The sequence below is a fragment of the Somniosus microcephalus genome, chromosome 30, assembly GCF_052327205.1.
Source record: "Somniosus microcephalus isolate GS21.2 chromosome 30, FLI_Smic_1.0, whole genome shotgun sequence".
In the NCBI taxonomy this organism is placed as follows: domain Eukaryota; kingdom Metazoa; phylum Chordata; class Chondrichthyes; order Squaliformes; family Somniosidae; genus Somniosus; species Somniosus microcephalus.
The window spans coordinates 11,395,016-11,467,104 of NC_141016.1; the positions used below are offsets into that span (position 1 = coordinate 11,395,016).

General features: G+C 47.5%; 1 protein-coding gene across 1 annotated transcript; it reads right to left on the minus strand.

Annotated features, from left to right (window-relative positions):
- Positions 1-8,033: 8,033 nt before the first annotated feature.
- LOC147097921 (receptor expression-enhancing protein 1-like) lies at positions 8,034-49,894 on the minus strand. Its single transcript, XM_085970997.1, has 8 exons — positions 49,243-49,894; positions 30,630-30,702; positions 24,414-24,490; positions 23,563-23,683; positions 18,358-18,471; positions 15,211-15,364; positions 13,181-13,371; positions 8,034-10,976 (listed from the first exon to the last, which is right to left on the minus strand). The coding sequence occupies exons 1-8, from the start codon at positions 49,272-49,274 to the stop codon at positions 10,908-10,910; spliced, it is 831 nt and encodes a 276-aa protein (XP_085827123.1). The 5' UTR covers positions 49,275-49,894; the 3' UTR covers positions 8,034-10,907.
- Between the last annotated feature and the right edge of the window lie 22,195 nt (positions 49,895-72,089).

The following is a 72,089-nucleotide window of genomic DNA, read 5'->3' on the forward strand; positions in this document are numbered from 1 at the left end:
TACCCACTACACCATCCAGCCTCTGACAACTTGTACTTATTCAGAGCCTTGAATGCAGCAAAATGTCCCAAGACATTTGACAGACGCGCAATCAGGCAACAAATTGACACCAAGCCAAAGGAGGAGATATTAGGGTGGGTGACCAAAGGCTTAATCAAAAGGTTTTAAGGAGCATCTTAAAAGAAGCCGAGAGGTTTAGGGCGGGAATTCAAGAGCTTAGGGCCTCAACGGCTGAAGGCGAAGGGAGTGGGGGGGGATGTACAAGTCCAGAGTTGGAGGAACACGAATTTCTCAGAGTTGTACGGCTGGAGGAGGTTACAGATAGGGAGGGACGGATTTGAACACGAGGAGGAGAATTTTTAATTCGAGGCGTTACTGGACTGAGAACCAATGTACAGGAAACTCTTTGGTATCCAGCACCGACGGGACCGGGATGGTGCCGGTTGATTAAAAATTCCTGATGACGGAGAGGGTTATCTACCGAGGCTATTTTTAACAAACAAAAAAAAATCAAGAAATGTGCAGTGTACAGTAATTGGGTACTCCTGGCAACGTGGGAGAGTCAGACTCCTGTTATTGAGGTGGTCGGACTCCCGACAGCGCCAAGAAGCCGAGTAGTGGCAGTTTGGAGAACTACCCCCACTGACTAACTTGGCCATCGCGGGAGACTCGGACTCGGCAACATTGCCGGTTATTGAGGTGTTGTTTTCGGAGTGAGAATTTTGCCGGTTAATAGAGAATTCCGGATATTTAGGTGCCGTTTAAACGAGAGTTTCCTGTAGCTGAGGGAGCACGGGGATGACAGGTGAAAGGGAACTTGGTGCGAGTTAGGACAGCACAGTTTCGGATGAGCTCAAGTTTATGAGGGTGCAAGATAGGGGGCCGACCAGCAGAACGTGGGAATGGTCTAGTTTGGAGATAAAGGCGTGGGTGAGCATTTCAGCAGCAGATGGGCTCAGTTAGGGCGATGCTACGGAGGTGGAAGTAGCCAGTCTTTGTAATGGAGATATGGGCCTGCGAGGAGAGGGGGATGGAATCGGTGGCTAGGGAACGGAATTTGTGGTGGGGGCCACAATGAGGGCTTCGGTCTTCCCAATGGTTAATCGGAGGAAAAAAAACCCCGAAAAACCGCATCAGTTTAGAGATCCGTTATCCTCTAACTTTAGTCTGCGTGATTGCTCTCTGCTTCCCTGAACCTGAAGCAGTCGGAGCTGATGGCCCAGGCCGATTGCGTCCACTTGCGAAATGCTCTTGCTGTGTCTTCGACTGCCGAAAGCCCCTCTGGGGAACAGCACAGTATCGATCTGCACCTGCTCCTCACTGTCAGCTGCTGATTTCAATCATTCCACTGTGGGGAGTTGGCAAGGGGAGGCCAAAAGGGAGAGAAGAGACATTACACGTCCATTACTGTTGCACTAACAGTGATCTTTTGCATCCTATTACCATCAGAAAGAAATAAGAACGATCTTTAAAGAACAAAGTACTTTTTGAAATGTAGTCACTGCTGATAGGTTAGCCTTTATTACAAAGGGGACTGGAGTATAAGAGTAGGGAAGTCTTACTACAGTTGTTTAGGGCCTTGGTGAGACCATACCTTGGAATACTGTGTACAGTTTTGGTCTCCTTACATAAGGAAGGATATACTTGCTTTAGAGGGAGTGCAACAAAGATTCAATAGACTGATTCCTGATATGAGGGGATTGCCCGATCAGGAGAGATTGAGTAGACTAGGGCTAAACCAGGAGTTTAGAAGAATGAGAGGTGATCTCATTGAAAGACAAAAGGCTCGACAGGGTAGATGCTGGGAGGATGTTTTCCCCTGGCTAGGGAGTCTAGAACTAGGGGGTCAGTCTCAGAATAAGGGGTCAGCAATTTAGGACCAAGATGAGAAATTTCTTCACTCAAAAGGGTGGTGAATGTTTTGAATTCTCTACCAGAGGGCTGTGGATGCTCAGTCACCAAGTATATTCAATACAGAGATGGGTAGATTTTTGCATACTAAGAAACTCGAGGGATATGGGGGTCGGGCAGGAAGGTGGAGTTGAGGTCGAAGATCAGCCCTGATCTTATTGAATGGCGGAGCAGGCTCGAGGGGCTGAATGGCCGACTCCTGCTCCTATTTCTTACGCTTTTCTGTACTTGAAGCCTGAACTGGCACATTCATGGTGCTGCCACACCTGTCTCTCAGCACAGACCTTCAAGGAACAAGGATCCACTGCTGTGTGCATTCCAGCTCGCGCTGGTTCTCACATTGCTGGAGATCTCTGTGTGCAAGTTGAAAATGGCTAATGGCCCCCATAACTTTACAAAATCCAACCATCAATTTAACAATATGAAATCAGCAGATTATTGTTTTGCAAGTATTCGGTGTGAAAGACGAGTGCATAAGCTGCGATTGCCTTTAAAAAAAAATTTGCTCTCTTCTCCTCTGGACGTTTTTGGGTTGCGTTCCCGACAACGCCCAGGGAGTGTTTTCACTTACCCAGATATCTTGGTAAAATCAGTAGCATGACTAGAGAACGAAGAACCCTCTTCAACGTGCTTCGGTTACTTGTTTTTATCAACCTCGCTGATCTTCGGAAGGCAGTAGGATATTACTACACCGGATTGGGACTCCGGTTTTAACTGCTAAACAACTATGTTAAATGGTTAGAGAACAAAGTAAATGGTAGCAATAAATATATAATTTGATAGTTATTAAGCTGCCTTTCGTCTGGGATAAGCAATGTATGTAAACCAGAACAGGGCACCAGGGAGAGGTCCCCCTGCTCCTCTTCGAAATAGCGCTATGGGATAGAGTCATACTTATACAGCACAAAAAGAGGCCCTTCGGCCCATCGTGTCCGCGCCGGCCATCAAGCCCTGTCTAATCTAATCCCGTTTTCCAGCATTTAGTCCGTAGCCTTGTATGCTATGGCATTTCAAGTGCTCATCCAAATGCTTCTTGAATGTTGTGAGGGTTCCTGCCTCTACCACCCTTTCAGGCAGATTCCAACCACCCTCTGGGTGAAAAAGTTTTCCCTCAAATCCCCTCTAAACCTCCTGCCCCTTACCTTGAATCTATGCCCCCTGGTTATTGACCCCTCTACTAAGGGGAAAAGTTCCTTTCTATCCACCCTATCTATGCCCCTCATAATTTTGTACACCTCAATCAGGTCCCCCCTCAGCCTTCTCTGCTCCAAGGAAAACAACCCCAGCCTGTCCAGTCTTTCTTCATAGCTGAAGCGCTCCAGCCCAGGTAACATCCTGGTGAATCTCCTCTGCACCCTCTCCAATGCAATCACATCCTTCCTATAGTGTGACGACCAGAACTGCACACAGTACTCCAGCTGTGGCCTTACCAGTGTTTTATACAGCTCCATCATAACCCCCCTGCTATTATATTCTATGCCTCGGCTAATGAAGGCAAGTATCCCATATGCCTTTTTAACCACCTTATCCACCTGTTCTGCTGCCTTCAGGGATCTATGTACATGCACACCAAGGTCCCTCTGATCCTCTGTCTTTCCTAGGGTCTTACCATTCATTGTGTATTCCCTTGCCTTGTTAGTCCGTCCAAAATGCATCACCCCTCACTTTTCAGGGTTAAATTCCATTCGCTACCGTTCCGCCCATCTGACCAACCCATCTATATCGTCCTGTAGCCTGAGGCTTCCCGTCTCGCTATTTACCACCCCACCAATTTTCGTGTCATCTGCGAACTTACTGATCATACCTTTTACATTCACATCCAAATCACTAATGTAGACCATAAACAGCAAGGGACCCAGCACCGATCCCTGCGGTACCCCACTGGACACAGGCTTCCAGTCACAAAAACAACCTTCCACCATCACCCTCTGCCTTCTGCCACGAAGCCAGTTTTGGATCCAATGTGCCCAGGCCCCCGGGATCCCATGGGCTCTTACCTTCCTGATCTTTTACCTCCGAGGGGACAGGCTGGGCTAAGGTTTAACTGAAAGATGGCACCCCTGACTGTGCAGCACGCCCTGGAGAATCAGCCTAGGTTATGTGCTCAAGTCTCTGGAGTGGGGCTTGAACCCACGACCTTCGGACTCATCGGCAAGAGTGCTGCCCACTGAGCCACGGCCGACACGCAAGACAGTCTGTTAAATATCTTCAAAACGTGACCGGGAGCGGTGAATTTAAACGACGAAAGAAGCTGCCAATTAAATCTATATTTGAACAAAATCAACATGTTTATATTTGAATTGAATGTCTTGGCTCTTTTCTCAGGCATTTGCCCAACAACTAAATCAGCAACAAAAGGTGTCAAAAATAAGTAGCTGCAATCTTCTGCGAATGAAGTTGGTTTTTAACCTCGTTCTAGGAATAGAATTACAGCAGCTCATACGAGCCAAATCTCAGCCAAAACAGCTTCAGTTTTTGACACAGTCCTACATTTTTTGTAACCTGTAAAGGCCGTTCAGTAGTTAAAGGACAAAAACAGATAGCAGGGCAGTACGAGATTAATGTTTAAAGCTTAAGGATTTCCGCTAATGGGTCAGGGAGTAAAGTACAACTCAATGCACAACCACCACTGACACCAGGTCTGAGGTTTGTGCCGAGTTACCGGATCTTGACTAGGTGGCTGCAAACATAGAAGATAGGAGTAGGCCATTCGGCCCCTCGAGCCTGTTCTGCCATTTAATGAGATCATCCAAATTCAGTACCCTGTCCCCGCTTTCTCCCCATATCCCTTGATTCCCTTTAGCCTCAAGAAATATATCTAACTCCTTCTTGAATATATGTAATGAATTGGCCTCAACTGCCTTGTGTGGTAGAGAATTCAACAAGTTCACCACTCTCTGGGTGAAGAAATTCATCTCAGTCCTAAATGGCTTACCCCTTATCCTTAGACTGTGACTCCTGGTTCTGGACTCCCCCGCCATCGGGAACATCCTTCCTGCATCTAGTCCTGTTAGAATCTTCTAAGTTCCAATGAGATCCCCTCTCATTCTTCTAAACTCTAGCGAATATAAGCCTAATCGACCCAATCTCTCTTCATACATCATTCCTGCCATCCCAGGTATCAGTCTGGTGAATCTTCGCTGCACTCCCTCCATGGCAAGAACATCCTTCCTCAGATAAGGTGACCAAAACTGCACACAATACTCAAGGTGTGGTCTCACCAAGGCCCTGTACAACTGCAGCAAGACATCCTTGCTCCTGTACTTGAATCCTCTCACTATGAAGGCCAACATACCATTTGCCTTCTTAACCACCTGCTGCACCTGCATGCTTACCTTCAGCGACTGGTGCACAAGGACACCCAGGTCTCGTTGCACTTCCTCTTTTCCCAATCTATTGCCGTTCAGATAATAATTTGTCTTCCTGTTTTTGCCACCAAAGTGGATAACCTTGCATTTATCCACATTATACTGCATTTGCCATGCATCTGCCCAATCACCCAACCTGTCCAAATCATACTGGAGTTACTATGATGGCCCTGGAAGAGAGAGGGGAATAAGGGTTCCTGCGTCAGATCACCTGTTGGGAAGCGTTTTTGCATGTGAACGTTGAAGTGGATTGGACCAGTCATCGATGATGCTTTACAGCCGAATAGCCTGCCAACATTGACTATCTAGGCTCACACATGTGACTTGGGATGAGATACCCCTGGGCAGCTGGTACCACACAGCCACCCAAACAAAGTCAGGCCCTTCAGGGGAGGGAGACAGAAGATGGGGCAGGGTGGGAGACACGTGTAACCGAATTATAAAGTTATTTGACTACGAAAGGCACTTTATATGGTGCAAGTGATTCCCGGTTCCTCTCGTGCAGCCAGCTGTCATCCGCCACCCACGTGAAAGTCAAGACTCATCTTCCCCCAGTAGTGCAAGAGGAAAAACACCTCCGGTTTATTTTCCTTCTCCGCAGCGGCCCCACTATCCTGGATTTCGACCTGCAGCGCAGAACAACTGACACAAACCCCAGGCATCGGCAGCCTCTCCCACCCTGAGCCACTATCAGGAAGAAACGTTTCTCCCGTCGGGCTCCAGTCCGCAGGGGCTCTAATGCAGCAGCTTGCCAGGGCTGGTGTCTGTGCAGAACTAAACACCAATGAATGGTAAGTATCTCCTGATCCTGAGGGGGGAAGATTAAAGTTACGAGCCAAACGTCTTTGTTTAAAGATTTGTGGGACCAAGACGCAGAGAATGACAGAATGATACCATTATGTTGCTAAGATCCTTTTATTTCTGGCCTCCCTAATCTGTCACGACCGAGCATGTCCTCTCTCTATTGCATCAATCTTTCTACTGTCTGCGAACTCTTCCTGTCTCTTTCTTCTACACGAGAGCATAGATCAGATACTGCAAATCTCAGCAGCTCTGTACCATACATCTTCTCCAGCAATTATAAAGAGGTGACTATGTAGAGAATTCTCTCAGGAAAGAAAAAAAGTTAAGTGCAGTTTTGGTTTCCATATTTAAGAAAAGATATACTTGCTCTCGAGGCGGTTCAGAGAAGGTTCACTCGGTTGATTCCGGAGATGAAGGGGTTGACGTATGAGGAAAGGTTGAGTAGGTTGGGCCTCTACTCATTGGAGTTCAGAAGAATGAGAGGCGATCTTATCGAAACATAAGATTGAGAGGGGGCTTGACCGGGTGGATGCGGTGAGGATGTTTCCACTGATGGGTGAGACTAGAACTAGGGGGCATAATCTTAGAATAAGGGGCTGCCCTTTCAAAACTGAGATGAGGAGAAACTTCTTCACTCAGAGGGTCGTAAATCTATGGAATTTGCTACCCCAGAGCTGCGGAAGCTGCAACATTAAATACAATTTAAAATGGAGATAGACAGTTTCCTAGCAGATAAGGGAATTAGGGGTTATGGGGAGAGGGCAGGGAAGTGGACGTGAGTCTAGATTCGGATCAGCCATGATCCGATTGAATGGCGGAGCAGGCCCGAGGGGCCGTATGGCCTACTCCTGCTCCTACTTCTTATGTTCTTATGGAACCATGCTGAAGGCGGGGTGGGGGAAAACACAATGGAAGAGAAGGGCCATTACTCCATCTCAGAGTCCAACCCACTCTTTCCCAGGACCTCAAAATTGTGGAACTCCTTGTGTTCCTTAGCCTTCCCGTCCCGTTACAATCCATAGGCTTTTTAAAAGACTCACGCTCAGTATTGCCTACTCAGAACTGCATGAGTGTGTCAGCTGTGGCTCTTGCCCGAGTCAGAAGGTTGTGGGCTTCAAGTCCCACTCCAGGGACTGGAGCACATAAATCTAGGCCGACACTCCAGTGCGGTGCTGAGGGGGTGCTGCACTGTCGGAGGTGCCGTCTTTCGGATGAGACGTTAAACCGAGGCCCCGTCTGCTCTCTCAGGTGGACATAAAAGATCCCATGGCACTATTTCGAAGAGGAGCAGGGGCGTTATCCCCGGTGTCCTGGCCCAATATTTATCCCTCAACCAACATCACTAAAACAGATTATCCAGTCATTATCACATTGCCGTTTGTGGGACCTTGCTGTGCGCAAATTGGCTGCTGCGTTTCCCACATTACAACAGTGACTACACTTCAAAAGTACTTCATTGGCTGGAAAGCGCTTTGGGACGTCCGGAGGTCGTGAAAGGCGCTATAGAAATGCAAGTCTTTATGTATTTCATCTTCTCTCCTAGAAGGAAGTATACTCAATCGAGCTGTGCCTCATTCTTCAGGCTGGCAGGTGGAACTAGCAAATCCAATCTCAATGAGCGAAGAACAACCTTAGTGTGGTGTTATGTGAAAGGTGCTGTATAAATTTAAGTCGTCAGGTGAACAAGCCCAGTTGATGCTCATTCCACACAACCTTGATTTTTACTGTGATGCTGCCATCTGGTGGTGGCCCACCAGAGACATGACAGCTCAGCCAGTTGAGGTGAGCGTGTCCGAGTGACAACCATTCGTGGAACTTCAAATCATGACCTCAAGGCAGCAAAGACACAGAGATCGAGACGACGCGGCCTCCAGAATTAGATTAGCTGTTACTGGACAGATCAAAGACTAAAATGAAACTAGACGCACAAATTAAAAACAAGGCAAAGCGAGCTATTAGCCAACAATTTTATTGTGAAAACAATATTGACTTAAAAAAAGACCCACTTTGTAAAGGATTAAGAAACAATGGACATTATACAGCAACAACAAGGAGGTGTGGATAACAGGAGGTATCGACAGGAGGAGGACTCAAGTGACAGACAGATTCACTCCCCTGCAATTTGTCAAGTATGTGATTTGATCGAGAGGAGATTCATTTAGCTTGTAGTCAACGCCCCCGCATTTCGTAAAAATGTCCATTCTAAACAAATCCTGCTCCTTTCCGCTTATCTTCAAGGAGTTTGCCGACAGCCCAAAGCAGCTAATTCAGTGTGAATGTGTTTAAGAAATCTACCCTAATACAATTCAAGCCTTATTGCATTATAATGTAATCAGTTCAGTGTTAATCTCTCTTCCACATGCTGTAAATATATAAAGGAACCATGGGAACTGGTAGCAATGAGAACCAACTTGGTGCATTTGGAAAGGGTAACCCGCTGGATTGCCCCCAGTCCACATGGTGAGACTCAGGCTCTGCCCGCTCCGATGCCCGATGGGGGCAGAACCCGCCGATTTATCACATGGTCCGCGGCCATCGTCTGAGCAGCGAGGCTTTACAATAACTGATAATCTGACAGCGAAGAGATGTCAATGTACCACAGAACCGCTGTCCAGAAAAACAGTACAACTTATAGCATCAGAAAATTGATCCACAGTATGTTATTTCTTTTGTTATAGGCCCATTCTTGTTCAGCCAATGTGCTAGTTAGGCAAGAATGGCGGAAAGACAGCAGCTTCCGAAATTAGAATGGCTGGTTCTCATTTTTCAGTAGCAACAATCAATCATCTAAAAAGCTACCTGCATTCAGTAAAAAGAAAATGCACCAGTTTTAAGACATCTTGAACCATCAGCGTGCAAGTCACTTGGTTTGGAATAGGACTCGAACCAATACCAGTAATGCTCATGCCCTCATGTCACGGAACAGACTCAAGGAGTCATGGCAACAAATCACTGGGATTTTCTCCTAAATGTCAAATACTGAACAATGGAAACCTGGGAGTGAGCTGATAGAAAGCAATTTGGAGGGGTTCAGATGTCATCTTAAACTGCAAAAAAAAACATATGCTGCTTTTAGCAGTTACCCGATAGCGGAAATTAGATTGGAGCCTTATTATCTGCTCGAGTTTCTAATGTGCAGATTTTCCATTTGATGTGGCATTTCTATCTAGTTTTATGGGTGTTTGTTTTAACAGATGCCAGTGAGTGGAAATTGCTGATAAACTAAATGACCCAATGTGTTGGCATTCAAACAGAACACCTACAATTAGTGAAATAAGCTGCAGTAGATCACAAGGAATTTCTTTGGCAGGAGTTTGAGCAGCAGCAGAGTCTCAGGGCACTGGTGAATTATGTGAACTGCTTAAAAGGACAAGCAAAGTATCTGCAGCCCTTTTCGCTTAAGATTATTGCTCTAATTTCACACCCAACCACCCCCCCCCCCCATCAACCACATTGAAAAGTAGAGAAAAATAATATTTCTAAAAAGTTTTGAGCGACTTAAAACAATTCCAAAACGTCACCTCTAACCGTGACCCACAGGGCCAACACCCAGAGGGCTCCAGCGTGGCGTTGGCCCAGAACTGCGCTACCCAATGCAATGCGGTGGACTTTGGCTTATCGGCCATGCCCAGCTGGGAGCGTGGTTGCTCCAGAATCAGGCAGCTCCAATTCAGCAGCCAGGCTGGCCCGTTTTAGCAATCTCACGGCTTTCAATGGTGCACAGTTCAAAGACAGCTCATGGGCCAATGTCAACACAGAGTGGCCAGTGGTTTCTATGGGAGGTGCAGGCGACATTAGAAGCTTTTGTTTTACAAATGCGTTGCTTCAATGTGCAATGGAGGTTGGGGAATATTTTGAATTTCCGTGTGGGGGTGGATGGGAGAGAAATAGAAAAAAGTATTTTGGACAATTCCTTAAGCATCACTCTAATCTTCCAACTGTTGTTACGTACCTCAACTCAGACACTGCACTACCACCATCGTAACACATTCCAACACAAGCGTATAACACATCAAATTCTCTTGTACAAACATGGAAATTAAAGTGACAGGAGGCCCTTCATCGATAGAGCAGGGTTTACATTTCAAATAAATACACACATGCCAAAAAACCTACACTTTTACTATGTGTTACATTTATCCCCACAGGCAGTAACATATCCACCAAGATTATGCTTGCGAGAAGATGTAACATTAAGAGGAGCTTGAACCCTTCAATGTTTTAGAGTATTGCCGATTCAGCTGCAATCAAGTTAAAAAAGCGTGAGTTAAAGGCAGAGGACGGAGAACAACATTACTGACAGCAATCAGCACAAGCTCACGATGATGATATTTTGCTCTGCCCCGCCAAATGGAGAACAATCCACAAACGTGACAGGTTTATATTCAGAATCTAACAAAAGGGGAGTTCCAGACTCCCTCAGAACCATTCATGCCAAGCATTCCCCTCTTTGGGGGGGGGGGGGGGGGGGAAGAAAATAAGATTTCTTTATATAAAAAAAAAAAAAAAAAATTCACAAGGTGCCTCTTCACATACTCATTTGTCAATTCAATTACAAACTAGGCCTCGACACTCTTTGGTTTAAGATGGGCTTTTTGTCTTTAATGTCGGTCCAGCCTGTGGCACCGTCAACAAAACACATTGCCCCTTTTCAAAGGGACAATGCAACAATAGGCAAAATGTTCGCCCCAGTTTCACAAAAGATTATAAAGGTCTGGCCGTTTAAAAATTGCCAGTGATTAAAAGTAGCAGTGGTGATTTTTACCCATGACGTTTGCGCAGCTCAGCGCTTCTGATGAATGGCGAGATGCTCTGTTCTGAAGTTCATAAAGTGTCAAAATTAGACTGCACAGCCTTCTTCCTCGGCCTGACTTTTACTGGTTTTATCACAACCTAGAAACAGAGATTGATATTTTAGACAATATGAAAACTAGATTTTTTTTTGAAGATTAGAATTGAACCAAGGGGTACGGTAGCATAGTGGCTCGGTTACTGGGCTAGTAATCCAGAGGCCTGCACTAATGATGCAGAGACATGGGTTCAAATCCCACCAAGGCAGCTGGGGAATTTGAATTCAATTAAATAAATCTGGCATTAAAAAGCTAGGTGTCAGTAATGGTGGCCATGAAACTACCAGATTGTTGTAAAAAACACATCTGGTTCACTAATGTCCTTTAGGGAAGGAAATCTGTCGTCGTTACCCGGTCTGGCCGGTGTGACTCCAGACCCACAGCAATGTGGTTGACTCTCAACTGCGCACTCAGTTGCATCAGGCGGCTCACCACCACCTTCGAGAGGGCAATTAGGGATGGGCAATAAATGCTGGCCTTGCCAGTGACACCAACATCCCGTGAATGATTTTTTAAAAACTGACCCGTGTCCCGTCACCCTGTGAGGAATTAAGTGTGACCCGGAAACTATCAGATTGTCATAAAAACCCATCTGGTTCACTAATGTCCTTCAGGGAAAGAAATCTGCCGTCCTTACCCGGTCTGGCCGGTATGTGACTCCAGGCCCACAGCAATGGTTGACTCTTAACTGCCACTTATTCAAAAAGGCGGCTCACCACCGCCTTCGAGGGTTGTTGTGGACAGACAACGTCCACATCCAATGAATGAATTAAAAAAACATCAAAACCATCACATCCCCTGCTTTGACTCCTCACTGGCATGTAGGGGGCTTGCAGAAGGAACTTCCTCTGCACAGTGCAGATGGACAGAAGAAACAGTCCCAGGAAATAGGTGGATCTGGGCTTTTAAGGCAAAAAAAAGTCATCTTAGTTGGGCAGTAGAGGCATTACAACTGCCGCGGTGTCCCAGGGCTTGGGGAGGGAAGGGGAGACTGAAAAAAAACACATCCAGCCAGGATTCTTGCTCATCTCACTCCAGTGCCTCCTGCTGGAAAGAAAATGTGTGGAGACATGGTGGGGGGGGGGGGGGGGCAAGAGCAGACTTTGTTATGATGCCCCCATAGTGGAATAGCCTAACAACACTAGCTAGGCTCACACAAAAAGAACTGCTAACTGGGAGAGACAGCAGAGTCCATTCAAATAAGAGTTACTGCCTCTAGGAGGGGACAAAAGTGGAGGGTAAAAGAGGGTTTAAAATAGTTGGACCATATATAATTTTCTGCACGAGTGATTGTGTTGAACATACAAAAAAAAACCTTGTGGGCATAAAGGCTTTCTCAGAAACCCCACCCTTTTCTCCAACATAGACTGCAGTCAAAAGTCAAACTGGAACGCAGTTCCCATTTCATCCACTGGGGGCCCTCAAAGCATCACGTAGAAAGCACCCGCTGTACTGTCGCTTCGACAGGTCCAAACTTCAGCGACGCTTTTTGGGAGGTCTGCAAACGTACGTTTCAGTGACATGAACTCAGCAAGAAGGGGGGGGGGGGGGGGGGGGGGGGGCAGGGTACGGCCTCATTCAAGCCAGGAGCGCCGCCGATTAAACACAGGATGGCAATGCAGCTCGCGCCGAGCACCACCACCTTCACTGTTCAAAAATTCAGATTATTCCAACCCAGAGCCCCACCTCCAGAAAACTGCCAGACAGGGCGATACACAGAAATTAAATACACGCTGAAAGTAAATACAAACACCCAGCCCTGTAAAGAAAACCATTAGAAAATAGGGAAAGAAAAGGCTAGACAGGTTTACAGCATAAAATGGATACAGGCCACATGCAAGCTGCCAGTTATAAACAGTGACAGTATGATTATAACCCGGTGTTTAAGCCAAAGAGAGTTAGGGGTTAACCCTACAAGGCCACCGCAAGCAATTCTGGGCTTGATAGCAACAGCGCAGGGCAGAGGGTGCTCCAGTCAAGACATTATCTCCTTCACCACTGTGCAGTACCGACAGGCCAGGATGCCCTCTGGATCTTGATCACTTTTCCTCAAATGACTGACATGGCTTTTAAGTACTGCGTTTAAAAAAACAACTTCCATCGCTTAAGCCTCAAGACAAACACAGATGAGGAGGGCGGCCATTTGGCCCATCATAACTCATCCTTCCTGAAAATAAAACACTTGCATGCCCGGTCATTGGAATGGATCTGGAGTAGGTTTTTAGGGGGGATACAGGAAGCTCTTACCTCTTTACCCTGTGTTTTTTTCCTGGGCATTTGGTGGCCTTGGGCGCGCCTGGTCCGTTTGGCATTCTGCACTTCGAGACGACGTGGTGAACTCCTTTGGATTTCTGCCTCCCCATCAGACTTGTACTCATCCGGAGAATCACTCTCGTCTACATACTGACGGTTTAGCGCAGTCACCGGGAGCCTTGGAGCTGCAGAAAAGACGCAAAATTAAAAAAGTGAACTCAACAGAAACTGGTTTCACCTTCCAAATGATACTTCAGTACAAACAAGAGTTACCATTTCCTCTCATGAAGACTGGGATACATGTGCTGACTACCTTTCAGTATCTCACCCAAGTAGCCATTCTCCAAGCTACCCGACGCCTCAGTGGAGTCCAAATCAGTTGCCCAGAAGCAAGCACTTTCTGGTGGGCATCATTGGATAGCCATCAGGTGTGGGAACCTCAGCATACAGATCTCTCGAACACAGGGGCACGGAGGCCAAGTGTACAAGTACAACAGCTGAAAGCAGCCAATTGACTACAGAACAAGGATTGAACTTGATTTGCAATGGTACGGCTGAGCACAGTGAATCACAGCCATAGTATTGTGATTACCGTTGACCAGTTCATTGTCCAACCCACATCTTGCCACCGAGTGGCCGTTGAATACAAAGTAAAACCCAACCACATCACAAACCTATTTTAGTGGCAGTCGAAACTGTAAAGTTGAAGCACTAGCAGTTTTATGAATGTCACCATAAATCCAAGACTGAATTATTTGTATCCTGTTGGCCTTGTTTATCAGATTTAAGTTTGTTATTGAAGCTTGTGGAACGGTACAGCTCAGGACACTCATCTCCTCCAGGTATTCTCTGGGGCGGCCACCAATGCCACTCAGGAGGCGTGTGACTGCAGCCAATGATATTTTCCCTCAGCCTCTGGTCGCCACTTAGCTTCTGACCCCCCCCCCCCAACAGGATCCGCTGCATCAACATTCCAGCTCGGGCACCCTCACACCATACACGGTTTAGAATGACTTGGTGCAATATTTTTAAGCTGGTGACAGTGACCGTTTGATTTACCACATGGCCACACAGACGTCATATGTGGGCTGCCATGACCTCAAACTTCCAGGCCAAACAAAAACACTGGAAAAGAAATCTGCCTAGAATACAAAGGCCCAGATCTGTCCTGACGAGGTAAGGATGTGGAGACCTCCACCTCAGACCATATTTTCCTGCATCTCTAACCTCGGAGCATACTTTGTCTCCACAGGATCTGTGGACGTCGCAGTCTGTACTCAAAGTATCTAAACACCAGAGATAACTGAAAGAAGCTTCAATAACTTAAATCTGATAAACAAGGCCAACAGGATACAAATAATTAAATCTTGGAATTATGGTGACATTTATAAAACAGCTAGCGCTTCAGCTTTACAGTTTAGACTGCCACAAAAATAGGTTTGTGATGTTGTGGTTGGGTTTTACTTTGTATTCAACGGCCACTCAAGGAACTGGTCAACAGTAATCGCAATACTGTGGCTGTGATTCGCTGTGCTCAGCCACACCATTGCAAATAGAATTGGTCATTCAGTGCTGAACCTGGTTACAGAGGGAGGAGCCAAACACAGACCAAGCCCCAGGAATAGCCATAGCACGTTAAATACAGTCATCAAGTTCCCAATCTGCAAGCCCAGGTTTCAGGCCCACATACAAGTCAGCCTTTCCTACTTCAACTCCCCAGATAGTGGCATGATAGGGTAGCCCACAAGCCACTCGGCAAGATGTTAGCTACCACCAGAACAACGGTTTTTAGAAAAAAAGTGAATTAAAACCCCAAATTCTATACAGGGAAATGACTTGCGACTAAACTGAAGGATCTTGAGAGCACTGCATTTATAGTGTACAGTAGTCTCTTCAGTTACAAGATCACGTGACCCATTTCCCTTTTAACCTTTGAAAACGGAATAAAGCTAACTTTGTCTTCAAACTGATTATGCTGTACTGTCCCACGTTTCCTCAATAACACAAAAATAATACGGACTCACAATACTCCGCTCTTGCTGCAGAGATGGGTTTCCTTCCCATCAGGTCTTCCTCAGAATAGAGGGGGTCTGTGTAATGCACTGGCTCATCGCCCTGGATGCTGGTTAAATCCTGCATGCTGAAACTGCGGAGGCGCCCAGCGATAGCTCCCTGACTCTGCAGTAGAGGGAAAAAAAGCAAGAAAGACACTTCACCCCAAACAGTCAGAATGGAGTGTTACAGTGAAAGAAAAAAACCCATGTTGATGGAAACTCACCATTTGGAAAGACTAACATTGCAAGGGTGACCCGGCAGTAGGACAGAAACTGTAACCAGATAGGTTAGCATGTCAACAAGAAAAGTTGTCAGACCGGTTGGGCGTCTCTAGTGCTGGTTCTCTTTTCATTTCAAATTCATAGTAAACATTACCCTGAAAGCACTCATTGTTTAGCAAAACACTTTTTACTGCATTTGGTTTTGAAATTTGGCCAATGAGGCAACATATATCAAGTTTAAAAAAAACAAAGTGCTGGAAACACTGGGCAGGTCAGGCAGCATCGAGGAGAAAGTCAACGTTTCGGGTCGAACCCTTCAAGGGTCCCCGAAACATTGACTCTTTCTCTCTCTCCTCGATGCTGCCTGACCTGCCCAGTGTTTCCAGCACTTTGTGTTGTTATTTCAGATTGCCATCATCCGCAGTATTTTGCTATTGTAACATATATTAAGTGTTGCCAAGCTGAAAGGCAAACTTCCCATAGACCAAAATGACAACGAATGCTACCTAGCTTGTGATAAAACTGTATACATATTTAACCTTCAAATGTACATCCCAGTTAAAAGGGTGGAGCAGCGTCCCCTAGGCAATCAGCCCATGTTGAACACATTCACAAGTCAGTATTACACTTGGATAAACAGACACCACATGTGTGTGTACACCATTAACAATCATGCACAACTTCGCAAGTAAGCAAACACTGTGGTTATGATGCGGAGGGGTTGCAAATTCAAATTCCACCATGGAAAGTTGTGGAACTGAATTCAACAAATCTAGTCATTTGTAGCCATGAAAGCTGATCTTTTTTAAAAAATGTTAATTAATGTCCTTTAAGGAAGGGAATCTGCCTCCCCCACCTGGCCTACATGCGACTCAAGCCCCACACTAAGTGGGCAACTCTTAAATGTCTTCTGACGGGCCCAACAGGCCGCTCAATTGTAGAAGGTGGCCCCTCACCACCTTCTTGGGGCAACTGGGGGTGGGGAAATAAATGCAGGCTTGCCAATGTCACACACACCCCGAGAACAAATAAAGACCAATGGCTCTCGCCGGTCAGAAATCTGCAGGGTGCTCCAGGTAAGTTGGCTTGGGGTTTCCTTCGTGCGCTGCTACAAGGTTCTATTCTACTCACTAATTCTTACTGAGACAGTCCCAATGATGCAGGGATCCATTCTGCAGCATAGTCATTAGCTCGAAACAGGGAATGAGACTTAGGCAATCAAGTGCTTCCATGATTTGTGTGCAAAATACCTTGGGTGCTTCCCTCTTAACTTTCGCTTCTCCCAGATCACATTCTGTACATTGTATGCGGTAGACAATCTCAAAAAAGAGAACAAGCAGAGACTCGAATCAGAGCTGATGAGCAATTTCTGCTTACAAGGGAGGTGTCTCTATAACCATCACATCTTTTTCTACTTACAGTATTATAAAAGGTGGTGAAAAGCAGAAAGCCAGGGTAAAAGAGTTAAGATACAAGGTTGGATGATTAGAATTTTAATATCAGATCTTTCTAAGATCACGTGTGATGTAGAATCTACGATAGGGTACTTGGATTGTACATGGTTCCGTAGAAGGAGCTAGCTCGATGAATTGAAGAGCTTTGTGTCATCCCATGCTATTCTTTGACCTGTCCAATCTTCTCCCTTCCTAAAGACATCCAGTGCAGCTTCATGGCTGCTGGCAGGCCTCCAGCAGATCGCCCGAGTGGCCATTTGATCATGGAGAAACGGTACAGTCCGCAGATACTGGAATTCATTTATTCACGAGGCTAGTCACACTTCTTTTCAGTGGTCTGTTACTGAATGGGCTCGAGTTGCAGATCAGCGATGAGCCAAAGGAAAAAGGTGGCCCCATGCTGGCCAGTTTGCATAATGTTTCCTATTCACTGCGCCCTACTTTATAAGTCTTGCAACTATATGTCTTTGCTATTAAATAGAATTATCAATTTATTAAATGCAGAGCCACAGGTAGGGCAGAATTCTGAAGATTGAAACCTTAGGGCTATTGCAAGCATTAAAAACAGATGTGAAGTGGGTTCCCAAGTCTGCTTCTTTCGGAGTAAGGGACCAATTTACACAACTGTCTTTCTTGCTATCCCTTGGAGAATCAGCCAAGGAGATTTTAAGGGATCTTTCTTTGTTGCGGGCTACAGACAGCAGGGACAGAGCAGCAATTTTATACAGAGGGGTTGCCGTTAATACTGAACTTCAAGAAACAGCAGTGACTCGTCTAAGTCAAGGAAATTAGATTATTGATACCCATTGAAAAGGCAAATTCAATTCCGCCAGATACACGTTGACATTCATTAATGATTTACCCGGTGGTGAAATTCCCCAGCACAGGCTTTCGGTTTCTCCATTTTAGGGGGGATATGTAGCAATGTTCCCTCTAATTTTGTTTGTCCCTGTGCGGCCCCTTTAAGGAGCAGCGCGGGCCATTCAATAATACGTGCATGTGCGGTTTGTGTATTGAAAAGCTGGCAGCGCTGGTTCCCGGGAGCACTGTGCGGCCGTGCAGCTTACAGGGAACATTGACAAGGAGCACACAAACTCCAAGGAGCACTAATCTCTCAAGGGCCACGAGCTCCGGCACTTCTCTACAGCTTGCTCAAAAGCAGCTTTCCGCTCCGACCCCCCCAACGGTTGCAGGGAGCCGCTTTCAACCGGTTTTCTGCAACTAGGACAGGTGGAGGAGGCGGAAGAATACTTCCCACCAAATGTGCTCTGCTGTCAGCAGAAGAGAGATAGCTTTAGTATAGACTTTCAGGATTAATAATCGGTTAACACTCAAATCTCAGCCTACTCGTATCGTGATCCATACAAGATTCATTTAATTTTCAAAAACCACGAGACCGTGTAATTTTGAGAACAGGGCAGTCCGAGATACCAATACTTGCCTTTGCAGCAGCACTTACGGCAACAGTTGCTGCCATGTTTAGCCCTTTCCTGCCAAAATTCACCATGGTTTCATAGCTACGCTCTTTGGCTTGCATGATGTAGCAATCAATTTCCTAAGAGATGGAAGGCAGAAAATAAAATGTAAAGCAGCAGTTTCCTCATCGGCTCATTTTTTTTTTGTTTTTGTTTTTTTTTTGGAGGTATAGACCCTTCAACTGAAGCACAACTTCATCTTTCGCTCTGAGAGAACAGACTGGTGTATCTCCAGTATTTCAGGTTTACAGCAGTGTATTGAATATAAAGTATCTTTTTCTGCAGTGATTAGATAGTTTGCACCACACCCATTTCAGCTGCTCAATATCAGAAAAATTGAAGGCCAACAATCTCTTCTAAAATACAACAATTTAATTTGTTCATCATTGAAATGAGAGATGACTGCATGGGTTTCAAAATAAAAAAAGAGCATCGCCGTGACAGCCAGCAACAGTGGCCGGGTCAGAGGCACTGGAAGCGATGACAGTTACACAATGGAAAGGCCCTCATCCACCAAACTGGGTTCCAAGCAATTTAAAAATGCCGTACTCATTCCGAATTGACACTTGGCTACTTTGCTTTAAAAATTCTTCTCCCACTTCCTTGTTTCAGAACCGTATCCAGTTTAGAGGTTAAAGGAGTCGACATGGGAGTCTTGCTACAATTGGCTTCGGTGAGACTGATATACCTATCAATTCATCCAATGAAAAGCGACGAGTTAAGACAGTAACTATAGGTTTTTATTGGCTAAATAACAGAGCCCACCCTCGTGGGTGATCGGATCCAACAAGGAGGAATACCAGCCAGTCGACCACCTTTATACCTGGGCAAGTAGGTGGAGCCATGGGCGGAGTCAGCAGTGGTCAGCCCAGGTATAACAGCGTGACAAGAGGCGACCTCGTGTAGTGATACAACAGTGTAAACAGCGATAACCATAGTGTAACGATATAACAGTGATAACCATAGTGAACGATAAAAGTGGTTTACCACAGAGACCACACCCGGAGTACTGTGCACAGTTTTGGTCTCCTTATCCAAGAAAGGACATTCATGCCTTAGAGGCGGTGCAACAAAGATTCACTAGATTGATCCCTGGGATGAGAGGGTTGCACTATGAGGAGAGATTGAGCTTATACTCTGGAGTTTAGAAGAATGAGAGGTGATCTCATTGAAACATAGAAGATTCTGAGGGGGATTGACAGGGTAGATGCTGAGAGATTGTTTCCCCTGGCTGGAGAGTCTAGAGCTAGGGAGCATAGTCTCAGGATAAGGGGTCGACCATTTATGACTGAGATGAGGGGGAATTTCTTCACTCAGAGGGTGGTGAATCTTTGGAATTCTTTTATCCCAGAGGGTTGTGGATGCTGAGTCGTTGAGTATATTCAAGGCTGAGATCGATAGATTTATGGATTCTAGGGGAATCAAGGGATATGGAGATCCTTGGGGGAACGGGGGGGAGAAAGAGAAAGAGAGAAAGAGTGGAGTCGAGGTCGAAGATCAGCCATGATCTTATTGAATGGCAGAGCAGGCTCAAAGGGCTGTATGGCCGACTCCTGCTCCTAATTCTTATGTTTGTTTGTCACAGACAGATTCAGCTGAGCATTTCCTTGTCTTTCTCCTTCAAGCAAAGCAAATTCAGTCGACCCTACTGTGTGGCTCAGTTGGAGGTTGCGGGTTTGAAGCCCGAATCTAGGCGGACACTCCAATGCAGTACTGAGGGAAGACTGCAGAGTCAGTGGTGCTGCTTTTCGGACTAGACCTCCTGACCTGATTTCTCAAGGTGGATATAAAAGATATCACAGAACCATTTGAAGAACAAGGGCGTTCTTCTGGCATCCAGTCCACCATTCTTCCCTAAACCAATACCATCAAAACCTACTATTTGGTCATTCATTTGCGATTTATGAGACTTGCTGTGTGCAGATTTGCTGCTACAATTTGCCTACATCATAATCGTGACTGCACTTCAGAACATCAAGTGCTTTGGGATGTTCCAAGAACACAATGGGTGCAATATAAATCTAAGTTTGTTCTTCTCGTGGCACGGCCAAAAGTGGAGACACATCAGGGGACTGATCATAGAAACGGGGGTGGGACAACCATCAGTTTATACCAGGCACTTAATACAGCAATATTATCTGAGGATTTTAACACAAGATTGCAATTCTGTTTTCAATTTTTCTTCAGTTACACTAGCTTTCATGTTCCTGGTTGCTAGCTTGTTACTTCTGCTGGCAAATCTATATGCGCAAACAGCAGGAGGGGGTCAGGGTTGTGCTCGGCTGTGCTGCCTACAGTAGAGTAGCCTGCTGACACCCTGCTTGGATCACAATTGAAGTGTGGCCACTTGTGTGAAGTACTGGAGCCAAGCATATGCCCACGGAAAAATACTCCAGCAAGGAGATGATTGGTGTCTCAGGAGTGAGGAAAAAAAATTGAAGAAAATAAAAATGAAGAAAGGAAACAGTTGACTTAGCTTCACTTCCAACTGAAATTTTGAACATTTTAGTCACAGTTGGTAGATGCCATTACTGGAAAAATCTAATGATCTTTTAGGCAAATAGCGCTTTGAGACGACTTACTAATTCTGGCTTCCACCTAATCCCGTTGCAGGTCAACCTCTATAAAATTGGTCAGCTCGGTATTTATATGCCCATTAAAAAAATAAGGCCCGATTTGGGTGATGATTTAGATACTACTTCAAATCGTAAATAAAATCCATCAATAGTTACTTGGTCACAATCTGCTTTCCTTAACCATACAATCACAGATAAACAAATTTCAGCAACAAAATACAACAGAAAATAAGTTTCCCATGCTCAGTAAAAGGCATCCCTGTCAGCACTGAGAAATATCATTCCAACAGCCAAGGCAAATAAGATCGTGGGTTGCATTAGCTGAGGGACGGAGTACAAGCCAAAACTGTATCGCGATGTTGATCAGACCCCCATCTAACCATAGGAATGATATTGCTCAAGGTTTCAAACGTCTATAAAAATAAATGCTTTGCTACTTTTGAAAGCTAAAGTTCTCAGAGTTTTATATTTTTTTGAGTGGCATACTGCCATTTTTAATTTTGTTTTTTGTAGATGATGGACCTTAAGTTTGGGGAATGGAACACTTTCCTATTTCAGACACCCAAGCCTAGATATTTCAGTACAGGTTAGTTATGCACGACTAGGAACCAGTGCAAAGTGCACCTGAAGTACAGGTTGCTGATTGCACCCAATGTGGAGTTGGCCATTATCATAATTTTCCATTGCTCCAGATGTAGCTTTGGATCTCTGCAGTGGGGGACCTCGTGACAGGATTGGAAAATTCCAGTTTAGGCAAAGTTAAAGGGACTAGGACAGAGATGTGGCAGAATAGAATCATAGGATGGTTACAGCACAGGAGGCCATTCGGCCCATCAAACCCATGCCAGCTCTCTGCAATAGCACTTCAGCTAGTCCCACTCCCCCACCCTTTTCCCGTAGCCCTGCAAATTTCTCCCCCCTCAGGTACTTATCCAATTCCCTTTTGAAAGCCACGATTGAATCTGCCTCCACCACCCTTTCAGGCAGTGCATTCCAGATCCTAACCACTCTCAGCTTAAAAAAGTTTTTCCTCATGTCGCCTTTGGTTCTTTTGCCAATCACCTTAAATCTGTGTCCTCTGGTTCTCGACCCTTCCGCCAATGGGAACAGTTTCTCTCTACTTTGTCTAGACCCTTCATGATTTTGAATCTCCTCTCAACCTTCTCTGCTCTAAAGAGAACAATCCTAACTTCTCCAGTCTATCCACGTAACTGAAGTCCCTCATCCCTGGAACCATTCTTCTAAATCTTTTCTGCACCCTCTCTAAGGGCCTTCATAAAGTGCGGTGCCCAGAATTGGACACACTACTCCAGTTGAGGCCGAACCAGTGTTTTATAAAGGCTCATCATAACTTGCTTTTGTACTCTATGCCTCTATTTATGAAGCCCAGGACCCCGTATGCTTTTTTAACCACTTTCTCAACCTGCCCTGCCACCTTCAACGATTTGTGCACATATACCCCCAGGTCTCTCTGTTCATGCACCCTCTTTAGGATTGTACCCTTTAGTTTATATTGCCTCTCCTCAGTCTTCCTACCAAAATGTATCATTTCACACTTTTGTGTTAAATTTCATCTGCCACGTGTCTGCCCATTTCACCAGCCTGTCCATATCTTCTTGAAGTCTATCACTATCCTCCTCACCGTACCTCCAAGTTTTGTGTCATCTGAAAATTTTGAAATTGTGCCCTTGTACACCCAAGTCATTAATATATATCAAGAAAAGCAGTGGTCCTAGTACCGACCCCCGAGGAACACCACTGTGTACTTTCCTCCAGTCTGAAAAACAACCGTTCACCCCTACTCTCTGTTTCCTGTCATTTAGCCAATTTTGTGTCCATGTTGCCACTGTCTTTTACTCCATGGGCTTCAACTTTGCTGGTAAGCCTATTATGTGGCACTTTATCAAAAGCCTTTGGAAAGTCCATGTACACCACGTCAACCGCATTGCCCTCATCAACTCTGTTACCTCATCAAAAAACTCCATTGCTGGTTAAACACGATTTGCCGGTGCTGGCTTTCCTTAATTAATCCATAGGAGCTAAAAAAATATTTTGAAAAGGTTTAAAAAGGCATTTCAACTCGCTGGCTCCCCGAGGCTGAAGGGGAAAAGTGGGAATGCGACATGCACAAACGACGTCGGAGGAAACCCAGTGCGGGAGTGCCAAGTGGAGTTTTCAGCCCAGCGCCCAACCCGGTCTGATGGAGTGTGGGCCACATGCAGCCCGGTCTGATGGAGTGTGGGCCACATGCAGCCTGCTGCTAGAAACCAATCAGAACATATGCTCTAGTGTCCATTTTAAGCAATCCCAGGTCAAGCACTGCACAGGTCAGATGCAGGGGAAAGCTCCTTCTACTCCATCCAGTCAAACAATCGCACGTCAAAACTACCTCTTTGCATACACAGTTCTTTGCAGTCATAACTAAACTAGCAAACACTTTAAAAGCTATTTAACTACTGCCGTATTACGTAATTTTTAAATAATTGATAAGCTTTTAAAATTTAAGCAGAAACTTTTCATGAAAGCACAATAGGTTATTGAATACTGCAGCTTAACAATCTTCAAGAGACGCAATTCCTTAATTTTCTTCTTTACCTTCTCTTTAGAAGAAAGGGTGGGATGAATGAACTTCCTGTAAATCACGCTGGCACCCTTAGTGTACGGGGACAAAAGCCAGACAACAAATGCAACCTTGATTTCATAATAGAATGGGAACCTGCAGGTTAGAGAGAATTTATCACAGTCAGTGTTAAATAATAAATACAGAGTACTGCAACTGTACAAACGCACTCTACAATCTGCCGCTACAATGGCATTAAGGGAGGGCTCTGTGCATACGCACGCACTTCACCTTATTTATCACGCTGCGATAAGTGTGTGTACCGGTTTTGTGCATTTGCAGTTGCTTACACATCAGAAGGGAGGCATGATGATGATTCTGTATCGGCTCGTAATGTCAAAATTCACATTGCTGGCATTCTGCCTGGGCAGCCAGAAGAAAGTAGCACTGGCAGTGACCATTTACTCTCGTGGCTGCAGGACCTTGCCTCTTTATAAAAATAAAAAAAAAGTAGGCATCAATCCCACTCGAGACAGACGAGACGGATTTGCTGGTGCCTGTCCACCTACTCGGGAATGAAGCCATGTGCAGGTCTACTGTTTAACTCCCACCATCTTATTGAAGCCAGCTTGATACATTACCCACCTACAGCACAAAATCAATGTCAAGATTACTCCATTTCAAACTCCAGGACAGCTTTCTTTACAATCACAACCTACAGCATCACGGAGATGAAGGCTCGCTCTCTCTTTGTTCTCCACCAGCTCTGCTCCTACCCACACATTATTTCTTTAATCCCTCACTCTCCAGCAAATCGCTATTAAAAAAATGCATGAATCGCTCAAATCACCTACCTTCAATACGTTGGAGATAGTGTACAACTTACCAAGAAATAAATATGTCTGTGAAGGTTTCTACGGTAGTGAAGATTGCAAACACGATCCAATACATCATCCACCGGACCTGTGGAGAAATCAGATGGCCACTGACTTAGCTGCAGTGTCACCAGAACAGAAGACTCCTCCCCAAACACGCAGCCCAGAGTCCAGCTCATTACTTTCCTGAATTGCATGGTTACAACAGGGAACTGGAAAGCAGGAGAAGTGCAAATAACTTTGAGGAAGAGGTTTTTATGGAAGGAAGAGAAAAAAAAGTAAAGGATGTTCCATCTCCAAATGAAGTTAAGTACAAATTATAATTTAGTGCTGTAGTGAAATTACCACTGCCCCCCAAAGAATGCAGGCTAACAAAATATATACACAAAACAGTTAATTGGTTTGCCAAGGACCCTTAGTTGAGCTCATATGAAAAATGGCCCTGGACCAGATATCAGAAGGCAATAATTACTCAGCCCCAGCAACAGCCTGCACCGTTCCAGGATGGGGTGAAACTGGAAAGCAAGAGTTGAACTTAAAGTATCCAACCACAAGGTGCAATGGTTGCAGTTTTCTTTCTTCCAACAGTTACATGGAATTTCTTTTTAAAAAAAGGTTCCTGTATTCATCATGTGATCACACACCTTAAATGTATATCTACTGCTACACAGTACCAAACTTGCCAACATGCTTAACTGACTAATTCCGCCATCCAAAAAGACTATGCTAGACAATAGTCCCAGGTTTGTGTGGAGTTAGCCGAGTTCAGCCTGCGCAGCAGTTGAGGTTTTGCAACTAGCCTCCGCACCCTTTGGTAACGGGGATGGGTGAGAAAGAGAACATGGCTGTCCAGTGACCCCTTACCTGTACGAGCACATGTGGACATGGGGCGAGGACAGCATCAGGCTTTGCGGCGATGCCTTAAATTGAAAAGACGGCACTCACTGTAAACTCATGTGAAGAGACTGGACAATAGCCATTGGGCAGAAAGCAATGTTTAAATCAACCTTGTTGACATTGTAAATGTCACTTAATGCAGACACAAAAAAAAGTACATGAAAAAGTACCATCAAGACAAATTATTGGCAAACCTTCACTAACTGAGAAGTGAATGGGTGCTCTGGATGTTGCCGACCTTTTTATACCACGTGGGGGCCCGTATAGTAGCACGTCCAGTATTGTGACATCTTTAGGGAAGTCGCTCGATTTTCCACAGACAAAAGGCAGTGGCAATGATCCACTGCACTGCAAAGTGGAAGTTGCCAGTATGAAAAATGCCAATTCATTTTCCCCTTCACTTTAAACATGCGACAAAAAATTGTCAATGGGTATAAAACCAAATAAAACATATTATGGCAACATGAAGGCAAGTATACATTTTTAGAAGATCATGCTTAGAAGTTTAAAATTCAAGCTTCAATAATATTCAGACTTTCTAAATATATTAAGTGTCGACAACTGATGTTAGTGCAGAGTGCATGTACATGGCACACAGGTGCCAATATGGTTTGTTTTAGCTCCAAGAGTTCAGCCTGTTTATTATGTTGTAGGGCAGATTTCACAGCACTAAAAGGCAACACAAATGATTGTGTGCATACAAAGCAACCGCGGAACCTCAGCTTTTCACTTCCCAGTAACTAAACCTTGCCCAGTGGTTGAAGGACGTGTATAAGCCAGCAATGCAAAAAAACATGTTATTTTACTGGTAGGGTCAGCTCGGTCCTCCTTCACCCCCCACCGCCTGCTATCCACTCCTCCTCGTTATCTCCTCTGTTGCTCAGTAGCTGGACAAAAATGGCAAATCACCGACAGCCTGCTCCAGGTCTGAAACCTCTATTGGTGCAGGAAAAATAATGCCATTGGGAACAGCTTAGCCAGCTGTGTTACAAGAAAATACAACCACTGAAGTCTGGGACTCCCATCAGTGGGAACACTGGTTGGTAAAGAGTATATTAAAGCCTTTTGGGCAGGAAACATCCTGTGGATCACTTTTTTTTTTTTTTTTGGGCAGATAAAGCCTCTGAATCAGCCTTTGTTTTCACATACTGTCAGTAGGGCTTGCCAAAGAGATAATTAACAGCAATTCAATGACTCCCTTGCACTCCTGATCCGGATTGGTTCGGCTGTTAAAGTCAAGTGTGTGACAGTCACATGTCCGCATCTGGCTTGCTGGAGCACTTTGTGCTGTTAACCCTATCGTACCATAATAAAGGCTACCTCACAAGGTGGGGATGAGAGTGGAAGAAATAAAAGAAAAAAATGAAAGGAAAGGTTTTCCCTTTGTGTTTCACCTCACCTCGCCCTTTCACTCCAAGAAAAGCAATGCTGGACTTGATTTTCCCCATGCCCGGCACAACATTTCAAAATAAACTGTATGGTTTTTGGGTGTATACACACACACACACACAATACGTCATCCTGTTATGTAGCACATTTGCTGTTGAGCTACTAACTTTGCCAAACAGGAACATTTCAGGGAGGCTCTGCGGAGGTGCCTCACCCAGGCATGCCTGGAAGTCCATATTGAGGGCCTCCAGCGGGGAGGGGGGCACCCAAAGCTTCGAACCAGCTGATTTCTCAGTTCCTCATTGCAAGTTTGTGCTCCCAAGCAGGCAACTCCCACGTCAAAGCACAAATGATCATACTTTTACAGTGAAAGCCGAAACGATTGAAGTCAAACTACAAGAATGCTCAGTCTGCACATCAGCGACTTCAAGCCTTGAACGACGTAGAATCTCGCACAGCTTTAAAAATAGAAATAACAGAAAATGCTGGAAAAACTCAGCAGGCCAGGCAACATCCGTGGAGAGAGAAATAGAATCAACGTTTCGGGTCGAAACCCTTTGTCAAGACTGAAAAAGCACAGGAAATGAAACAGATTAAAAGGCCAGGCTGGGAGAGAACAAGAGACATTAAGAGGTATTCAAAACGAGACGAGATGGTGATAGGACTAGTGGAGACAAAAGACAGCTATAGATTAGGTGTGAAATGCACTGGCAGAATGGGAGACAGCTGCCATGTGGGAGAGAAAAGGGGGCCAAAACAAAGGTGTGGATAAAAATAGACTTTAAGGTTTACTGCATAGTTAGCCCGAGGAGGCCACAAATTTCATCATTTCAAATATTAGCCGACTAAACTTAGAGATAGTTTGAATATATCACCAATCCATTTCCCCACAGTCAGATGGCTCCGGATCAGCTCTCAGCCCAGTCCAAAGTAGTAGCCCCTCCCACCAAACAAACTATAGAGCCACTGTGGGACCAGAACTCCTCCCAGTGACTGGAGGCGAGAGTTAACGTTTCAGGTCGATGACCTTTCGTCAGAACTGTTCTGACGAAGGGTCACCGACCTGAAACATTAACTCAGTTTCTCTCTCCACAGATGCTGTCCGACCTGCTGAGTGTTTCCAGCATTTCCGGTTTGTATTTCAGATTTCCAGCATCCGCAGTATTTTGCTTTTGTCCAGGAGACAAGTCTCCATTGTTGTAGAAAAGAAATCGGATGTTTTTTTATTCCAGGAATATTTTAAGTACATCGTCCCCCGCACACACACTGGGGAGGCAGCTTGGCGGAGGAAGAAAAGTGAATAAGTTACCCTAGATTAGCTTCCCCTTTAAGCTGCTTTTAACAATGTTACAACAGATTCACTACAACATTCCTCAGCTATTGATAATGGAGCAGGGTAGCAACAGGCTGCCTGCTGCACTGTATGGTTGAGTCTCATTGCAAATTGGGGATCATTAAATACTATTCCCTACAGACAACGTCATGCCAACAAACGTCAGGTGAAGTGCGCAGTAAATGGCTGGGAAAGTAAGCAACAATACAGTTTGCGATACACACCCATTTTAAATTGGACACTGAACATGAAGAATTACAGAACAAGGTGCTACAATTGAAGAGTCAATTATATGCTCAAACTTGCAGATATAGATCCCTCCACGCAGCTGTGTTCCAAGGCCTTAACCTCTATCATTTAAAGCAGATTTTATACTGCCATGCATTTTCACAACAGGAACCAGAACATAAATGGCCCAAAAATTACTGTGCCAGGCCAAGAAATGGCACCCACTGTTGGGCTTGCCCATGCCCGTTTAATCGCCACGATATTTGGCCCTGCAAGTTGCTGGACACGAGGGGGAAATGGCATCTGGGAGCCGAGTGAACAGGGCAAGCAACTGTGCGCCTCCTTAACCAATCAGACTTAAGGATTGTGAAATGAACAGCGCAAGGTCTGGAACAAGGAAGTGTAAGTTAGAATGAGGGAATTCAAATCAGGTAGAGAAAGAGAAATAAAAGAGAGAGAAAAGATTGGATTGAGAATTTTCAAAGTGCTTACTGCGTATCTACCGTGTAAGTACAGGAACTTCACGCTGCTCAATGCCTCTGAATGGGGAGCCAGATAGTGTGTTTTCGCAAAGCCAACGGCTGAGTGACGCATCACCGACAGAAACTTCGCTGTTTCCGTGTTTAACTGCCCGGCTGCCCTTGCCTGAAGTTGCTGTGGCATTTGCACTTAAATAACAGCGAGCGCCATTAATTGGACAACAAGGCTTGAGCCAGTGTTGGAAACACTGCCTACGCTGGAAACTCTAACATTTTGTTCCTTGGTTTCAATTTTGTGTTTATTCTAGCAATCGTTTTTCTAGGCATTGTCAAAGTTATGAGGGAAAAGTCAAGGAAGTCACATTTGCTCTCTTTGGGGTATAGACGAACAATTGGTCATTTACATAAGAACATAAGAAATAGGAGCAGGAGTAGGCCACTCGGCCCCTCGAGCCTGCTCCGCCATTCAATAAGATCATGGCTGATCTGATCCTAACCGCCAATCTACTATCACAGAACCATCTCCTGAATCTAACAGAATTAGACACACAAAATAGGAGCAGGACCAGGCTACACGGCCCCTGGGCCCGCTCCGCTACCCACAGGGCCATGACCAATCCGAACCTAGCCTCATGTCCAAATTCCTGCCCGCTCCCCATAACCCTTTACTTCTAGGAAACTGTCTATTTCTGTTTTAAATTTATGTAATGATGTAGCTTCTACAGCTTTTTGGGGCAGCATATTCCATGGACCCACCACCCTCTGAGTGAAGTAGTTCCTCCTCATCTCAGTTTTGAAAGAGCAGCCCCTTATTCTAAGACTATGCCCCCTAGTTCTAGTTTCACCCATCATCGGGAACATCCTCCCCGCATCCACCCGATCCAACCCCTTCACAATCTTATATGTTTCAATAAGATTTAGGAAGGGATCAAATAGCAGGAGACACATGTAATGAGTGTAATCAACGGGAAGTTATTCACCCAAAGGGTAATACACTTGTGGAATCAGTCAACCAGTGAAGACTATTGCAGCTGATAATATAAATGGCTTCACGAAAGAACTGGATACCATTCCAGACAAAGGGCATTTAGTGATTATGGCAACATTGCCGATGGTTGTTTGGGGGGGGGGGGTTGATGCAATAAAAAAAAAGTGGGTTAAATGGGCCGAAGGGCCTCCTGCCATTTTTACAGTTCACATCTTATAAACTTCCCAGTCTTGGCTCAGTCTCACCTAATAGAGTACACACTGTGTGTTATTCAATCACTACTCAAAACAACAGAGCAAAAGGACTGCTTTCCATGAGGTGGTAATTTGTGTTTCAAATAGTGCGTTTTCATCTGACTGGGAACAGCAAACAATCCCCAAAGGAGACTGCAATCAGGATGTGACAGATAGAAGGAAGCCAAAAAGTTCGACTTTACTTCACCTTCACTTCCTTTCAGGCTCGCGTGGCGCATAAACACCGGCATACAACAGTTGGGCCCGAATGGCCCGTTTCTGTGCTGTAGACCATGTAATTCATTGTAAATTTTCTCCCTCCCTATCCTGAAGGCGCTGTCCCTTGCTGGGATAAAGCGATGGGCACCTCACCCAAGTGGCCAAACCAGAGCCAGTACCAGTCAGGGCCTGATTTTTGCATGACTACAACTGTGTCTTTCTCCGATCGAAGGGTGTTGAGGCGAACTGCAGTGCATCAACTGAGACCCGCTAAGTCAGCCGAGATCAGGGAGGGAACCTGGGCCCGCCCTGCTCTTCAAGACTCACCGTGCCTTGACTAAAGTAATGCCAGCTAACAGTGTGAACGTCGAGGTGGCTATACGCCACTCTTCAACTGCAACTTGTTTGCGTGATTAAAAACACTAAAGGTTATGGAACGGTAACAAATGTACAGGACTCACATATTCCTTCACGTTCTTTGTCTTGACAGCTTTATAGGATGTGTAGGCAGGATACAAAGTACCAAACGCAAGCCTGTTTTTTTTTTTTTTAAAAAGAGGAAAGTTTAAACGGTGGCACATAAAAGATACCAAATTAACAGCATAGTTCCCAAAACATTAAAATAAAGTGACGATTGGCAAGACAATAGTTCAGGACACACACACAAGCTGTACATTACCAGGTGGGACTGAATCATTCCCTTTTACCCACTGTGTACAACAACAACTTGTATTTATATATATTTATACAGTGCATATACAGGCGCTGTACTGAGCCCTAGAACATGTACAGACTTGTTATTTACACCAATGAACACACCAGTGTAATAACCAAGTGCTTGGTTTTTTTAATTATATATTTTTTAATTCGTTCCTGGGATGTGGGCGTCGCCGGCACAGCCAGCATTTATTGCCCATCCCTAATTGCCCTCGAGAAGGTGGTGGTGAGCGGCCACAGTCCGTGTGGCGAAGGTACTCCCACAGTGCTGACTTTGTCGTAGTGGTTTGGTACAACGGAGTGGATCGCTGGGTCATTTCAGAGGGGCAGTTAAGAGTGAACCACATTGTTGTAGGTCTGGAGTCACATACCGGCCAGACCGGGTAAGGACGGCAGATTTCCTTCCCTGAATCACAGAAACCCCACAGTGCAGATAGAGGCCATTTCAGCCGATCGAGCCTGCACCGACACATATCCCACCCGATCCCCGTAACCACCTACACCAACACATATCCCACCCTATCCCTGTAACCCCACGTATTTAATCCCCCTAACATTAAGGGTCAACTTATCATAGCCAATCATCCTAACCTGCACATCTTTGGTGAAGCAGCTGGGTTTTGGCGACAATCCGACAGTTTCACGGTCACCATTACGGATACTAGTTCTTTTTAAATTGCAGATTTATTTAATTAACGACATCTCCGGATTACTAGTCTAGGCCTCTGGATATCACACAACACACAAAGTTTTACAAAAAATGGTTACTGGCGAGGGAGTTTTCAAGTGCTGTAAGGAGTTTCTGTTGAAGCTTTAGAACTCCATACTTCAGAAAGAATCCCAAATGAATTTCTAACAGGAGAGAGGTGGGAAGTGAGGGAGCAGTACACAGATGCAAAAAATATGATAGTGTGCTGAAAACAGGCAGCATTTGGAAAATGCAGTTGGCTGAACAACAGCTGCTGCAGCATGGTTCTCAGTTACTGTCTGTGGTTAGTTGTTAAAGACCTGGGCAGCTCCATTTTGGGAACGATTTCCAATTATTTACCCAACAAATACAAAGAAACTACAGGAAACTCTTTGGTATCCGGCACCGACGGGACCGGCGTGTTGCCGGTCGATCAAAAATTCCGGATGACGGAGAGGATTATCTACCGAGGCTATTTTTAACAAAGAAAAATAAAAAAATCAAGAAATGTGCCGTGTACAGTAATTGGGTACTCACCTACAGAATGTTGTGTTAAATGGACGGTGGAAGATGCTTGATTAAGTACAGTACTGCCAGTTGAGGGTAATGCAATGCAATGACTACCAGCAGTGTGGGAGACACACAGTACCCCTGTAAAATGGCGGATCAGAAGAGACTCCCGGCAGCGCGGGAGAGTCAGACTCCTGTTATTGAGGTGTTCCGACTTCCGACAGCGCCAAGAAGCCGAGTAGTGGCAGTTTGGAGAACTACCCCCACTGACTAACTCGGCCACCGCGGGAGACTCAGACTCGGACTCGGCAACATTGCCGGTTATTGAGGTGCTGTTTTCAGAGTGAGAATTTTGCCGGTTAATAGAGAATTCCGGATATTTAGGTGCCGTTTAAACGAGAGTTTCCTGATATCATAATTTGCACAGGATAAACTTTACACGACCAGCAAGAGGCACCAACTTTTACTTTTATTTATTATTCATTCACGGGATGTAGGCACCATCGGCAAGACCAGCATTTATTGCCCATCCCTAATTGCCCTTGAGAAGGTGGTGGTGAGCCGTCATCTTGAACCGCTGCAGTCCGTGGGGTGAAGGTGCTCCCACAGTGCTGTTAGGGAGGGAGTTCCAGGATTTTGACCCAGCGACGATGAAGGAACGGCCGATATATTTCCAAGTCAGGATGGTGTGTGACTTGGAGGGGAACTTGGAGGTGGTGGTGTTCCCATGCGCCTGCTGCCCTTGTCCGTCTAGGTGGTAGAGGTCGCGGGTTTGGGAGGTGCTGTCGAAGAAGCCTTGGCGAGTTGCTGCAGTCCATCTTGTAGATGGTACACACTGCAGCCACTGGAGAGAGTAAATGTTTAAGGTGGTGGATGGGGTGCCAATCAAGCGGGCTGCTTTGTCCTGGATGGCGTTGAGCTTCTTTGGAGCTGCACTCATCCAGGCAGGTGGCGAATATACCATCCCACTCCTGACTTGTGCCTTGTAGATGGTAGAAAGGCTTTGGGGAGTCAGGAGGTGAGACACTCGCCGCAGAATTCCCAGCCTTTGACCTGCTCTTGTAGCCACAGTATTTATATGGCTGGTTCAGTTAAGTTTCTGGTCAATGGCAACCCGTAGGATGTTGATGGTGGGGGATTCGGCGATGGTAATGCCGTTGAATGTCAAGAATGTTAGCTCCAACAAAACTCAGCTTCTACTTCATACAAGGTCAAATATTACAGTAGCTCAGCAATTCTGACAATTGTCACACTTTCACATTTGTAAGCAACATGTTGCACATCACAGCAGCAGCATTCTTGTTTACAGAATCGCTCAAGTTTCCTTTAGCATTCACAAAACCCACAAGCATGCAATAGTTGGCAAGATATGCCAAAACCATAGCATAGGCATGTTCAGTTTTACTTTGACAGCTGTCATAAGGAGGCCCAGTGAACTAATGATGCACCAACTAAACGTGCTGGTAGGAGAGTTCAGGGATTGAGATAAATGGCATGAAATCAAGACAGCTAGCTTCAGTTTATGCAAGAGTTGCCCGATATTCATGGCCTCAGAGCTCAGCTTGTCCAGGAGACCCACCACCTACTGTCTCAACTTTATTTCCACTAAACTTCTGACCGCTCAACTTCCCTTCCTGGTTCCCATGCCAGCTCATTAACGGTTCCATCTCCTCTAGTGCCATCCCGTTCTCTTTCAAAATCAGCCATCATCCCACTCCTCAAAAAACCCACTCTTGAACCGTCTGTTCTTGCAAACTATCACCCCATCTCCAACCTCTTTTTTCGCTCCAAAGTCCTTAAACGCGCTGTTGCCTCCCAAATCCATGCCCATCTCTCCCGCAGCTCCAGGTTTGAACCCCTTCCAATCAGGTTTCCTCTCCTGCCCACAGCAGTGAAAATTCCTGAAATTTGAAATACATAACAGGGTGCTGTTTTTAACAAGACTGGAAGCAGGAGAACGGAGCATGAAGTACATATAGGAACAGGGAGGAGGCCAGTCTGTTCCACCATTCAATGAGATCATAACTGATCCATACGCTAACCCCATCCACCTGCCTCGACTCCACATTCCCCCTAGACCCACCCTTGGCCAACAAAAATCTATCCATCTCCAATTTCAAATTGGCTGCTCTCCAGCTCCTCAACCAAGTGACTGATCTTCAAGTGCAGACGGGTTATTCAACTGCACAGAGCATCACGGCTAATTTTGATCTTGTCCTCAACTGATAAAGTGGCAGCTAGTGATAGTGATGCTAATCAGTAGTAGGAATGCTGGCTAATTTATATAGTCTCTCCCTAGTTAAGGGGATTGAAGCACCTGAAATGCTGCTTTGCCTAGATCAGCAGGCAATTGATGGGGTCTTTTTTAATTTCTACAGCTCACCATCTGCTAAACCATCAGGCACAGCTTAAATTATGATTTCTATAAATTGAGAGATTTATTTGAGGCCTATATTCTCTAGAGTTTAGAAGAGCGAGAGGGGATCTCATTTGAAACACAAAATTCTTACAGGGCTTGACAGGGTAGATGTTGGGAGGATGTTTCCCCCTGGCTTTTTTTGGGGGGGGGGGGGGGGGGGGGGGGGGGGAGTCTAGAACGAGGGGTCAGTCTCAGGATACGGGGTCGGCCATTTAGGACTGAGATGAGGAGAAATTTCTTCACTCAGTGGGTGGGGAATCTTTGGAATTCTCTACCCCAGAGGGCTGTGGAGGCTCAGTCGTTGAGTGTATTCAAAGCAAAGATCGATAGATTTTTGAATATTAAGGGATATGGGGATAGTGCAGGAAAGTAGAGGAGGTAGATGATCAGCCATGATTGTATTGAATGGCGGAGCAGGCTCGAAGGGCCAAATGGCCGACTCCTGCTCCTATTTCTGATGTTATGTTGGTCAAACTGTTTGAATTCCCAGCGACAGAGACACAATAAACTCACTTGTATCTCGTTTCTTAAATTAACCTCAACATCGTTTTATTTAGGTCATGTCGGCTCTATGTTGCAATAGATGAAGAATTTGATCACTTGATACCCATCAGACCACGAGACAGGACGGAACATGATTACAGAAAAAATTCAATTGAGAGTCTTGCTAATCTAATTATCAACACTAAATTACATTTTTCAATACTTCTTTTTCCTTTAATATGACCTTCACTAAACCTGGCCTCAACCCAATTTTATCTAGGTCAATTACAGGAACAGGTTACCACAGTGAACTTATTGGGCCTATCCCTTCCTTGCAGGGAACATGGGGTTGGCCAGACGGCAAGTCGATGGAAAATTACAGCGGCTGCTCTTTTCAGCCCGTCTGCATGGAAATCCCAGTATTGTACAAGCAACTGCAATACCTTAAACAGCAGAATCACAACATTCGCTATCCTGCAGCCAACAGCTCAGCACGGCCAGTCACAAACTGAACATTGCCATAAACATGACATATGGCGACAGGACTGGAAACAGTTACACACTTCAGGTCTAAACTTAAACACACCAACCATACTAGGGCAACTGGTACGTTTACACAGCACTGCCACGAGGTTGAGTTATTTGTAATGGTGGGAGGTGCAGTTTTCATACCTTGCTCATTTCAACTGCAAAAGAACACCCAGCGGCATGATTATACATTTTGTCCTAAACTTGGGTTGTGTGCGCAGTAAGCACGAGACTTGGCGCGAGTTAGGAGACAGGCAGCAGAGTTTTGGCTGAGCTTACAGAAGATGCAAGGCCGGCCAGAAGAGCGTCCTCCTTCTTCTTAGGCAGTCCCTCGGAACTGAGGACGACTTGCTTCCACACTAAAAATGAGTTCTCAGGTGACTGATGAGTCCAATGCGGGACCTACAGTCTCTGTCACAGGTGGGGCAGACGGTGGTTGAAGGGGCGGGCGGGTGGGGTGCTTGGGTTGACGTGCACTCCTTGCGCTGTCTGCGCTTGGCTTCCGCTTGCTCCCGGCGAAGAGACTCGAGGTGTTTGGCGCCTTCCCGGATGCTTCTCCTCCACTTTGTGCAGTCTTGGGCCAGGGATTCCCAGGTGTCGGTGGGGATGTTACACTTTTTCCCAAGGAGGCTTTGAGGGTGTCCTTGAAGCGTTTCCTGGGGCCCACCTGGGGCTCTCTTGCCGTGTCGGAGCTCCGAGTAGAGCGCTTGTTTTGGGAGTCTCGTATTGGGCATGCAGACAATGTGACCCGTCCATTGGAGCTGATTGAGCGTGGTCAAAGCTTCGATGCTGGGGATGTTGGCCTGAGGAAGAACACGGACGTTGGTGCGCCTATCCTGCCAATGGATTTGCAGGATCTTGCGGAGGCAGCGTTGGTCTTTGAGGTGCCTGCTGTACATGGTCCATGTCTGAGGCATACAGCAGGGTGGGTATCACTGCTGCCCTGTAGACCATGAGCTTAATACCTGGTTTGAGGTCCTGGTCTTCAAACACTCTCTTCCTCAGGTGACCGAAGGCTGCACTGGCACACTGAAGGCGGTGTTGGACTTCGTCGTCGACGTCTGCCTTTGTTGACAGTAGGCTCCCGAGATATGGAAAGTGGTCCACATTGTCCAAGGCCTCGTCATGGATTTTGATAATCCGGGGGGGGGGGCAGTACTCTGTGGCAGGGGCAGGTTGGTAGAGGACCTTTGTCTTACAGATGTTTAGTATAAGGCCCATGCTCTCGTATGCTTCGGTGAAGGTGTTGACGATGGTTTGGAGTTCGACCTCCGAGTGAGCGCAGACGCAAGCATCGTCTGCATACTGTAATTAGACGACAGAGGATGGGATGGCCAGAAGAGCATTGGAATAGTGGAGGTAACAAAGGCATGGATGGGGAGGGGGGGGGTTTCAACAGCAGGTGTGCCGAGGTAGGGCGGAGACCGGCGATGTTACGGAGCTGGAAGTAGGCGATCTTGGAACAGATTTGGGGTTGGAAGCTCAGCTCAGGGTCAAATAGGCCGTCGAGGTTGCAAACAGTCTGTTTCAGCCTCACAGTGGCCAGGGAGAAGAAGAATGGAGTTGGGGGTCTAGGGAACGGAGTTTGTGACAGAAACTGAAAACGCATGATTCAAAATGAAAATGCAGTGTCAGACATCCCCTGGATTTAAAGCCGTCTTAATTGTCAAGCCCAGAATACACAAAAATCAAATGTCATGTGGAATATGGGGGCTGAACTGTGCAACAGTCTTGAATGCAGAGTAAGCACTTTGAATACAATCAACTCAGCCACCTCTGAAAGCGACACTGTGCCAGGCATTGTAAGAGAGATCAGCGGTTAACAATGAAATCAAACAGGAGGTGAAATTTAACGGCATGACAGGACAATTTTGTTCAGATTTGGATATCCTGTGAACAAACTTGGCTGCTCAATTGGATATTTTGAATCTAAACAGATTTTCCATTGGCTGGTTAAAGGCAGTGGCAAGGTTAATGTATAACCATATCAATCCAATAGCGTCGTAATCTCTACCACATATATTACAGGCCTTGCAAACTCCGGGCTTGTATTCAGTGAAATATGACTCCAAGGTGAAAAGATATATTTTACCATTCAATACAGCCGTTACACTTCATCTAGAGCCATCTTTTGTTTCTTAACTTGTCCCATTACCATCTCCTTTTGCCTTGAATCTCTCTTAACCTCTCCTGCCTTCTATCCTATCACAGACCTTCCCTTTTGTTCTTCATCCCCTCCCCCCTTTCCCAGCCCCACACTTCCTTAAAAATCTGTTCCATTTCCTGCTTCATCGACCTGAAACGTTAACTCTGTTTCTCTCTCCACAGATGCTGCCTGACCTGCTGAGTATCTCCAGCATTTTCTGTTTTTATTTCAGCCGTTAATACCTCTTGTCTTTCCACTCGACCCTCATACCACAGAGCTATGCAATTGAAACTCCCATCGTTAAAAAAAAAAAATCACTCTATGCTTCTGCTGGAGAGGGCAGAGGATCAGGCTCTTGTGATGGTCTCTCAGCAAAATAGCCCGTCAAAACATGAAAAATGCCCAATTGGGCGAGTGCCAGAGTAGACACTACCTCTAGAACCATATCGCAGCACTTTTAGAATAGCGTGGAAGAAATTTTAAATGGAAGGAAAAAAAGCTTTCTTTGCAAAAAAAAAACTCACTTGGAAGATCCACTCCATTTTACAATTTGTCGCAGCACGTTTGCAACCTCAATCAGAGCCCCATTGATTATCACGTCCTACAACTTGATTACATTGCAAACTCGGATTAAAAATAAATAAATCATACTTTCTAATGACGAGGAATGGGACTGAAGGGCAACTAAAAAGCCTGGCTGTCCTTCAAGTCGAGATATAATGGAGACATCCACGATTAGGGATTTGTGGATGACACCAAACATTCATTCTTCCTCTTCAGTAGCTCAGTGGGTAGCACCCTCGCCTCTGAGCCAGGAGGTTGTGGGTTCAAGTCCCACTCCAGAGACTCGAGCACATAAAGCTAGGCTGTCACTCCAGTGCAGCGCTGAGGGAGTGCTGCATTGTCGGAGGTGCTGTCTTTCGGATGAGACGTTAAACCAAGGCTTCGTCTGCTCTCAGGTGGGCGTAAAAGATCCCATGACACTATTTTGAAAAAAAGAGCAGGGGGAGTTATCCCCGGTGTCCTGGCCGATATTTATCCCTCAATCAACATAACAAAAACAGATTATCTGGTCATTATCACATTGCTGTTTGTGGGAGCTTGCTGTGCGCAAATTGGCTGCCGCGTTTCCTACATTACAACAGCGACTACACTTCAAAAGTTCTTCATTGGCTGTAAAGCGATTTGAGACGTCCGGTGGTTGTGAAAGGCGCTATATAAATGTAAGTCAGTCTTTCTTCCTACACCACACACCATTTAAGGGACTGGCTTCAAGGCCTGTCAACACCACGTCAAGCAGCAACTGGGCAACCTTTCCCACTCCTTCAAGGTACACGACATCAAACAGCATTATCCTAACCACACAGCTGACATCAGTAACAAAGGCAAACATCCAAGTCCTGCCACTTGGGTACAGATACACCAACAGGCGGTGTCAAAAAATAAAATGCAGCAACGATATATTTTGGATCCTAATGGGCTTTTCCAGACACCCTGCCACATTTTATTTCAAGAAATTAAACATTCAACTTGCAATCTGTTTGTTTGCAGCCAAGAAAACTGGCTGGCAAACATTTCATTATACAGGAAACTCTTTTTTATCCCGCACCGACGGGACCGGCGTGGTGCCGGTTTATCAAAAAGTCCGGATTACAGAGAGGTACAGTAAAAGGTACGAGAGCCCTGTACACGGCCACAGATCCAGGCTTCCCTGTTGCATAACAGGTGCAGGAACCCCGGTTACACGGCCACAGATCCAGGAACGGCCACTAATATGAAGTAAAACTTACCTGAACCTACTCCTGAATTTTGCCGGTTAACAGAGATTTCCGGTTATTTAGGTGCTGGTAAATCGAGAGTTTCCTGTAAATGGTGCAGGTGTAACTATTTTTAAAAGGCGATTCATTTGATTTCCTTGTATCCCTCACCAAGCATCTCCCAGCCCTTTCTAACCCCTCTTCCTTCTGCATCCATCTCAGGGGGGGAAAAAAAAACCCTCTTTCCAAATCATTTACAACTGCTCTTTCAAACTCCCAACTGTCCAGCCTTTGGCCCTCCATTCACCACGACACCCCTGTAGCCATTTATTTGCTCAACCACTCCCTTACTTCTAACTTTGATGCCCTCATCCTCAGGAAAACCTTCACTGGAGTCCATCGCTGTCGATTCCGGCCTATTTTTCGATGTTTCGATACAGAAGGCTGTGGAGGCCAAGTCACTGAATATATTTAAGAAGGAGATAGATTTCTAGACACAAAAGGCATCAAGGGGTATGGGGAGAGAGCGGGAATATGGTATTGAGATATGATCATGGCTGATCCTCTATTGAATGGCGGAGCAGGCTCGAAGGGCCGAATGCTGCTCCTATTTTTTTCTATGTATGGGCCCCATTTTGCTCCCTCAAGTCCAGGAGGTGCAGATGCGAATGCAACTGGCACCACCAGCCATTGCTGGATCTGGCTGGACCAAAATCAAACTTTACAAGACCTCGGCAAAACCACATACTATTCTTGGATCATTCTGGAGAGCGACAGCAACATGTTTCTTGGCTCCACTTTTTCCAAAAACCCCTCTCTGCTGCCAACTCCACACTCACCTCCAACACGTGTTGGGAGTTTGAAGATTTGGCAAACAGCTATTTAACGGCTTCCTCTACTCACCCACCACCCCTGCCTGAACTACACTGGCTCCCAGTTCCTTAACGCATCATATTTTAAATTCTCATCCTTGCCTTTAAACTGCTTTGTGAACTTCCCTCTCCCTACGTCTAATCTCCTCGAGCCCTATGCCCTAAAGTACTTAATTGGCTGTAAAGCACTGGGACATTCGGAGGTTATGAAAGGGGTTGGGTAATGTAGATTGGTGGATGATCAAGGATTCCTAAATATGGTACATCAATAGCCTATGGACTGGAATGAGGACAAGTACAACCAAAGCTTGCTCTGGAAAAATTATAGCTGTGGAAATGGAAGCTATGTAAGAAAGCTGAAATAAAGTGAAGGAATCACCATGTGTAAGGGATAATGGATAAATAACGCAGTGGTTCAGGAATAGTCTAAACAGAGGAGTCATAGGTAACCTTGTCAGACGCGAGCGAGGTCACTACAGACGCCAGTTAAATGAAGTAAGACGTAAACTAATCAAGGAGATGAGACTCCTCGGAGTCCACATCACGGAAGACCTCTCCTGGTCCCTCAACACCTCCTCTCTGGTGAAGGCGGCCCAGCAGCGCCTATATTTCTTGAGGAGGCTGAAGGGATGTAATCTGTCACCCCTGATCCTCTCTAACTTCTACCGCTGCACAATAGAGAGCATCCTGACAAACTGTATCACAGTATGGTATGGCAGCTGTAGCTCCCATGACCGGAAAGCCCTGCAGCGGGTAGTCAAAACTGCCCAACGCATTATCGGCACCCGGCTACCGACCATAGAGCAAATATATCAGAAACGCTGCCTACGGAGGGCACGGTCCATCATCAAAGACCCTACCCACCCCAGCCACAGTCTGTTCGCCCTCCTACCATCTGGAAGACGCTACAGATGCATTCACACCAGTACGACCAGATTTAGGAACAGCTTCTTTCCCAGGGCTGTCATCCTACTGAACTCCACAAACAAACACTAAAGCCTGCACATCTGCCAATGCACTTTATTATGGTCATATTTATGCTAATATACTGCAAACCAAATGTATAAATGTATGTTGAATGTTTAAGTGTCCTAATCCAAATTGTACACTCTCGGGAGCCGCAAGCCTACATTTCGTTGTACTGCACTTGTGCACTAACAATGACAATAAAAGTTGATTTGATTTGATTTGAGGATGTGGAATAGGGTAAACAAATCATCAGGATGCAGGGACAGTAACAAATGCGTAACCAAAGAGATGGGACAGATTATTATAGGATAGTATAAGCCAGGAGGAAAAACCCCAGATAGAGAGCGAGGGCCTAGGAGCAACACTCGACAGCAGGGACCTGGGGACAGAAACCCTACGTAGAGGTTTGGACAGAGATTGATCACCTCGGACCAAATCAGGGTAATATCAATCTAAGTTGCGAGTCTTATATTTTGGAATTGTACTTTAAATAACGAACGGTGTTTGTTAAGCAATTATTAAAGATAAATCTTTGTACATGAAATCTGTTGCCTGTGTGTTTGTTCAGACCAAAACTTACATTTGAACCCTAAAAGGAAAATTGCGAACTTATTTGTTCGATCTTTCGAACATCTAGCGAAATCTGAGCAACAATAGCAGATCTCATCAGAATGGCAAATAACAGGAGTTTGGATATTGGAGGTTTCACAAAAAACAACTTACTGGCCGATACTTCTTGAATTACTTAATTTCATGAATGATGTAAGAATCACGAATCAAAACAATCTTTTTTTACAATCTGACTCAACACTCGGCAGAAAGTTTAACAAAACTGTTGGCTGACTTCATCAACAGAGTCAGACACCAATGATCAGGCAATGTCCATTTATATTGGAAATTGCACCTTGATCCCCTATAGCACACCAAATTTGACAATCATACTGCTGGGTCCAGAGTTGTAGAACAACTCAACCGGATGAGTAACCTAACAAACACCTGCAATAAAAGGGGGCGTCACTCAAATGAACAAGCTTGCTTTCCTGGAATCTTACACAAACAGTTGCTGTCGAGGGAGCTTGAGGAGCCTTCACAATGAGCAGTCGCTGTAATCCATTCACGGTGTGCTGATGTCAGTCTGATGAACAGGTGCAAGATTACTTTTGACATATAGAAATGGCCAATTGCATCTCATGCAGGTCACCTCCAATATCCAAGAGTAGGTGAGAAGAGAAGGTAAATCTGGAAGCTAGACACCACCACCTGGGGTTTTGACGACCTATACAGTCATGTCCATATAAAAAGACAGACACCTCATCCTGGTTCATACCAACTCTGTTTCCTCCCAGAATGCGTAAGTCTTTAACACCCAAGCTTGGTATCAGCAGTGGCTCAGTGGGTAGCACACACACCTCCGAGTCAGAAGATTGTGGGTTCATGTCCCACTCTAAGGACTTGCGCACATAAAGCTAGGCCGACACTCCAGTGCAGTGCTGAGGGAGCGCTGCACTGTCGGAGGTGCCGTCTTTCGGACGAGACGTTAAACCGAGGCCCCGTCTGCTCTCTCAGGTGGACATAAAAGATCCCACGGCCACTATTTCAAAGAAGAGCAGGGGATTTATCCCCGGTGTCCTGGGCCAATATTTATCCTTCAACCAACACAACAAAAACAGATTATCTGGCCATTATCACATTGCTGTTTGTGGGAGCTTGCTGTGCGCAAATTGGCTGCCGCCTTTCCCACATGACAACAGTGACTCCACTTCAAAAAAGTACTTCATTGGCTGTAACGCGCTTTGAGACGGTGGTCGTCAAAGGCGCTATATAAATGCAAATCAATCTATCACCCAACTTCCAGATTAATCTGGTCTTTTCACCTACAAAAAAAATCAAAAAGGCTAATTGAATATTATGCCTTTATAACTAGAGGGCTAGATTATAAAAAGGGGAGAAAGTTCTGCGACAGCTGACAAAACCCTGGTTAGACCACATCTGGAGTACTGTCCAGTTCTGGGCACCACACCTTAGGAAGGATATATTGGTCTTGGAAGGAGTGCAGCGCGGATTCACCAGATTGTTACCAGGGCGCCAACGGTTAGATTATGAGGAGATTTTACATAAACTAGGCTTGTATTCCCTGGAATAAAGAAGGTTAAGGGGTGATTTGATTGAAGTTTTTAGGATTTTGAAAGGAATTGATAGGGTAAAGAGAATTTTTTTCAGCTGTTTGGGGGCAGCGGGGTGGGGGGTGAGACAAAGAATCTACGACAAGGGGACATAACCTTAAAATCAGAGCCAAGCCATTCAGAAGTTAGGAAACATTTCCAACACAAAAAGAATGGCAGAAGTGTGGAAAACTCGCCCACAAAAAGCAAGCTCAATTCATTTTAATCCGAGATAGATACATTTTTGCTCGCCGAGGGCATAAAAGGGTACGGAGCCAAGAAAAGTGATGGTGTTAAGATACAGATCAGCCGTGATCTCACTGAACGGCAGAACCGGCTCGAGGGGCTGAATGGCCCATTCCTGCGCCTCTGTACTGCTGGATGTTGGAGGTGACCTGCACTATGGGCATTGGTGCCATTACTATATTTTAAACAGTCACGTCTAGTGCACACCTGCGGTTTCTAACCCTAACCCAGTGACCCTCCACCAGCCCTACACCACACGTTATCAAGTCATTGTGACATGCATCTACCACACGCAGCACAGAAGGTGGCCATTCGGCCCATCGCGCCTGTACCGGCTCTTTGAAAGAGCTCTCCAATTGGTCCCTTTCCCCGTAGCCCTGCAAATGTTATTTTTCCAGTATTTATCCATTTCCCTTTTGAAAATTACTACTGAATCTGCTTCCACTGCCCTTTCAGGCAGCGCGTTCAAGATCACAACTCGCTGTGTAAAAAAAATGTTCATCTCCCCTCGGGCTCTTCTGTCAATTATTTTAAATCTGTCTCCTCTGGATACTGACCCTTCTGCCACAAGAAACAGTTTCTTCTTATTTACTCTTATTATCAAAGCACCTCATGATTTTGAACACCTCCATTAAATTTCCCCTTAACCTGCTCACTGCTCTAAAGGAGAACAACCCCAGCTTCGCCACATAACTGAAGTCCCTCATCCCTGGTGCCATTCTAGTCAATCTCCACCGCATCTTCTCCAAGGGTTTGACATCTTTTCTAAAGTGTGGTGCCCAGAGCTGGACATCATGAGGGTAATTTTAATGCCAAAAAACAGGTGGGTTGGTGTGGTGTATGTAACCGTTCCACCTTTAAGAGAACTATTTTAAGAGTTGCACTACTTTATCTTGGCTGCTGTATACTGTAATACCGGTGGTGACCACACCGGTATATAAGTGCTGTGTAATGATTTGTTGGGCAGTTCCGCCCTGACCTTCGACTAGTAAAGACCTGTTAAAATTTACTCTTGTGGTCTGTGTAGTAATTCTCACTATAACACACAGACTTAACAGTGGCGACGAGTACGATCTTACCCTGCGGCAGAGATACATCCAAGGCAGTTTAACGGGCGTCGAGAAGAGGCATCCGCCCTCATCATTCTGCCGAGAAAAGACTCGGGTCTGAAGAGCAAAGGAAGAATTCTGACACGAAGCCTTCCATCAGCAACAGGCAGTGATCATCCCTTCTATCACGGTGGTGGGTAAGCCGATCAGCGACGAGCAGCAAGTCAGCCATGTTGGCTGTGAAATAGGGGAGGGAAAAACGGAGGATATAAGGGCGGAGAACTCGACCACGGCCGGGGAAAAGAGCCGGACAGAAGTCGGGGCCAGAGGCGCCGAGACTGGGGCAGCGTAAGGCACGGGAGCCGCGGTGAATGCAAACGCAGCCGGTGTAAAAGACCGGGCTGCAAGCGGGCTGGGAGACGCAACAGCGTCGAGAGAGAGCTCGACCGCGACCAGTGAAAAAGGCCGGGCAGCTACCGAGGCCGCGAGGAGCAGCGACCGGGACAGCGGGAGAAAATTTAAAAAAAACCGCGGAGAACTCAGCCGCAGCCGGGGGGGAAAGGACCGGACTGCAAGAGGGGCTGGGAGGCACGATTTGAGAACCGCTGGGGAGGGCGAACGCAGCAATATGGCAATCGCCATTACAGCCAGCGGGGGAGAAAGGCAAACGCGGGAAGCCGCCATTTTCGTAGGCGCGGGAAGAAGACAAGCGCGGGAAACCGCCATTTTGAAAAAAAAAGGAAAAAGAAAAGAAAAATTTCTTTTTGTTTCTCAAGAAGATTGCGAGGGTGCCTAAGCGTGGTAACATCAACGATTTCGATGCCGATGTTGAAGATTGGGCCACGTATGTAGAACGCATAGAGATATATTGTAAGGCAAATAAAATATCAAATGAAGATAAAGCACTAACCTTACTAAACTCAATGGGTGCGAAGCCATACGGGCTATTGAAGCATCTTCTATCACCAGCTAAACCGGCGGATCAGACTTTCGCTAATATTGTTGCTGTCCTGAAGAATCATTTGAACCCCACACCGCTGATGTTAGCGGAACGATTTAAATTTTATGCGAGAACGCAACTGAAAGAGGAAAGCAACGCGGAGTATTTAATTGAACTGCGTAAGCTAGCGAAATACTGTCAGTTTGGGGAAAGACTGACAGAGGCACTGAGAGACAAATTTGTGTGTGGATTGTCGAAAGAAGGAACACAAAAGCGGCTGCTTGAAGAGAATGATCTTACACTTGATAAGGCTGTCACTATTGCAGCATCGCACGAAGCCGCAGTGAGAGGCACTGCGGAAATGCAGCTGAAGGCAGCGGTACTCAGCGTAGATCAAATGGCTTTGGGTACAACGAAATGTTATCGTTGTGGGAAGACAACACACGATCAGAACCAATGCTGGTTTAAAAACCAGGAATGTAGAAAATGTGGCAAGCTTGGTCACATAGCTAAAGTATGCCAGCCAGGAAAGAAGACCAGCAACAAAAAGTCACCGCAGGAAAAGTGCAGAAAGGTACATAAGGTGGCTGAGAAGAGTTCGGATGAACAGAATTCGGATTCAGACTCCAACAGCAAGGAACTGGGTAGTCTGAGAATTCACAATGTGAGTAAGGAAGCTGACCTACAAACTATCTGGGTCACACTGCAGATAGCAGGAGTCAAAGTGAAGATGGAATTGGACACCGGATCGGCGTTGACGGTCATGAATAAGCAAGATTACAAAAGGTTATTCACACATATTCCCCTACGGGATACAGAGATAGTATTGCAGACATACACGGGGCAAAGAGTATACCCCATCGGAAAGATAAAAGTCAAGGTGGTACACAAGGGCAAAGAACACCAAGGAATGGACATATATGTACTACCTGAGGGAGGTCCACCACTTCTGGGACGGGAGTGGATCAGGAAAATAAATATGGACTGGCACTCCCTAAAAGCAATAACGGTAGATTCCGTAAAAAAAAAAGATGTCAAACCTGAACGATTGTCCAGAATATTGGATGAGGGCATATGCAGCAGTGACAGTGACAAAGCAGAGAGTGAGAACTCGGTGAAGACAATCAGCTCAGACTCTGGAACTGATGATGGTAAGACCAGCCCATGTGCAAAAGACAAGTCTAAAATGGACTTGCAGACTAATGATGGAAAAACGAAGGAGTGCATAAATGCTTCAGAAGAGAACAAAGTATCAGAACAGAATTCCACTGAACAACAACATAGTTTGACAGAGAATTCTGAGTCTGTCCAGTCTACAGACATGCACATTTCTGAGGAACACCGGGCTCGAACTCAACTCAATTTCAAACTACAACAGCAATTAGAACAAATGATTCGCCGTTTTGAGCAAGAGATGAATGCAAAGAAAAAGTTCTTTGACACAGAGTTGGAGAATCTGGGAAGACAGCAGAAGCAGCTGATTGAGAAAATGGATCAGGAACACACAAACCATCTGCCCGATGAGGCCAAACGAATCAAAGCTGAGCAAGAAAGGGAATATGTCAAATTCATCGATCAGTTGAAAGCTAAGAAGAAAGAGCACCCTTTTGTGAGCAGTGTCAGCAGTAATAAGCCACTCAGGGAATTGGTGGCAGAGGCAAAAGCTGAAGTGATGGAGGAAATAGAAGACAATAGAGAAGAAGCAGAAGATGATGACTCATCTGAACCATTATCGCCCCTACCAGGTCACGCACGTGGTCCCTCCGAACTGAGCCAATTCAGTCTGGAAGTAGAAAAACTTCCCAAGGTACTCGAGCCTTTAGAAGTCAGCAATGCTGGTTCTGAAGTTACGAAAGTTCAAGCTGTTAAGTCCAGTGAAGGACTATTAGATGAGTCACCCCAGCAACGAGAACCTACTACACCACCGAAAACGACTACACCACCGAGGCGTTATCCGGACCGAGTCAGGAGGCCTCCTCAGAGACTGAATCTGTGAACTGTTTTTACATGAAGTTGTGTATATATGTTAGTATGTTATGTTTAATGGGGAATAAGCTAAAAAGGGAGGATTGTGGTGCATGTAACCGTTCCACCTTTAAGAGAACTATTTTAAGAGTTGCACTACTTTATCTTGGCTGCTGTATACTGTAATACCGGTGGTGACCACACCGGTATATAAGTGCTGTGTAATGATTTGTTGGGCAGTTCCGCCCTGACCTTCGACGAGTAAAGACCTGTTAAAATTTACTCTTGTGGTCTGTGTAGTAATTCCCACTATAACACACAGACTTAACAGTTGGGGGTCGGGTGGGCAGCGATCAATGAGGTGTTGTAAGACACCATCCAGGACAAAGTAGCCCGCTTCATTGGCACCCCGCTTCATTGGCACCCCATCCACCACCTTAAACATTCACTCCCTCCACCACCGGCGCACGGTGGCTGCAGTGTGTACCATCTACAAGATGCACTGCAGCAACTTGCCAAGCCTTCTTCGGCAGCACCTCCCAAACCCGCGACCGTTTCCACCTAGAAGGACAAGGGCAGCAGGCGCATGGGACCACCACCAACACCACCTCCAAGTCACACACTATCCTGACTTAGAAGTATATCGTCGTTCCTTCATCGTCGCTGGGTCAAAATCCTGGAACTCCCTCCCTAACAGCACTGTGGGCGCACCTTCACCACACGGACTGCAGCGGTTCAAGAAGGAGGCTCACCACCACCTTCTCCAAGGCAATTAGGGATGGACAATAAATGCCGGCCTTGCCAGCGACACCCACATCCCATAAACAAATTAAAAAAAACATCAGGCCCAGGTGCTGCCGATGGTGGAAGTTGGCTCGCTGGACCTCGGCGTCGCAATAAAAGAGGACCACCACCCTCTATAACACACGTGGACGGGGAAATGTAGCTCGATGCACGTTAACAGCCACGATTAAAAAATAAAACTAGATGTGTCCTTAACAGAATAAAAGTTGGAAAAGAGCACAGACCCATTTGGGAATTAGAATGTGAAAATAGGGGCGATTTAACAACAATTATTTCTGATTAACAAGGAGACTCCTGAAGGACAAGTGCACTTTACTGAGGCAGGTCCCCATTTTGATCTCAGTCTCTTGCCTGTGGTGCATTTTTTCGTCTCTGAAGCCACTAATTATTTGATTGCAAAAGCCGGAGTCGAACATATGGCGGCTGCTGCTGTAAAAGAAAGTTAACTGACAGAAAAACTGGTTGGAAAAGTGTCAGTGACGCCAGGTTTATCCTCATATTTGATAAAACTTTTAACATTTAAGCATTTTTTGGGGGGGGGGGGGGATAATTCAAACAAACTTTAGTTTTTAAATATACTAAAAAAGGCAATTTTTTTTTTAAGGGGGTAGGGAAGAAACAATGCAAAGAAAATTACCTATTAATTTAAAAAAAGAGTCACCCAACTTCCTGAACCGGGGATCAAAACTTCTGGGAGTTTTAGGGGGAAGAATGCAACAACAAATGAATGCATAGTAATGTGGCGGCTGCATTGGTTGACTCAGAATGACAAAAAAATAAGACGACAATGTCAATAGCGAGAAGCGGCTCCATACTCACAGTATCAGCCTGGACAGGAGCCACGACACCATGGCGGCGGCCGTTGAGATTTGAACCCGCTGCAAACAGCCGGCGGCGAGCAGCGCGCGCACACAGTCCGGGCACTGCCTCTAGCCGGTCCGCGTTACTACTTGGGCGGAGTTTAGTTCTCCTTGGTTGGTTCTGCTCGGTCCGCTTTCCTGAAGGGGGTTGGTTCTACTCGGTCCGCTCTACCAGTGGGGGGATTTTGGTCGGTTGGTTCTACGCGGTCCGCTTGACTGAAGGGGGAGTTGGTTCTACTGGGTCCGCTTTACTGAAGGGGGTTGGTTCTACTGTAGGGTCCGCTTTACTGAAGAGGGGGTTGGTTTTACTCGGTCCGCTTTACTACCGTGGGGAAAGCCGCCTCTCGCTTGGTTCTACGCGGTCCGCTTTTACTGCAAAGCTTTCTCCCGACCCTGCTCCCCCCCGGCTCTCTTCTCCTCAGCTGCTGCTTTCTCGGGCCATTTTCTCCAGCAGACGGGTTCTGCCTGCTTTTGCCTCCGAAGTTGCTTCTATTCGCTCGTTTTCTCTGTCTGTGTGTGTTGGTTGGTGGGTGGGGGGCGCGGTTGTGTGCCGCCTTCTGAAAGGAAGCAGCCGGGGTTTGCTAATTGCTTCGACTCGGTCCGCTTTCGCTGGAGTTGGGGATAGTTATGCGCACGTGCGCACTCCACCTGATAGCCTCTACTCAGTCCGCGTTCCCTGCCGGCCTGTTTTCCACCAGGTCCGCGCTCTCTGCTGGCTGGGACGCCCACCGCACTGCGCCTGCGCGCCGGCGAGCACGTGGTCAAGAGCCTTGTTCTGTCTGAAAGGATAGTGACGTGTTGCAAAAGTTTTACTTTTTTTGAATAAAGTTATTTAAAAAAAAAACTGCACCTGATTTTTTGACACCGGCCAAACAATTTGAGCTTTTTTTTGCTGGAAAGTGCAATTAGCAGTGAAGGTCTGAATAAAGCAGTATATTCCATAAAACAACTTACCCCATGCTCTTCAAATAGAACCATTCATTATTCGTTTGCACTTTACAGCCTTCTGGACTCAACATCAAGTTCAACAATTTCAGATCATAACCGCTGCCCCCATTTTTTTTGGACGGCAGCTGTTGATTCTGCTATTCCCATTTGCACCCGTTCTGGGCCTGGAGGAGTCCGTGTTCCACGTTTATAAGGAGTGTGAGAGGTTGCAGGGGCTGCTCCTCGATTTTTGGCTGCACTTCAGTCCCTATGCTCCTGATCTTTGGTCACCCGATGCGGCGGGGGGGGGGGAGCGGGCAGGTCAGGGGGGACCTCCTCGTGCGACTGCTCCTGGGCCTGGCCAAAGTGGCCATCAACTGGTCCAGGCAGCAGGCAGTCGAGGGAGTCATTCGGCCTGACTGCCCTGCCTCTCTTCCGCGGCCACGTTCGCGCCCGGGTGGCCCTGGAGATGGAGCACGTGGTGTTCGCTGGCACGCTCGAGGCCTTCCGCGACCGGTGGGCACCGCAGGGACTGGGAGTGCATCACCCCAGCCAACACAATTTTAATTTAATTTGTTACGGTTTATTTAAAATTTTATTAGTTATAGTGTGGCAAAGCCATTAAGAGACTCTCAAAGTGACTTGTATAATTGCCTTTAATCATGTTTATTACCTTTCAATGTTGGCTCTGGTTAAACAGAGCTAGATCGACAAAATCGCGATCTGACGCGATGACATCATCACGTGGGTCATGTGACATCCCCAACGGCGGGAAACGTGATGACGTCATGACGTCAGAGGTAGAGGGCGTGGCCAGCCAGTCCTCGTGTGGAGTGATAGAGAAAAGACCTGTTTAGAGCTTCTCCTGCATTTTCTTGTTTTGTAAAGTTTTAATACATTAAACTCAGTTTGTTAACTTCTAGTGAGTTTATAGATTCTTTGCTAGGAGTGCAGAGACTCCTACATTGGTGACCCCGAATCCTCGCGATCGTTTTTCGCGGTGAACGCTGAACACGGGCCAGTAATGGAGGCCAATGCAGTGGCCTTGAAGCTCCCCCAATTCTGGGAACAACAGGCGGCCTCTTGGTTTGTGCAAGCCGAGGCGCAATTTGAGCTCCGCAACATCGTACAGGACCAGACCAGATATCTCCACGTGGTCTCCACCCTCGAGAGCTCGACGGCGTCGAGAATCATCAGCCTTCTGGAGAGTCCCCCGAATGCTGACAAGTATGTCGCCATCAAGACACGATTGCTGCAGGTATTTGGTCTTACCAAAGCGGAGCGCGCTCGCCGTTTACTGACGCTACCAGGGTTAGGTGACTCCAAACCCTCGGAGCTTATGAGCCATATGTTGACTCTCCTGGGGTCTGAGCCCCAGTGCTTTCTGTTTCGCGAACTGTTCCTTACTCAGCTCCCCGAGCAAGTCCAGGTGGCCCTCGCCCGAGCAGAAACCGCAGACTGCGTCGCGCTCACCGAAGAGGCGGATAAGATTTACGCGGTCCGGCAACAGTACTGCGCCCTCGTGCAACGCCCCACCAAGAGGAGCCCGGCCCCGGCTCTGACCACGGCGCCTCCGATGACCGGTTACTGCTACTACCATGCTCGTTTCGGCCCAAAGGCCCGCTGCTGCTGCCCACCATGCAGTTTTGTTACCAGACCGTCGAATAGACCGCCACGAGTGAAGCACGCCAGTCCCGGTACTTACCCCGCGGCCACGATGGCGATCGGCGCTTCTGGGAATTTAGGAGTCGGTCCAACAGACTTGTCCGACCTCCTCAGCGATTGACTCTTCTCGTTAAAGACAATTCTGGGGGGGCGTATGTGGCAAAGCTACTAAGAGACTCTCACAGTGACTTGTATAATTGCCTTTAATCATGTTTATTACCTTTCAATGTTGGCTCTGGTTAAACAGAGCTGGATCGACAAAATCGCGATCTGACGCGATGACGTCATCACGTGGGTCATGTGACGTCCCCAACGGCGGGAAACGTGATGACGTCATGATGTCAGAGGTAGAGGGCGTGGCCAGCCAGTCCTCGTGTGGAGTGATAGAGAAAAGACCTGTTTAGAGCTTCTCCTGCATTTTCTTGTTTTGTAAAGTTTTAATACATTAAACTCAGTTTGTTAACTTCTAATGAGTTTATAGATTCTTTGCTAGGAGTGCAGAGACTCCGACAATAGTCAATTGTGTATAATCACCCGAAATCAGGAGAGTACACAGAGAATGTGCAAGCTCAATCATTTACCCCAGGGAATAGCTGAGACAGAGATCATTGTAATAGTTAAGGGAAGAGTAGATCAACATATGAAGGACAGGATGATACAGAACTATGGAGAGAGAACAGGGCAGTGGGATTAGTATTTGATTGTTCCAGCAACGAGCCAGCACAGACACAGTAAACTAAGAGAAAGAAAGACTTGAATTTATATAGCGCCTTTCATAACCACTGGACATCCCAAAGCGCTTCACAGCCAATGAAGTACTTTTTGGAGTGTAGTCGCTGTTGTAATGTGGGAAACGCAGCAACCAATTTGCGCACAGCAAGCTCCCACAAACAGCAATGTGATAATGACCAGATAATCTGTTTCAGTGATGTTGATTGAGGGATCGCCCCTTTAACATAGTAAAACATCCCAAGGTGCTTCACAGGAGCGATTATCAAACACAATTTGACACCGAGCCACACGAGGAGATATGAGGGCAGGTGGAGGTGGGTTTTAAGGATCGTCTGAAAGGAGGAGAGGGAGAGAGGCGGAGAGGTTTAGGGAGGGTATCCCAGAGCTTAGGGCCTGGGCAGCTGAAGGCATGGCCACCAATGGTGGAGCGATTAAAATCGGGGGATGCGCAAGAGGCCAGAATTGGAGGAGCGCAGAGATCTCGGAGGGTTGTAGGGCTGGAGGAGGTTACAGAGATAGGGAGGGGGGCGATCAGCCGGTCAGGTCGATCAGCCATTCCCAAGCCCAAGTGTCCACTGCAAAATTGGCTCTGCAGATGTTTGCTGTCACAACATTGGCCCAGGGTGACCTTCAGCTGAAGACCCGTCCGATTTTGGACCAGGACAGTCCAGTTTATGACTGTGCTGTTCTGAAACTTCTGGAAAGTCAAACAAAAAGATTGGACTTTAAAATAAAATGTCCATTTTTTTTCCTATGCATATCTGTGTCTCATGGGACATTAATTATTACAAGGTGTTGAAATTTTCAGTGAAATTTCGACAGGAACAAAGCTCAGAACTCGAGATATGACTTTCCTGCCCCTGCCATCTCACTCCTATCCTGCCGTCTACACCGTTTTGCACTTTGTAAAAGGTGATAAGTGAAGGAACAACTTGCATTTACAAAGTCTTTTATCAAGTCATTAGGCTATTCCAAACTCCTTCACTCCCGATTAATTGCTTTTGAAGTGGAGTCACTTGTTATATAGACAAACACAGCAGCCAGCTTGTGCCCAGCACATGACCGATACGAGACTCCCAAAACAAGCGCTCTACTCGGAGCTCCGACACGGCAAGAGAGCCCCGGATGGCCAGAGGAAACGCTTCAAGGACACCCTCAAAGCCTCCTTGGAAAAAGTGTAACATCCCCACCGACACCTGGGAATCCCTGGCCCAAGACCGCACAAAGTGGAGGAGAAGTATCCGGGAAGGCGCCGAACACCTCGAGTCTCTTCGCCGGGAGCAAGCGGAAACCAAGCGCAGGCAGCGCAAGGAGCGCACGTCAACCCAAGCACCCCACCCACCCGCCCCTTCAACCACCGTCTGCCCCACCTGTGACAGAGACTGTAGGTCCCGCATTGGACTCATCAATCACCTGAGAACTCATTTTTAGCGTGGAAGCAAGTCATCCTCGGTACCGAGGGACTGCCTAAGAAGAAGAAGCACATGACAGGAATGACCAGCTTTTAGTCGTCGAGGAAGAAGTGTTGACAAGACACCAGGGGAACTAACTGCTCTTCTCTGAATAGTTTTCCTCGTGCACGCTTCCATTCTGCTGGTTCTGAGCACTTTGCATTTATATAGCGCCTGTAACATCGTAAAACGTCTCAAGGCCCTTCACAGGAGCTTTATCGTGGCTCAGTTGGCCGCACCCTCGCCTCAGCGTCAGAAGGTCGTGGGTTCAAGTCTACCACCCCAGAGACTTGAGCACCAAAATCTAGGCTGACGCTCCCAGTGCAGTGCTGAGGGACTGCCGTACTGTCGGAAGTGCCGTCTTTCAGATGAGATGTCCTGAGAGCCCACGGCAGTATTTCAAAGAAGAGCAGGGGAGTTCTCCCCGGCGACCTGGGGCCAATATTTATCCTTCAGTCAACATCACTAAAAACAGATTGTCTGGTCATTATCGCATTGCTGTTTGTGGGAGCTTGCTGTGCGCAAATTGGCTGCTGCGTTTCCTACATTACAACAGTGACTACACTTTAAAAAGTACTTCATTGGCTGTAAAGCGCATATACTCATTGGAATTTAGAAGAATGAGAGGTGATCTTATTGAAACATATCAGATTCTGAGGGGGTTCGACAGGGTAGATGCCGAGAGGATGTTTCCCCTCGTGGGGAAATCTAGAACTCGGGGGCATAGTTTCAGAATAAAGGGTCGCCCTTTTAGAACTGAGATGAGGAGGAATTTCTTCTCTCAGAGGGTCGTAAATCTGTGGAATTCTCTGCCCCAGAGAGCTGTGGAGGCTGGGTCATTAAATACATTTAAGGTGGAGAGAGACAGATTTTTGCAAGATAAGGGAGTGAAGAGTTATGGGGAGCGGGCAGGGAAGTGGCTTTGAGCCCAGGATCAGCCATGATCTTATTGAATGGCGGAGCAGGCTCGAGGGGCCAAGCGGCCTATTGCTGCTCCTATTTCTTATGTTTCTTACGTTCCTTAGGTAAGGAGACCAAAACTGTGCACAGTACTCCATTAGCCGCAAAGTTATGGTACTGAACCAGAGGTCATGAGCTCAACTTGTTTCATGGCATGATGTGAAACTGAACTCAATAAATCTGGTCAACTGCGGCACGGGCCCCTGAAAATGACCATGAAATCTACCCGCTTGGCATAAAGGTCCAACTGATTGATTAACAATAACAATAACTTGCATTTATATAGCGTTTTAACCATAGCAAAACATCCCAAGGCACTCAAATGTCCTTTGGGGAATGGAACCTACCAGCCCTATCTGGGCTGCACGTGACCCCAGTCCCACACTACGTGGGTTGGCTCTTTCTGTCCTCAGGGCGACTAGGGATGGACTTCCTCGCCAGTGTCACCCAGGCCCCAAGAACAAATAATTTTTAAAAAAATCAAACGACTGCCTGATGCCATCAGACCCGCTTCCTGATAATTGGCCATTAAGCCTGCAGGTGGGGGGGGCGGGGGGGGGAAAGAGGTGGGCTTACCAAGGCCAATCAAGAGAAAATCACGTCTGCAGAGCAGAGGCAACTGGGGGCGGGACTGGAACCCGGAAACCAGCTGACCCACCCCCCTCCCGACAACGATGTTTCCACTTGTGGGGCAATTGAAAACTCGAGGCCATGAATATAAGATAGTCACTAATAAATCCAATAGTGAATTCAGGAGAATCCTCTTTGCCTAGAGAGTGGGGAGAATGTGGAACTCGCTACCACAGGGAGTGGTTGAGGCGAATAGCAGCGATGTATTTAAGGGGAAGCGGGATAAGCACATGAGGGAGAAAGGAATCGAAGGATGTGCTGATCGGGTTCGATGAAGTAGGGTGGGAGGAGGCTGGTGTGGAGCATGAACCCTGGCACGGACCAGTTGGGCCGAATGGCCTGTTTCTGTCACTGTAAATTATGGCCCAGAAATTAGGTTCGGGGGCTTGCCGCGCGTGCAAGCCCCCGATGTGCACTTACCCGGCGCGCTGACATCTCAATCCTGGCCCGCATTGCATTTCCTCTCACTGGCCCGCTTGAGGTCCTGCCGCGCTGTGCGTGCGTGGCCCAGCGGCGTACTTAGTGCGATGAGCCGGCTGGGATCACGTGAGCACAGGGCAACCGATGGGAGGTTGCAAAAGTTCATTCATGAGTTTGATAGTAAGAACTGTCAAACTCATGAAAACTCCTGGCCCCAAAACACTACTTAAACTTGAAAGTAAATTTTAAAAAAACATCGCACTACTTAAATGAACTATAAATAACTGTAAAAAACTATTTTAAACAATAATTTTAAATTTTGAAAAAAATTATTATATAAAAAATCGGGGCTAAAAATACACTGTAAAGTCTTCAAAAATAATGAACCTGTGGAAAATTTTTCTAATTTTACTTAATAGACCACTTACCTGTTAAAAGTAAGTACTTACAGCTGCTTTTTTCACACGTAAAAACCGGAGTCTTTTCCCCACGGGCAACTCTTCAAAAAAAAAAGGGAAGTTCAGCGCGCACGCGCTACCTGAAACCTCGCACGCGTTCCGCCTCTTAACCCCTTGGGTCAGAGGAGAGGAAATGCCGGTTTTCCCCACATGCGCTGTGCATGCTGAAAACCGGCAATTCCTCCGGGCCCAACGCGTGAGTACCCCGTCCGTACTCACGCGTTGGGACAGGAATTACTGGCCCAATATGTAATTCTAGATGTGTTTCTCTTTCCTCGATGCTGCCTGAGTTGCTGAGTGTTTCCAGCACTTTCTGTTTTTATTTCAGATTCCCAGCATCCGCAGTAATTGGCTTTTTTTTCTTTTACAGGCCTTCAGTTTCTTTAATACTTCTTTTCCTTTGCCTGAGGTAAGGATGCGTGCAGTGAGCTGACAAACTGCTGTTTCTTTCTTCAGCAGGTTATTGGTCATTCCACTTTTCCCTCTGGTGCTTTGTTTCATCTGTCTCCTTCGCTTGGCTCTGATTCCACTGAAAATCTTGCTCAGTTTTCCTTTTTCTTTCCCCACAGTCCTGATGAAAGATTAACCCGCCTCTTCCCTCCCCACAGAAGTTACCAGGCCAGCTGAGCGTTTTCCGGCTTTATCCTTTGCGAACGTTTCAGCAGCCGTTTGCGATATCGAGCCACGCCACCTGGTAACTGAAGCGGGCTTGCGATTTCCGCCAGCCTGGCCTGAGGATGGGACGAGCGGGGTAATGAATGCCAGCAACAATGGTGACCGAATGCAGCCAGTTACCACGCTGGACCAGGACAGGCTATTGCAGCTTCAAGAGCGATGGGAGGCCGGAGCCAGCTCAGACTTGCTGAGTTGGAACTGGGCCTCTTCCCCGCTGTGAAGCATTTTCTGGTGATGTCACTGGCAGGCAAGACACCTCAAAAGTGCCACGCTTGACTGGTTCAACTATCAATAGAACAATCCCAACAAATCCCCAAATGATCGATACCAGAACTGAGAGGGTACAACGATCGGGAAAGACTGGACCGGCTGGGGCTCTTTTCCCTAGAAGCGAGAAGGCTGAGGGGTCTTTAAATTTATGAAGGGGTTCGGCAGGGTGGACGTAGAGAAGATGTTTCCACTTGTGGGGGAGACCAGAACTAGGGGGCTATAAATATAAGGTAGTCACTGACATAAGAAAACTACTAGGCACTTGGTCTAAGCGTTAAACAAAGCTTTAATCAACTGTTTTATAACATGAAGGTCTACTTGTGTCCTTCACTAGTTCCTGTTAAGAATGTCCTGCGCAAGCTGGGCCCGTGCCCGAGCATTTATACTCTCCCTGGACAGCGCCACCCGCAGGCCGCTCAGTATTATTTCATAAGTCTTTCTTTCATGAATGACTGATTCATGTCAGTCACTAATAAATCCAATAGGGAATTCAGAGAGTGGTGAGAATGTGGCACTCGCCACCACAGGGAGTGGTTGAGGAGATTAGCATTGATGCATGTAAGGGGAGGCTAGTTAAGTACATGAGGGAGAAACATAAGAAATAGGAGCAGGAGTCGGCCATTTGGCCCCTCGAGCCTGCTCCGCCATTCAACAAGATCATGGCTGATCTTCTACCTCATCTCCACTTCCCTGCACTATCCCCATATTCCTTGATTCCCTTAATATCCAAAAATCTATTGATCTCTGTCTTGAATATACTCAACGACTGAGTCTCCACAGCCCTCTGGGGTAGAGAATTCCAAAGATTCATCACATAGAAACATAGAAACATAGAAGATAGGAGCAGGAGTAGGCCATTCGGCTTCTCGAGCCTGCTCCGCTATTCAATGCGATCATGGCTGATCATCCAAATTCAGTACCCGGTCCCTGCTTTCTCCCCATACCCCTTGATCCCTTTAGTCTTAAGAAATATATCCAACTCCTTCTTGAATATATTTAATGTATTGGCCTCTACTGCCTTCTGTGGTAGAGAATTCCACAGGTTCACCACTCACTGGGTGACGAAATTCCTCCTCATTTCTGTCCTAAAAGGCCTACCCCTTATCCTTAGACTGTGACCCCTGGTTCTGGATTCCCCGACCATCGGGAACATCCTTCCTGCATCTAGTCTGTCCAGTCCTGTCAGAATTTTATAAGTTTCAATGAGATCACCTCTCATTCTTCTAAACTCCAGCGAGTATAAGCCCAGTCGACCCAATCTCTCCTCATACGTCATTCCTGCCATCCCAGGTATCAGCCTGGTGAATCTTCGCTGAACTCCTTCCATGGCAAGAACATCCTTCCTCAGATAAGGCGACCAAAACTGCACACAATACTCAAGATGTGGTCTCACCAAGGCCCTGTACAACTGCAGCAAGACATCCTTGTTCCTGTACTCAAACCCTCTCGCTACGAAGGTCAACATGCCATTTGCCTTCTTAACCGCCTGCTGCACCTGCATGCTTACCTTCAGCAACTGGTGCACAAGGACACCCAGGTCTCGTTGCACTTCCCCTTCTCCCAATCTATTGCCATTCAGATAATAATCTGCCTTCCTGTTTTTGCCACCAATGTGGATAACCTCACATTTATCCACGTTATATTGCATCTGCCATGCTTTTGCCCAATCACCCAACCTGTCCAAATCATCCTGGAGTTTCTCGGCATCCTCCTCACAGCACACATGCCCACCCAGCTTTGTGTCGACTGCAAATTTGGAGATATTACATCTACTTCCCTTGTCTAGATCATTAATATATATTGTGAATAGCTGGGGTCCAAGGACCGATCCCTGCGATACCCCACTAGTCACTGCCTGCCACTCGGAAAAAGACCCGTTTATTCCAACTCTTTGCTTTCTGTCTGCCAACCAGTTCTCTATCCAAGTCAATACCTTGCCCCCAATCCCATGTGCCTTAACTTTACACACTAATCTCTTATGCGGGACCTTATCGACAGCCTTCTGAAAGTTCAAATACACCACATCCACTGGTTCTCCCTTATCTATTTTACCAGTTACATCCTCAAAAAATTCCCTCTGAGTGAAGAAATTTCTCCTCATCTCAGTCCTCAATGGCCAACCCCTTATCCTGCGACTGTGACCCCTGGTTCTAGACTCCCCAGCCAGGGGAAACATTTTTCCAGCATTAACCCTGTCAAGCCCCTTAAGAATGTTATATGTTTCAATGAGATCACCTCTCATTCTTCTAAACCCTAAGGAATATAGGCCTAGTCTGCTCAATCTCTCCTCATAGGGCAATCTCCCCTCATCCCAGGAATCAGTCTAGTGAACCTTTGCTGCACTCCCTCTAAGGCAAGTATGTCTTTCCTTAGGCAAGGAGACCAGAACTGTACACAGTATTCCAGAAATAGAGGGATATCTAATAGGGTGAGATGAAGTAGGATGGGAGAAGACTTATGTGGGGTATAAACACTGGATGAACCAGTTGGACTGAATGGCCTGAGCTACCAGTCTCTCCAATTCTCACTGTTGCCACACCTCTTTCAGAGTTTTGATGGCCCCCTATAGGAGGGGCTCTCAATTTACATAATAATTACATTCTAGACACAAAAGGCGTCAAGGGGTATGGGGAGAGAGCGGGAAAATGGTACAGGAAACTTTGGTTTATCTGGAGGTTGTATGTCCGGAAACCTCGATCTAACGGCAGAAATCAACAGCCGTTTTGTTAGGTTTTTTTTCTTTCTTTTTCTTCTCCTAGCATTTTTTTAACAGTCAGTCTCTGGAAAGCCTCTCTGAAGCTGTTGCTAAGCTACAGAGACGCTTCCAAGGTACGGGCCGACTGTTTACAAGCTGTTGCTAAGCAACAGTGTTTGTTGTCAGATACGGAGATGAAAACCTCCGTATCCTTCAACATTAGCGCTGGTCTGTCCGGAAGTTTTCATAGATCGGCATCACGCCGGTCCCGTCGGTGCCGGATATCATGAAGTTTCCTGTATTGAGATAGAGGATCAGCCATGATCATATTGAATAGCGGAGCAGGCTCGAAGGGCCCAATGGCCGCCTCCTGGTCCTATTTTTCTATGTTTCTATGATAATGTTTTCATGCTACGTGGGCCAATACTCATATAATACCGTGGGAGATCGATCATTCTCATTTAGGAATATTTAGGGAAAAAAAACTCTGGGCAATTCCTCTGCGAAGGCGATTATACATATGCAACTGTCTTTATGTGACCGGGTGTCTGAATCCTCCCCCCTCCCACAGTGTGAAGGAATCAACCAAGACACATGCATGTCCAGTAGATATTGGGAAAAAACAGCCCCTTTATTGGGCATTTTCTTTTTAAAAAATTCGTTTATGGGATGTGGGCATCGCTGGCAAGGCCAGCATTTATTGCCCATCCCTCATCGCCCTCGAGAAGGTGGTGGTGAGCCACCTTCTTGAACCGCTGCAGTCCGTGTGGTGATGGTACTCCCACAGTGCACTCAGAGGTCCCTGCAGGTACAGCCGCGCATGGGGGAACACCTCAGCTCACGGGCTGAGCTACAGGTGCTCTGAGGCCATTGCAACAGCTGAGCGAATGACAGTACAAGTGCACAGAGTCTAAACACCAAGCCCGCACGCATGCGTGGATATAAAAGAAACAGACTTGCATTTCTATAGCGCCTTTCACGACCTCAGGACGTCCCAAAGCGCTTTACAGCCAATGAAGTACTTTTTGACGTGTAGTCAACTGTTGTAATGTGGGATACGCGGCAGCAAATTTGCGCACAGCAAGCTCCCACAGCCAGCAATGTGATAATGACGGGATAATCTGATTTTAGTGATGTTGATTGAGGGGTAAATATTGGCCCCAGGACACGGGGGAGAACTCCCCTGCTCTTCTTTGAAATAGTGCCGCGGTGTGGCGTTACCACATTGGGGAAACACTGTGTGTATGTAGATAAACCTGTATAATCCCCTTTTAACTGCTGTATTCCCCTCCCCCCGCAAGACAGTTGCAAGCTGAGAGGAATAAGGCATGCTCAGACTTGCCTGCTGCTGAGAGAAGGAAAACCAATCAGGTTCCAGCAGGTGACAAATCCGTGAGTCATCACAGGCTCGCGGGCTTTACGAATTCAGTACTGTATTGTGAGAGTTGGAGTAAAGACCTATTTCTTGTAGCTCGCTGTGTTGCCTATTTCTTTACGCGGGAGACCGTAGTCCCCCACATTGGTGACCCCGAATGTCGGCGGCCGAAGCCCCCGACTCACGCAGCCCTAGAGGCCAGCAATGACCCGACGGCAACCAGCAGCAGCCCGATGTCGGCCGGCGCCGCGTCCTTGAAGCTCCCCACCTTCTGGGAGCACCAAGCACTAGCTTGGTTCGCGCACACGGAGGCCCAATTCACCCTTCGCAGGGTTCAAGACGATGAAGAAAGGTACCTCCACGTAGTCTCAGCACTAGCAAGCTCCACCGCCGCCGAAATTCTCGACCTGCTGGGGAACCCACCACAGACCGGCAAGTACTCAACCATTAAGGGCCGCTTGCTGCAGGCTTACGGCCTGTCCGGGGAGGAGAGGGCCTGCAGGCTTCTTTCACTACCAGGCCTCGGCGACTCTACCCCGACCCAGTTGATGAGCCGGATGCTTGCGCTCCTGGGCTCTGAACCGCAGTGCTTCTTGTTTCGGGCCCTTTTCCTCAGCCTGCTTCCTCAGCAGGTACAGACTGCCCTCGCGGGGTCCCCGATCACGGACTGCGTACAACTGGCAGCCGCCGCGGACAAAGTCTTCGCCGTCGCCCAACTCGGCTGTGCAGCCGCGAGGCTCCCCGACACCACTGAGCGCGCGCCGCCACGCCAGGCCGCAGAACTATGCTACTACCACGCGCGTTTCGGCCACAAGGCCCAACGCTGCAGAGCACCCTGCTCTTTCGATCAAACCAAGATGGCTGCCCGGCCCAACGCACCAGCCCCGCGCCGCCGTCTAGGCCCGCTCGACCGCACCCCCGCCGCCACGATGGCCATCGGCACTGCAGGTAAACTGCTGTACATAACCGACTCCCTTTCAGGGCGCAGATTCCTTTGCGACACCGGAGCCCAATGCAGCATATTTTCTGCCTCCCAGCTCGACATCCAGGCAGGCCACAGCGGCCCACCCCTCGTGGCGGCAAATGGCGCAGCCATCGCTACTTTTGGAAAGCGATGGGCCGAGGTTTGTTTCAACGGCCAGCGATTTACGTGGGATTTCGTGACGGCCTCGGTGGCACATCCCTTGCTGGGCGCCGATTTTCTTTGCGCCCACGGACTCCTGGTCGACGTCCGTGACAGGCGCCTGATCGACGCAGCAACTTTCGCTTCACTGGCCTGCCAGCAGAGCAACAGCCCGGCCCTCGTCGGGTCCTGCTCTGCCCCGGCGGATGACGACTACGCCCGTCTACTCGCAGATTTCCCGAAGCTCACACAACTGACCTTCTCAGCCGCGGCAGCCAAGCATGGTGTCGAGCACCACATCGCCACTACGGGACCACCAGTGTTCGCCCGAGCCAGACGCCTGGACCCAGCCAAGATGGCGGTGGCCAAGGAAGAATTCGCCACGATGGAGAAACTGGGCATCATCCGCCGCTCGAACAGCTCCTGGTCGTCCCCCCTCCACATTGTGCCCAAGCCGGGTGGTGGCTGGCGCCCCTGCGGCGACTACAGACGGCTCAACGATGCCACCACGCCCGATAGATACCCCATTCCGCACATCCAAGACTTCTCGGCACACCTAGCAGGAAAGTCCGTCTTTTCCAAGGTCGACCTGATTCGCGGCTACCATCAGGTCCCCGTCCACCACGCAGACGTCCAGAAGACGGTGGTCATCACCCCCTTCGGACTGTTCGAGTTCCTGCGCATGCCCTTCGGGCTCAAGAACGCCGCACAGGCCTTCCAACAGCTCATGGACTCCGTCCTACGGGACCTGAGCTTCCTGTTCGTCTATCTGGACGATATCTTCGTGGCTAGCACCAGCAAGGCCGAGCACATCGCGCATTTGCGCTCTCTTTTCCAGCGCCTCAGCCAACACAGGCTAATCGTAAACCCAGCCAAATGCCAGTTCGGAGCAGCCCAAATTGACTTTCTCGGCCACAGAATCTCGCCAAGGGGAGCCATTCCCCTACCTTCCAAGGTGCAGGCGGTGGCGGACTTTCCCCAGCCCACCTCGGTCAAGGCGCTGCAGGAATTTTTGGGGATGGTCAATTTCTATCACTGTTTCGTGCCCAAGGCCGCCTCACTCATGCGCCCCCTCTACGAAGCCACCAGGGACAAAACGGGCAAAGAGCAACTCACCTGGTCCAGCGAGATGGCGACAGCCTTCCACCAGACCAAAAGCACCTTGGCCAACGCCACACTACTGGCCCACCCCATCCCGGGCGCCAAGACCACCCTCACCACGGATGCCTCGGATTACGCCGTCGGCGCTGTTCAGCAACAGTGGGTCGAAGGCTCGTGGCAGCCACTGGCATTTTTCAGCCGACAGCTGCGCAAGAACGAGCAGGCCTACAGCACGTTCGACAGAGAGCTCCTGGCCCTGTTCCTGGCAATCCGGCACTTCCGTTTCCTCCTGGAAGGCCGGCCGTTCACCGCATTCGTGGACCACAAGCCGCTCACTTTCGCCATGGCCAAAGTAACCGAACCCTGGTCCGCGCGCCAACAGCGCCAACTCAACTTCATGTCGGAGTTCACCACGGACATCCGCCATGTCGCCGGCAAGGACAATTTGGTGGCCGACTGCCTCTCAAGACCCTCGCTCCACGCAGTGCACCTGGGCGTCGACTACGCCAGCATGGCGAGAGACCAGGCCGCCGATGCGGAGATCCAGGCCCTCAGGATGTCAACCACCAGCCTCACTCTGGCCGACATCCACTTCCACGCAGCCGGCACAACCCTCCTGTGCGACGTCTCAGTCCCTTCGCCTAGGCCGGTTGTCCCATCCGCCTGGCGCAAGCGAGTTTTCGACATCATCCACGGCCTCTCACATCCAGGGATGCGTGCGTCTCAGAAACTCATGTCCGCCAAGTTCGTCTGGCCTGGACTCCACAAGGATGTGAGAGACTGGACCAACACATGCGTGGCGTGTCAGCGCGCTAAGGTCCAGCAGCACACCAAGGCGCCATTGGAGTGTTTCCTGGTGCCCGAGAGGCGTTTCGACCATGTCCACGTCGATCTGGTAGGCCCCTTGCCGCCGTCGCACGGTTTCACACACCTGCTCACGATCGTCGACCGTACCACCAGATGGCCCGAGGCGGTTCCCCTCGCCTCCACCACCACGACCGACGTCGCGCGAGCATTCGTCTCGACATGGGTGGCCCGGTTCGGCGTGCCGACCGACATATCCTCGGACAGAGGCCCCCAGTTCACCTCCCACTTGTGGAATGCCACCACCGCCGGCCTCGGCACCAAGTTGCACAGGACAACAGCCTACCACCCGCAGGCCAACGGGCTCTGCGAGCGTTTTCATCGTTCCTTGAAAGCCTCCCTCCGCGCCAGCCTGGCCGACACCAGCTGGATCGACAAACTACCCTGGGTCCTCCTGGGATTGCGCATCGCGCCCAAAGAGGACCTCCGCGCCTGAGATGGTCTACGGCCAACCGCTCAGAGTACCAGGCAACTTCCTCCCCCTGACAACGGAGCCGTGGTCGGCCGCCAGACAGCTTTCCCTGCACCAGGACGCGGCCCAGCAATTCCGTCCAGTGCCCACTTCGCAACACGGCACGCAACCGTCCTACGTGCCTCGAGACTTACGACATGTGGAGTTCGTCTTCGTGCGCCGGGATGTGTACAGAGGCCCGCTGCAGGCACCATACACGGCCCCTTCTCAGTATTGGAGACGGGGGACAAAGCTTTTCTTATCGACGTCGGCGGGAAGCCGGACCTTATTTCAGTAGACCGCCTCAAACCGGCGCACCTGGACCTCAGCTTCCCGTTTCGTCCGGCTCTTCCCCCACGGCGGGGCAGACCTCCCGCGTTGGCGGCGGCCCCACAAGAGGACCAAGACACGCCAGAACCTTACTTCCCGGCCGCCGCCCCACCTTCGCCGGCAGCCCGTCCAGCCAGCCCACCAGCAGACCAGCCGCCAGACCAGCCGACGAACCAACCGGCCGACCTCCCAGACAGCCCTCCTCACATGCCAGATGGCTACTACAGCCGCTACGGCCGCTTGGTCAAACCTCCGCAGAGACTGACTTTTACAGTTAACGAGGATTCTGGGGGGGGCGTATGTGGCGTTACCACATTGGGGAAACACTGTGTGTATGTAGATAAACCTGTATAATCCCCTTTTAACTGCTGTATTCCCCTCCCCCCGCAAGACAGTTGCAAGCTGAGAGGAATAAGGCATGTTCAGACTTGCCTGCTGCTGAGAGAAGGAAAACCAATCAGGTTCCAGCAGGTGACCAATCCGTCAGTCATCACAGGCTCGCGGGCTTTACGAATTCAGTACTGTATTGTGAGAGTTGGAGTAAAGACCTATTTCTTGTAGCTCGCTGTGTTGCCTATTTCTTTACGCGGGAGACCGTAGTCCCCCACAGCGGCATCTTTTACGTCCACCTGAGAGAGCAGACGGGGGCCTCGGTTTAATGTCTCATCCAAAAGACGGCACCTCCGACAGTGCAGTACCCCCTCAGCACTGGACTTGGAGTGTCATAGAAACACAGAAAAATAGGAGCAGGAGTAGGCCATTCGAGCCTGCTCCACCATTCAATATTATCATGGCTGATCCTCTATCTCAATACTATATTCCCGCTCTCTCCCCATACCCCTTGATACCTTTTGTGTCTAGAAATCTATCTATCTCCTTCTTAAATATGTTCAGTGAATTGGCCTCCACAGCCTTCTGTAGTGGAGAATTCCACAGGCTCACCGCCCTCTGAGTGAAGAAACTTCTCCTCATCTCAGTCCTAAATGTCCTACCCCGTATCCTGAGACTGTGACCCCTCGTTCTAGGCCACCCCCCAGCCAGGGGAAACATCTTCCCTGCATCCAGCCTGTCTAGCCCTGTCAGAATTTTATACGTTTCAATGAGATCCCCTCCTGGATTTGTGTGCTCAAGTCCCTGGGGTGGGATTATGAGCCCACAACCTTCTGACCCTGATGCAATGAGTGCTCCCTGCTGAGCCACGGATGAAGGTGGGATGAGATCTGGCTGGAGTATACTGGCAAGCTCCCAGGCACATCGCCCAGGCCTGTGAGCCCAGACAATGCGTGTCAGTCAGGGATTTGAGACTGTGAGAGCAGTGTAACTGGTTCCGATCACGCTTTCACACCACCTTCAGACATGTAGCTTTGCAGATTGGGTGACCGCTTTGCGGAACACCTCCGTTCAGTCCATAAGGGTGACCCTGAGCTTCCGGTCGCCTGTCATTTCAATTCTCCGTTCCATTCCCACTCGGACCTCACCGTCCTTGGCCTCTTGCATTGTTCCACGGAAGCTCAGCGTAAACTCGAGGAACAGCACCTCATCTTCGGATTAGGCACTTTACAGCCTTCTGGACTCAATATCGAGTTCAACAATTTCAGATCATAACCTCGGCCCATTATTACATTTTTATATTTTTTATCCATACTTTTAATTTATGCCTTTTCCTTTTTTTTCCTCTCTCCAACATGGCAGCTGTCTCTCACTCTGCCAGCGCATTTCACACTTCATCTAGAGCCATTGTTTGTTCCTTTACCTGTCCTATTACCATCTCGTCTCACCTTGAATATCTCTTCATGTCTCTTCTTTCATCCCCTCCCCCATTTCTCAGCCCCCAAACTGCCTTTTCTCAGTCCTGACGAAGGGTTTCGACCCGAAACGTTGATTCTGTTTCTCTCTCCACGGATGTTGCCTGGCCTGCTGAGTTTTTCCAGCGTTTTCTGTTGTTATTTCGGATTTCCAGCATCCGCAGTATTTTGCTATCGTCCATGTAGCTTTGCCACTTGAGTGGGGATAAAAGCGCGCAGTGCACTGACAACCAGCAGGTGTCGCTACAGTGTAAATTTTGCAGAGAATGATTATTTATTGGACGCTAAAGTGCATTCCAACTGCCACCTGCTGGTAATACAAGGAATGTCCTGTAGGCTTTTGCACTGGAGCTTACAGAGTGCCTACAGCACAGAAACAGGCCATTCGGCCCATCTGGTCCATGCCTTTCTCCCTCAAGCACTTAATCTAGCTTCTCCTTAAATGCATCGAGGCTATTCACTGCAACGACTCCCTGACTCCTCCAATTTGGGCCGCTTGCGCATCCCTGATTTTAATCGCTGCACCACCGGCGGCCGTGCCTTCAGCTGCCTGGGCCCTGAGCTCTGAAATTCCCTCTCTAAACCTCTGCGCCTCTCTACCCACTCTCAGGTGGGTTCAAGTCCCGCTCCAGGGACTTGAGCACATAAAGCAAGGCTGACACTCCAGCGCAGTGCTGCTCTGTCGGAGGTGCCGTCTTTCGGATGAGACGTTAAACCGAGGCCTCGTCTGCTCTCTCAGGTGGGCGTAAAAGATCCCGCGGCCACTATTTCGAAGAAGAGCCAGGGGGAGTTATCCCCGGTGTCCTGGGGCCAATATTTAGCCCTCAATCAATATAATAAAAACCAGATTATCTGGTCATTATCACATTGCTGTCTGTGGGAGCTTGCTGTGCGCAAATTGGCTGCCGCGTTTCCCACATTACAACAGTGACTCCACTTCAAAAAGTACCTCATTGGCTGTAAAGCGCTTTGAGACGTCCAGTGGTCGTGAAAGGCGCTATAGAAATGCAACTTTCTTTCTTTCTTTCTCCCCCTTTACGATGCTCCTTAAAATCTACCTTGTTGACCTGTCCTAATATCTCCTGATGTGGCTCGGTGTTAAATTTTGTTTGATAAGCGCTCCTCTGAAGCGCCCTGGGACGTTCTACTACGTTAAAGGCGCTATATAAATGCAAGTTGTTATTGTTGTTGAGCAGTTGTTTAAAGGGGACAGACACAAGTTAGCAGCTAAGGAGGGCAACCATGCTCCTGACCCCAGACTGCCCACATGCAACACCGCGGCAAGCCAGGCAGTGTGTTAAAAAAATAATATGGCTGGTTCTCTTCATCTTTGATGCCTTGAATGCCGATTAGCTCAACGTCAAGGTGAGAAAAAGAGAGGGTGGAGCCCGTGAAGCCAAGTTTCCCCCCCCACCGCCCCCTCCCTCCCCCACACCCCCACTTTCTGATGCTCCGAGAGTTCCAGGGCTCCTCTCAAAGGGTGAGCCTGCATAGGCCAAGCTTTGCTATGGTAAACCGGCGGGCCTGGGGAGGCGTTCATGTCCCTGAGGTGTTGATTTACAGGACTGCCCCAAGAAGGTGGGCCTGGCCCCTGGAGAACTCCTGCGACCGGAGGGCCTGAAGGGGCCCAGGCAGCAAGCAGAATAAGGTGAGTGGCGGTGGGGGGGTGACATGAATCTTGTCATTCATGTGGAAATGACTTATGAAATAATACAGGGCGGCCTGCTGGTGGCGCTGTCCAGGGAAAGTATAAATACTTGGGCATGGGCCCAGCTTGCGCAGGACATTCTTAACAGGAACTAGTGAAGAACACAACTAGACCTCCATGTTGTAAAACAGTTGATTAAAGCCTTGTTTAACGTTTAGACCAAGTGCCTTGTAGTTTTCTTATGTCAGGGGGCCTACCTTTGTTTCAGGATCCCAGCGCACCATCAGGCCCACAGGGATTGCCACCCCTCCAGGGCACCGGGAATTCAAGATTAATCTTCCCGACACTGCTGCGAGGAAACCCCGGGAGGAAAATCATAGCGGCTTAAAAAAAAAGCGGTATTTTTTTTTGTAGCAATGAACATTTTCGTTTCTTAGTTGTAAAAATAATGGAGATGGGGAAAAAAAGGCTGTCTGACTGGGTAGGGTGGTTGGAGGCAGGTGGGGGGTGGGGGGTGGGGGGAGCGGTTGGTTATGTTGCAGAACCTCCAGGCATATGGGATACTTGCCTTCATTAGCCGAGGCATAGAATATAAAAGCAGGGAGGTTATGATGGAGCTGTACAAAACATTAGCTAGGCCACAGCTGGAATACTGTGTGCAGTTCTGGTCGCCACACTATAGGAAGGATGTGATTGCATTGGAGAGGGTGCAGAGGAGATTCACCAGGATGTTACCTGGGCTGGAGCGCTTCAGCTATGAAGAGAGACTGGACAGGCTGGGGTTGTTTTCCTTAGAACAGAGAAGGCTGAGGGGGGACCTGATTGAGGTGTACAAAATTATGAGGGGCATAGATAGGGTAGATAGAAAGGAACTTTTCCCCTTAGTAGAGGGGTCAATAACCAGGGGGCATAGTTTCAAGGTAAGGGGCAGGAGGTTTAGAGGGGATTTGAGGAAAAACTTTTTCACCCAGAGGGTGGTTGGAATCTGGAACTCACTGCCTGAAAGGGTGGTAGAGGCAGGAACCCTCACAACATTCAAGAAGCATTTAGATGAGCACTTGAAACGCCATAGCATGCAAGGCTACGGACCAAGTGCTGGAAAATGGGATTAGAATAGACAGGGCTTGACGGCCGGCGCAGACACGATGGGCTGAAGGGCCTCTTTCTGTGCTGTATAACTCTATGACTCTATAATACGTACAAACAGAGTTAAGGAAGACTTGCATTTATATAGCGCCTTTACAGCCAATGGCGTACTTTTTGAAGTGTGGTCACTGTTATAATGTAGGAAACGCGGCAGCCAATTTGCGCACAACAAGCTCCCACAAACACCAATCTGATAATGACCAGGTCATCTGTTTTAGTGATGTTGATTGAGGGATAAATATTGACCAGGACACCAGGGATAACTCCCCTGCTCTTCTTTGAAATAGTGGCCGCGGGATCTTTTACATCCACCTGAGAGAGCAGACGGGGTCTCGGTTTAACGTCTCATCCGAAAGACGGCACCTCCGACCGTGCAGAGTCAGCCTCGATTTATGCGCACGAGTCTTTGAGGTGGCGACCCTGAGGAGGCCCCCGGGGGGGTGCGTGGGGGGGTGGGAGCTGTGGTCAGCACTGCAGCTGCGTTCTTGTTTGCAACCCCCTGCTTCTCAGTTCGAACCCAAGGTGCAACGTTGCAAGTCAGGGTCGACGTGCATCGGCCTCCCGGCGTGGCAAGAAAGACACAGGACCACACCTGCCGAAAGAAGACCAGCTTTTTGGCAAACATCTTTTCACAAAAGCAGCGCTCCCTTTAAAGCTCTTGGCCCTGTCACAAATTCAGCCGCCACCTGAGCTTTAGAACATTGAAATAAGAATCTTACCAGGGAGTCTCTGCAGCAACAAATGAATCGGTCTGGGGGTTGAACGCAGGATTGTAATTAGACTGCAAACATTTTCATTTCTTTCCGTCCAATAAATATTTGCTCAGATATGAATCCTCCGCTGAGGAGATGCACAATGGAACACTTTCAACCTAATAGTTTTACAAATGTAGGGTAATAAATCTTCATAATTCATTGTAAAGCACTGAGAGGGGAGTCCCGAGTGCTTCAGCTATCTTAATGGATCACCCAGTGTGATAAAGAGGCAAAGAGACCACAAAGATAAATAACGCGGAGGGAGTCATTCGGCTCACCATATTACAGAAACCTCTGGTCTCTCTGTCACAGAACGGCACCAAAAGGGGCTGCTGTAACAGGGCGGGTTGTTTTCTTTTTCATTTTTAAGCCCATAAAGCTAGGCTGACACTCCCAGTGCAGTGCTGAGGGAGTGCCGCACTGTCGGAGATGCCGTCTTTCAGATGAGACGTTAAACCTGCCCTCTCAGGTGGATGTAAAAGATCCCACGGCCACTATTTTGAAGAAGAGCAGGGGAATTATCCCTGGTGTCCTGGGGCCAATATTTATCCCTCAACCAACATTATTTATCCCTCAACCAACATCATTATTACGTTGCTGTTTGTGGGACCTTGCTGTGCGCAAACTGGCTGCTGCGTTTCCCACATTACAACAGTGACTACACTTCAAATAGTACTTCATTGGCTGTAAAGCACTTTGAGATGTCCGGTGGTCATGAAAGGCGCTGTAGAAATACAAGCCTTTCTTTCTTTTTCTAGAGCCTTCTCTTTGAAGTTCACTGCCAGACTTTCTCTATTTCTGATGCAGCCACGGGTCTGAAGGGACGCTCTGAAGGCCAGTCACGAAGAAAGCCTTCCCATTCCCAAAAGTTGCAGGTGTAAGAACATAAGAAGTAGGAGCGGGAGTCGGCCATTCGGCCCCTTCGAGCCGTTCAATAAGATCATGGCTGATCTTCGACGTCAACTCCTCCTTCCCGCACTATCCCCATATTCCTTGATTCCCTTAGTATCCAAAAATCTATCGCTCTCTGTCTTGAATATACCCAACGACTGAGCCTCCACAGCCCTCTGGGGTAGAGAATTCCAAAGATTCACCATCCTCTGAGTGAAGAAATTTCTCCTCACCTCAGTCCTAACTAGGCCGAATGAGCTAAGAGTTGGTATTAGAGTAAATGGATCTAGTTGAACAGCCATAACCAACAATGGGTCATTTGGCCTCCATTTTTTTATGCTTAGTATCCGTGAAGGACTTTGGAACGTTTTTCGATGTTGAAAGTGCTATCCAAATGTAAGTTGTTGTTGAATGGTCTCCTTCTTTGCTGTCAC

Excerpts from the sequence above, each read along its gene's own strand:
- LOC147097921 (XM_085970997.1), bottom strand. The coding sequence starts at position 49,274 with ATGGTGTCGTGGCTCCTGTCCAGGCTGATACT. Across the intron at positions 30,703-49,242 it reads CTCCTGTCCAGGCTGATACT|GCTTGCGTTTGGTACTTTGT; the intron begins GTGAGTATGGAG and ends AAAAAAAAACAG. Across the intron at positions 10,977-13,180 it reads AAAAAACACAGGGTAAAGAG|GTTGTGATAAAACCAGTAAA; the intron begins GTAAGAGCTTCC and ends CTCTGTTTCTAG.